This window comes from Podarcis tiliguerta (genome assembly GCF_965153285.1).
Source record: "Podarcis tiliguerta genome assembly, chromosome: 13".
Lineage (NCBI taxonomy): Eukaryota > Metazoa > Chordata > Lepidosauria > Squamata > Lacertidae > Podarcis > Podarcis tiliguerta.
The window spans coordinates 32,945,687-33,010,703 of NC_139546.1; the positions used below are offsets into that span (position 1 = coordinate 32,945,687).

Here is a 65,017-nt window from a genome sequence, read left to right on the forward strand (position 1 = left end):
CCAGCTTCGTTTTTGAAGCAGTTTCGCAACAGACAGGCGCTCGTTCCCTTCCTCAAAGGAAAGGCGCTTTGCACATGCCTAGAAGCAATGCAGCGCAATATGCAGCAACAGCAGCAAAAAGTCGGCGACCCCTATTTCGGTGCGTTGTTTTATTATTATTATTAGAGTAAAGAAATCGAACGGGAAGAAAGACGCATCTGCTGCGCCCTCCTCGACCCGGCTGCGCGCAATCCCGGCCGCGGCGCCTGCAGCGCGGAGCAATCGTGGCAAAGGCGGCCCTGCCCGGCCTGCCTCCCTCCCTCCCTCGCCGGCCCGCCCTCCCTGCCGCTTTGGGCGAGGGGCTGTCCCAAGCCGGCTTCCCCTTCCTTTCGGCGGTGACTGACAGAGATCGCAGCCAGTGCCCGCCCTGCGGAGGGGGGACTAACCCCAGCCTCTCCGGCGCAGCCCGGGAACCAACCTGGCGGCCACCTCCAGGGCAGGGCGAAGCGAGGCGAGCGGGGCTGGCGCGGCGCGCGGGCAGGGCAAGGCAGGGCCGGGCAGCGCGCGATGGGCGCCGCGGGACTCGAGGCGGAGACGCCGCCGCCGCCTCCGGAGCCCTGAGAGAGAGCGAGCGCCGCGCGGGAGGCGCCCCGGCCCAGGTAGCGGAGCCGGGCCCGGGGCGCGCCAAGACGCGCACAGCCGGCGAGCGGAGCGCGGGGCAAGGGCGGGGGACGGAACAAAGGGCGGAGCTGGAGCCGGGACTCCTGGGTCCCTTCGGGGAGGAGGGGGTCTTGCAGGAAGCGGGAGCCGGGATTCCCTTTCGCAGGTCCCGGGGCTTTAGCGGCACCAGGACGCCTGGGTCCTCCCGAGCGGAGGAGGAGGAGGCTCCGGTACTCGTCCGGGTCCCGTTAGTTCTCGCATTTGGGGTTGGGCTCCACCAGGCTTCCTAAGATGGGGGTGTGGGGCGCCGGCGGGAAGGTGCAGGTAGGACTCCTGGGTTCTTTTTAGAGGCCGGAGCCAGGACTTCTGGGAGCGGGACCGGCTATAGTTCTCGCAGATTAGGAGCAGGACTGCTGGGTTTCCTTAGGAAGGGCGGTGCGAGGCTGGGCTCCTCGGTGCTCTTCGAGGGCAAGGGAAAGAACCTGCGCCCTCCGCCCAAGATGTTGTGGGGCTCCAGCTCCCATCAGCCCCAGCCAAAATGGCCTGTGGTCAAGGGGGATGGGCGTCCCGGTCCCAGCAACCTCTGGAGGCCCTGCCGATTCTCCATCCCTGCCTTAGGGAGACAGAGCGTGGAAGATTAGAAGCAGCACTCTTGTAAAAAGGAAGAGATAAAACTTCTTAGAATTAGGGCTGGGAGCCAGGACTCTTGGATTTATTTGCAGGGAAATGTAAGTGGGAATCTGATGTGCCAGGGCCAGGACTTCTTGGTTCTCAGGAGACTTTTTGCTGGAACAGCCACTGGAGAATCCTGTGAGTCAGAATTCCATGAGATCTCAGGGAGAGTGAGTTTTATAGGCTCAGGCTAGCCTCCTTAGCGGGTCTCCCATACGTTTGGCGAAATGGGATGGCAACAAAGAAAGGCGAGGGGATGCGAGTCAAGGAGCACAGCTCCATTGTGACATTTTAGGGGCGTATTGGGGGTGAGGGGTAGAATTCACTCCATCATCCCATCCAGTGGTAGGATTATGTGTGGGTGGCAGGGAAAGTTGGAGTGGCTGATCCATGGGCGCTCAACTCCAAAGGACTGCCCTGTACGTTAGCAGTATGGCATATGTTGTGTGTGACATACAGATATGCATTGGTCCATACGCGCTTGTGAACTCTTACAAGGGACTTTTGTGGTGTGTCCATGGGGGGGGGGGTGGATCTCCCTGACACACCCTGGCTGTGTGTTTAAACATGACCAGAATTGCTTCTTGCCTGTGGATTGAATCAGTTCATTCTTGGTGCATGGTGAGAAGTCCATTCTCCCACATCCCCTCCCATAGCACTATAGCTCAAGGTTCATCTGATGAAATAGATTGGCAGGAGATTCCAGACTGACCCGCCACAAAAAAGTACTTTACTTGAGGCACACACTTAACATATGTATTTTGCTGCTTCTTGCTTAGATGTCTTTAAAAAGAGATTAGGAAAAGAAAAAATGAATGGAGCATAGGCCCAGTTCATTGTAAGCTAAATGAGAGCATTGTGTTCAGATTCTGCTTGTGGGCTTCCCAAAGGCATCTGTCTGGCCAATGTGAAAACAGGAGGCTGGACAAGATGGGACTTCGACCTGATCCTACAGGGCTTTTCTTCCCTTCTTACGACAAAATAGGAAGCAAGATGGGCCTTTGGTCTTATGCAGCAGGGCCTTTTCTGTGTTCTGCAAACACCCCAAGCGGTTTCTTGGGGCAGCTGGGAAGCAGCGCATTACTCGGGAGGTGTGGCCCAGATGTGTGCATAACCCAAGTGCTTCACACGCACTGCAGCATCCTCTGAAACCTTGCAAGGGATTCTGGCACATGATTTCCAGACTTCCCATAGTCTTAGTGGACGAGCCTTGTCAAAGAATCCCTAAGAATTGGTATCAAGCAGCTCACAGATGTTTGGTGCTCTGAATGGGCACATTTGAGTCATGCCACATGGAGTTATCCAATGGAAGTGATTGGAATTAGATGCAGGAACCATAGAATTATGGAGTTTGAGGGTCCCTGAGAGGCCAAGTAGTCCAAACCCCCTGCTTAGTGCAGAATCCGCAGTGAAGGAGAGCCCACTTTCTCCCTAAGGACCTCTTCCCAGAACTAAGCATCTCTCGCTGTTAGGATATGTCTCTCCTCCTGTTTAGCTGCTTCTTTGCAATTTCCACCTATTGGTTTTAGTCCTGCCCCCTGGAGTGACAGGACTGGCAAAAGGATGCCGGATTAGCTTCTGTCATTCATCTTCATGGGATGCTGTGATGACTGCTGGCTTTCTGTTGGCGTGTGGACCCTTAAAAACCCTAGGAGGCTGCTTTAGACCAGGTCAGACTAGTTGCTAATTTAACGCAGGACTGGCTACTCCAACTGGCAGCAGCTCTCCAGGGCAGAAAGAAGTATAAGAAATAAGAGAGCCAGTGTGGTGTAGTGGTTAAGAGCGGTAGATTCGTAATCTGGGGAACCGGTTTCGATTCCCTGCTCCTGGGTGACCTTGGGCCAGTCACACTTCTCTGAAGTCTCTCAGCCCCACTCACCTCACAGAGTGTTTGTTGTGGGGGAGGAAGGGAAAGGAGAATGTTAGCCGCTTTGAGACTCCTGAAGGGGAGTGAAAGGCGGGATATCAAATCCAAACTCTTCTTCTTCCATCCCCCCCCACCAACCAGCTATTCACTGATCATTTTCCTTAAACACACCCCCCCCAAACCCCCACTATGCTAGGAATTGAACTTGAGACCTTGAGGTCTTAGGCAGAGATCATTTGCGTTTCCTGCTTCCCTGGAGCTCCTGAGGATTGACCCTGGGACATTCTGCAGACAAAGCCCATGAGCTGAGGCTCCTCCCACCTGGCCAGGCACTTTCAGAATGCTGAACTAAAGGGACCTTTGGTCTGGCCCAGGAAGGCAATTCACGTGCTCTTTATCTTTTTAAATAAAGTGTCACTATATTATTCTCTCTGGCTCAGAGGCTCTGCAGATGACCTGTCGGCCGCGAGAGAGCAAGTAATTGTGCAGAAATGTGCATTTCAGGGCACGGTTACGCCTGGAACATTTTAAAACAGTAGTGCTTTGATCCTCAGAGGCAAAGTACTGCATTATCCTGCCCTGTCACTAGTTTTTGCTGTGCCCTAGCTTTGAGGAGAGAACTACCACTTGCCCTGTGCTCCTAAGAAGGGTGTTCTCGTTCAGTGTGGAGAAAACGGATAGCAAGAAATTCCTTCCCCTCCCCACATGAAGATAAAACTCAGGTTTTCTCAAAAGAAATCGATAGGCAGCAGACACTGGAAGGATAAAATGAAGCACTTTTTTGTGCAATGGGGGCTTCATCTACTGTGAGGGTTCCCAACCTCTGGTCTGTGGCATGGCTGTGGATTTGTGGCCAGAAATGGGAGGCAGTGCAGTGAGTCATTGCCTTAAATATTTTCAAACTGTATTTTTATTGCTTCTTGCGTTTCTTGCATTGTATTACAAGTTGAGTTCTGTGGAATTCGGGTTGCATTGCAATAAAATAGGTATGGAATAAAAGAAGCAATAAAAACACAGTTTTTAAAAATCGTACTGCGTCTAGCACAGTGCATTACAATTGCTACAGCTGGTGGAAAAATCATTAAATGGTCTGCCGTCTGAGACTCTTGGCAATTTGCAAGTGGTCCAGGGCTGGGGGGTGAGTTTGGGAATTGCTGGCATATGGTCTTCCCTGCCACAAGATGGAGTGATGGCCACCAACCTGGGTGGCTTTAAAAGAGGATTAGGTACATTTCTGGAGGAAGGGAGGGTCTATCAATGCCAAAATGCACAAGAAGAAGAGGTCAGCAGCCTTGGCGGGGGGAGAGACCCCAAAGTTTGTAGAAGTACCAAAAGAAAATTAGGGGGGAAAGGGACTTTAGGATCCTGACTGACTTGGGATAGAGGTTTGGGGGCAGAAGGAATGGCACACAGTATCTAGAATCCTGAAAAGCAGCACTCAGCATTGCAGCGTTTTGCTGCAGGCCCCATTTTCTTTATTATTACTTATTCAATTTATATGCCGTCCTTCATCCGAAGATCTCAGGTTGGTTTGCAAGATAAAAATATAGGATAGAAGCACAAAATAAATAGGTAAAACAAAATGATAACTCCCCCTTCTACAAACACATGTAAAAGGTCATAGAAACATTTAAAAGGACATAGACACTAATGGAATTCCAAACTCCTACTGACCTAATGCAACAGGGGTGCAGACAGTTCTCGGCCGCTTTGGGGTGGATCCCGTTTCTTACGAGCCTAACTCTCAGTGGTATTTTGGCTTTATGTTTCAGGGAGGAGTCCTCTTGCTGCCACATCATCACTTCGCCAGTGTTAAGGTAACATTTGTCGGCTGCCGGCCCTTTTCACCCTTGTCCGGCTCACGGAGACGTGTGGATTGTCTCAACAGCCTCTTCTGACTGGCCCCAGTCGGCACCGGCCAGGGGATTCCTCCTTTTTGCTGAGGGGAAGGTTGGAGGGAAAATGGCCGCCACACAGGAAGTGCCTCCTCCGGCGCTGGGCCTCCATTTTTTGTACCCGTTAGAAGACACGCTGCCGCCGCGGGTGAAGATGGAGGAGCCTGGTCCGCCATGCCCCGAAGCAGGGTGGGAATGGGACGCCGCAGGAAAGGCCCCCCTCGTCGTCCAGGCTGGCACCATTAGCGATTTACTGAGGTGGGCGACCCCTCCTCAGGTGAGAAGCGACCCCATCCCGCAGCTGTGGGAGGTTCAGTGCCAGGAGATGGTGCAGACCCCCGTGGCAGTGCCGCCCCCGCCGCCTGCCTGGGGGAACCTCCAGCTCCCTGAGCTGGCGCCCGTGGACGACATCGAGGCCTACCTGTCGTCCTTCGAGAGGGCGGCCGAAACCTGCCAGTGGCCGAGGGGAGAGTGGGTGACCCGCCTCATGCCGGCCCTCAGCGGAAAAGGCCAACCGCCCCACAACGGCCTGGACGCCAGGAGCAGCCGGGGTGACCACAGGAAGTCGAAGTCCTCCGGCCTGCGAGGGGAGGCTGGGCCCAGTGTGGAGATGCAGCGCCAGCGCTTCCGGCAGTTCCGCTACCAGGACTCGGAAGGCCCTCGGGAGGCTTGCCGGAGGCTGAGGGAGCTGTGTCGCCGCTGGCTGAAGCCCGAGAGCCGCACTAAGGAGCAGATCCTGGAGCTGCTGATCCTGGAGCAGTTCCTGACCATCTTGCCCCAGGAGATCCAGAACTGGGTGTGGGAGCGAGGCCCAGAGACGTGTGCCCAGGCGGTGGCACTAGTGGAAGGCTACCAGATGGGACGGCGAGAGGCAGGCATGTGGGAGCAACAGGTGAGGACGCTTTACGTCATGGTGACAGAGAGGTTTTATTTTGTGGACCACCCTGAGATCCTCCAATGAAGGGTGGTATAATAATAATAATAATAATAATAATAATAATAATAATAATGGAGCCTCCAGCCACAGTCCATATAGCATCCTAGTTCCCCCAACAACACCTCCAGAAGTTTTCTCAAGAATCCAGCAAGGTGTTTCTGTAAAAAAAACCTAATCGAGTGTTCAGTTGATAAATAAAGAGAGACAAGTCCCTGCCCCAAGGGGTGTACAGTCTAAAACAGTGGTTCTCAACCTTTTTTTGGCCATGCCCCACCTAAGGTAAAGGTAAAGGTACCCCTGCCTGTATGGGCCAGTCTTGACAGACTCTAGGGTTGTGTGCTCATCTCACTCTAGAGGCTGGGAGCCAGCGCTGTCCGCAGACACTTCCGGGTCACGTGGCCAGCGTGACAAGCTGCATCTGGCGAGCCAGCGAAGCACACGGAACACCGTTTACCTTCCTGCCAGTAAGCGGTCCCTATTTATCTACTTGCACCCGGGGGTGCTTTCGAACTGCTAGGTTGGCAGGCGCTGGGACCGAGCGACGGGAGCGCACCCCGCCGCGGGGATTCGAACCACCAACCTTTCGATCGGCAAGCCCTAGGCGCTGAGGCTTTTACCCACAGCGCCACCCGCGTCCCCCATGCCCCACCTAAGCATCTCTAAAATCCCTGTGACATATAATTCTTATTATTCAAAAAGTGAACTCCTATTCACGTGGAAGAAGCCTAAAAGGCCATTAACTGTTAATAACTTGTTCTCAAATTGCCCCCTTTAAAAATCAAATTGCCCACCTGTGGTGCGTGTGCCCGATGTTGGGAACCACGGGTTTAAAAGAACCATTGGCCCTACGTATGTTGCTGGAACTACAACTCCCATCTGCCCCAGGAAGCATTAACAGTGGCTAGGAATTGTGGGAGATGGGCAGCATCTGGAGGGCAGGAGGTGATCCACACCTGGTCTAAAATATTTGAATGATAACAAGGGAAGGCAATTGAGAAGGAGAATGTGCAGGCTCGTGTTCACTTGCTCTCAGAAGGGTAGAACTGGAAAGGTACAGAAAAGGCCAACCTAAATGAGCAGAGGATTGAAGCATTTTCCTTGCAAGAAAAAGCTAAATAAAGCAGAAGGGGAGAAAGCTGTGCCCCTCGACAACTCCCATCAGTGTCCAAGAGTCAGGAGTGATGGGAGCTGGTCTAGCGATAGCTGGAGGGACACTGTTTCTTCCTTCCTGTGCTTTAAAGGTGATGGAGGGGGGCCTTGAAGGAGGCTGTTTTCTTCCTAATGGCATGTTGTTGTCCCTCACTGCCAGGTTACAGTACGGGTGAAAGTTGAGCAGGTAAGCCCGCAAGAGATGATTCTGCCCGGAGCGCCATGGGAACCTCCTGCCCCACTGCTGCCCCATCTCGACTGCTTATCCTCAACAGAAGTAACACTAAACCAGCCTCCCCTCATCCCTGCTCTCAAGATGCCCTGCATCCCCAAACAGGAGCCCCGAGGACTTCAGGAAACAGGTAAGAAATACAAGAGGAGCCCCTGGTTTTAATGGAGGAGGCTTTGGGTGCAATGGGAGGTTCTGGGGATGTTTTCCTATGCCCAGAGACTGAAGGTTGCTGGACCCAGTCCTCTTGGTTTGTTTCAGTTTTTACTTGCCTTTCTCATAAAACACAGGCCAACCTGGTGCCCCCCAGATGTTTTGGACTGTGGCTCTCATCAGCACCAGAAAGCAACTGGCCATGCAGGCAACCCTCCTATAGTCTGGCTCAAACACATGCAGAGTCTGCATTAGCAATGGGAAAACTTTTTTAGCCTGAGTGCCAACCTTTTGAGGGCTGCACGCCAGTGGTGGGTGAAGCCAGTGGGCAAATTGGGCAGAGCAACAATCAGGGGGAAATGGGGATAAATAAATTAATAATGTTAATAATATTTTTTTACCTGTGTGCAGTAATCTGGTTTGCGTACACACGCACCTCACACCATCCTCCCATCTAGCCTAGGAAGAGGCCTTAGCAGAGGTCAAGGACACACACTAGCCAGCCCAAAATCACTCAGGGAAGGGTGCAAAGCAGGACCAGAAGAGGGTGTGACTAGGGAGAATGATTTGCAATGCAGGGTGCAAACAGGGTGGGGGAAACCTGGGGCCTTGTGGGTGATGCTGGACTCCCAGTTCCCCTCACCCCTCACCATTGGCCATGCTGCCTGAGGCTGATGGGAGTTTGAGTCCAAGGAAGTCAGGGGGGTTCCACAGGTTCTCCATCCCTGCCCTACAGCACCCCAGACACGCAGGCCGCTTCACTGTTTGAATAGCTTTTACGTTCCTCCGAAGGCTTAGCCCGCTTCCCTGCGGTTTCCACTCATTTGGCACTGCAGACAAGATGCTCCCATTTCTTTGTGTGGTGATTTAATATCTAGAGCCCAGATGAGGGAGGGTGAATTCTGAAGAACAGCCATGCTAGTAACTCTGCACAAAGAGAATTTCAGCTTGACGTCCCTGAAATGCGAAAAGCGAGAGGCGAGTTGGAGGCAGCGATCTATTTGTGTCTCAAGACAAACAGATGCCAATGATAACAGCAACATTGATGGGGACCAGAAAATAGGAACAGTCCCTGGTAAAAAGGGACAGTAAGAGTGCTTGCGTTTTGCTTTCACAATGCCAGAGACATGTTGCCAGCCTGGCTCTGTAGGCGGCAGACAGCGTGCTGGGAAAGTGTGACAATGCCCTACTCTTTTTCTTATCTCAGCAGGTGCCCTGATGGTAAACGGGAGCCGAGAGGAGAATCCTCTGCAAGGAGGTGCCATGGAAGTTGAGCCTCCCAGGGCGTTTCCGTCCGGGAATTCCCAGGAGAATGTGGCGGCTGAAAACCGTGGGGGCGAGAGAGCCAGCCAGCCTCGCGAAGAGAGGTGCGGTGAAACGGGAGAGAATCCGGTTTCGCGCCCCGTCCCCAGTGGAGCCTCCCACCCGGCAGGAAAGCCCCTCCACCGGTGCTCAGAATGCGGGAAAACGTTCAGCCGCAACTCGCACCTGCTCACCCACCAGAGGATCCACACGGGGGAAAAGCCCCACCAGTGCCCCCAGTGTGGCAAGTGTTTCGGCCACACCTCCCAGCTGACCCGGCACCAGAGGACCCACGCCTCGGAAAGACCCTTCCGCTGTGCCCAGTGCAGCCGGAGCTTTTACCAGAGCTCGGAGCTGACCAGGCACCGAGCGTCCCACGCCAGGGAACGCCCTTACGGGTGCAGCCAGTGCGGCAAGAAGTTCCGCTGGAGCTCCGACCTCATCCGCCACCAGATCACCCACACGGGAGAGAGACCGTACAAATGCCCCGAGTGCGGGAAGAAGTTTGGGCAGAACTCGCACCTCGTTCGGCATCGGAGAACCCACACGACTTAGCGGAAGATCTTCCCCCGACGGAAGGAAACCCGAATTGCCCTGCGCCGAGAGTTCGCCGGGGGCCAAAGCGTGGACCGTGCTCACCACCAAGTTTGGTGCTGTTGTGGGCCAGATGACTGGTGTCCTTTCAGCCTGACGTCTGCAGATCATTATCTGTCAGGGATGGCTTAGTTAGAATGAATTCTATTTACGTGCAAAGCGGGAGGGACAGTGTGGCTGGTTTCCGGATCCCATTTTGTGTCTCGCCAGAAGCTCCACAGCACAACCAGACTGAGCGGTCCAAGAAGATGCCCAGTCTTGCTTGGCTTGGCTTCTTGAACCGATAACATTGTGGTGGCACCAGCTGAATGTCTCTCTCTCTCTCTCTCTCTCTCTCTCTCTCTCCTCTCTCAATTTTTCTCTTTTTTATAGGAAAGGCGATAGATCTTCTAGTCCTCTAGACAGGTTTATTGTTACATAACACAGCCTGTATTTCCGTATGCCAAGATCATACCTTTGTAGCAAAACAAAAGCAATGTATTTTTTAGAGAAGACGGTCCGTTCTGTAATTGGGGAAGTGGGGAATCTTCAGAACAGTGGAGATCCCTCTTGGGGAAGCTGCTCTGGTACTTTGTTTTTTCTGGGTGGTGGTGGAAATTACAGCTTTGATATACAGGAGAGTTGTCAACATAGGGTTTCACTGGTTTGGGAGTACACAAAGAGGAGGTGACAATGACGGCACTGAGAATCTGGGTGTCTGGACGTTCTGGTAACGGGAGCTCTCCCCTGCCTCAAATGCTTGGGATTGGCAGCTGGCATTCAAAGGACCCCACAGGCTTTCCATCTGGCCCTCAGCGTTGCCCCCCTGTCCCAGAGAAACGCCATCCCTTGCTACTTGCACACCTTGGCCTTTTCCTTCAATGTAGCAAAGGGCTCTTCATGTTCTGTGCAACAGAGAATTTTCCAAAGCTATTAACTTGCTTGACTCGTTTGTGAGCTCCCTGGTGTGAGTCGAAACACATGCAAAATTGGAGTCTGAGCAGGTGACGTGCGTAAGGAAAGCATACCTGCCAAGGCCTCTGCTTGCTGTTCACACTCTGAGGTTACAGAAAGGGTTAAAGAGCCCTTTGCTGGTGAGGATGAGCCAGTGGGATGAGGCCAATGCTGCCAGCCCTTCAGTCCTTTCTTAACATCGCCCTGTTGAAAATGAGGGACTGTGAGTATGAAGGCCCACAAGAGGGAGGAAAGGGGAAACTCCAAAAATCTCTTCCCAAAACCTCTTGAGTTACTGCCATCTTCAGAGTACCGCAAAGCCCACTCAAAAAGCCCACAATTCCCATTCATGATTCTAGTCCAGTGTCTTCCAAACTTGGGTCTCCAGCTGTTTTTGGACTACATTTCCCATCACCCCTGACTATTGAGGATGAGTTGGTGTGATGAGGCTAATTCTGCTACCCTTTCAATTCTTTCTTAGCACCGCCCTGTTGAAAATGAAGGACTGTGAATATGAAAGGCAACAAGAGGGGGGAAAGGGGAAACCACTTGAGTTACTGCCATCTTCAGAGTGCTGCAAAGCCACCACTGAAAGCCCACAATTCCCATTCATGATTCTAAGATAGTGTCTTCCAAACGTGGGTCTCCAGTTCCCATCATCCCTGACCACTGATCCTGCTTGCTAGGGATGATGGGAGTTGTTCATCTGCAGCAGGAGATGCAAATTTGGTAAATACTGTTCTAGTCCACCTGCTGTCCAGTCTACATGAGAGGCAAGGCTTGGGACAATATGATACTTTTTAAAATTCTCGTATGGCCTCCTTGCTTCTCTTCCAGTCAACATCGAGCTAGTCAGTGATTGTTCGGCTCTTCCCTCATTTATGCAAACCCCTCCACACCCAAATATATGCAAATACGTTTTGATTTGCACAAAACATACTGGCCCAGTCTTCATTTTGTCTTCATACAGAATTTTTGAGTCCTCCCCTTTAAAAAAAACAAAATATATGTGTCTTAAGGAGACTCAGGGAGAGCAGTGAGAGCTAAAAGCAGGTTTATTTGGGGGGGGGTGAGGGACGTGGTCGAGGCTGCCACGTCCAGGCGGCACTTCTGCGGAGGGCGCCGGCTGCTTCTCTGGCCTAGCGGTACTTGGAGGTCAGCATGACGGGCAGCTGTCGATGGAGACGCTGGCGCTGTTATCTAGGAGCCCGGATTGACGTCCATTACCACCTGGATGTCTGGGCTCAGCAGCTGCGGGATAGGCCAAGGTGGGGAGCGTTAGACAGAGAGGACGGAGCGGGGCGAAGGAGGGACCCACGTCCGGAGCCCCCGCCCAACGGGGAAGGAGAGAGACTCACCCTGGAGTTGTCAGGCTCCCTGAGCAGGTTCAGGACGGTCTCCATGCTCAGGTGGCCGAGGGCACGGATGATGCATTCCACAGAGACTCCCCTGAAGATGTGCTCCTTGAAGGGGCCAGTGCTACGGGAGGAGGGGGAGAAGAAGGTCAGCTTGTGGGAAACGAGAGTAAAGAGGAGAGTAAAGAGGAGAAGGGCCGGGCCATGGCCTCGCCATCGGGAGAGGGTCCCTGCCCCACGGGGCGGGCTTACCTGGGCACAGCCTGGGCGCCGATATCCGCAGAACGGGACGGGATCTCGGCCCAAACGGGCTGCACGTGGCTCTGGTTGACTCCGCTCAGCGCCATCCTGCCAGCTCAACCTCTTGGTGCCGTCGGAGCAGGGGCAGCCCTTTTATCACCGCCCGCCCTGCCCCCCGGGTGGCGTCTCCCTCGACCTCTGCCAGCGCGTCTTTCCTCCCACGGCCTCGGCAAGGAATCGGGACGGGGCGCACGAGCCCTGGCAAGTGAGCATCCTCCTCGCAAGTCCCGCTGCCAGACGGACACTGTCGAGCATCTTCGCTGGACGTTCCCTGGGCGATGATGACTCGGCAGTCCAGACAGTCAGTCTTCTTCCCCCATAGCTGCGCACGGAAGAGGGGCACGAGGGGAGGGGAGGAATGGGGCCTCCCAGAAAGCCGTGCGCAGAGGTTCTCTCTCAGGTCCTCGCCTGCGGGGGTGGGGGTGGAAGCTTCGAACCAAATGGGTCGCTCCTTTGCCCGCCAGGCCAGTCGCCGGCAGGACTGCAGGTGCGGGAGAGAGGAAGGATCCGTCCATCCAGCTGAAGGGGGGCATTTGGCCCTCGGCGTCCTCTCCCCAAGGGACTCCCAGGAAACTTGGCTGGCAAGAAAGAAGGGGGGCGGGTTCTTGCGGGGATCAGGACTGGCGAAGCAGCAGGAAAGCAGAGACCGTTCTCCCCATTCCAAGCCACCCAAAAGGGGAACATATTGAGGGTGGGGCTGAGAATCTAGTTCAGTTTCCTTAAAAATACGCAGGACTGAAGAGTTCATGCAACGCGTAACAGGTTTATGGAAATAAACAAAGGAGCAGATTTCAAGCAGCAACTTGGAACATGAAAAGAAAGAACAACGCTTACCCAATCTATAGTTCAGCCCAGTCTAATTAGTGAGGTTAAATATATGTGGGAAGCAGACTGGATTATTAGAAATGTATTTTAGGTTACTGAACTGCAGATCGGTTCCAAACTGGACCATTTCCTACCAATCCTGAAATAAGAAAGAATGACTTTCTTTAATTGCTTATTCGTTAATTAGGATTCATGGGGAAATGGTCCAGTTTGGAACTGAGCCCCAGTTCAGTAGCCTAGAAATTACAGCTCAGTTACGCTGGGCTGAACTATAGATTTGTTTTTGTTTAGTCGTTTAGTCATGTCTGACTCTTCGTGACCCCATGGACCAGAGCACACCAGGCACTCCTGTCTTTCACGGCCTCCCGCTGCTTGGTCAAACTCATGTTCGCAGCTTCGAGAACACTGTCCAATCATCTCGTCCTCTGTCATCCCCTTCTCCTTGTGCCGTCCATCTTTCCCAACATCAGGGAAAGATGTATTCTGTATTCTGCTGTGGTCAGACCTCACCTGGAGTACTGTGTCCAGTTCTGGGCACCACAGTTCAAGAAGGACACTGACAAACTGGAACGTGTCCAGAGGAGGGCAACCAAAATGGTCAAAGGCCTGGAAACGATGCCTTATGAGGAATGGCTAAGGGAGCGGGGCATGTTTAGCCTGGAGAAGAGGAGGTTAAGGGGTGATATGATAGCCATGTTCAAATATATAAAAGGATGTCACATAGAGGACACGGAGCAATGGCTCCAGAGAAGCGGACACGGAGCAATGGATCCAAATTACAAGAAAGAAGATTCCACCTAAACATTAGGAAGAACGTCCTGACAGTAAGAGCTGCTCGACAGTGGAATTTGCTGCCAAGGAGTGTGGTGGAGTCTCCTTCTTTGGAGGTCTTTAAGCAGAGGCTTGACAACCATATGTCAGGAGTGCTCTGATGGTGTTTCCTGCTTGGCAGGGGGTTGGACTCGATGGCCCTCGTGGTCTCTTCCAACTCTATGATTCTATGACCCAGCACCAAATATTGAACAATGAAGAGCATCTGACTCCTACCCACATTGCCAAACTCCCCTACTGAAAAATATGCACGACTGAAGTGTTCATGCAAGACATAATAAGTTTATGGGAATAAACATTGGAACAGACTCAAAACAACTTGCGATGTCAAAAGAAAGAATGTAACACTTACGTGTTATGGGAGGCCCCATTCGCTAAAGTGGTGCTTCAGGTTAAGAACAGTTCTGGTTAAGAACGGACCTCCAGAACAAATTAAGTTCTTAACCCGAGATACCACTGTATTGGGAAGAGGGATTGGTTGTTAAACCACTCTTGGTATGGTAGCTCTGGGAGGGAAATGGGGGTCTCCTAACAACTCTCAACGCCCAACTACAGTTCCCAGGATTATTTTGGGGAAGTCATGGCTGCCCATAGTGTTTTAAATGCATAGAGCGGGTGTGGCCAAGTTGGTGCTGTGTGCTTTCAATGCTGAACAGCTTGGTCTTGGGGGCAAATCCACTGAGCATTGAAACCAGTGAGAGTTCTTGTCTCCTCTCCTGAAGAACCTCCAGCCTGGGGTGTTGGTATTGCCAGCGAACACGGAGCCCTTCTCCAAGGGCAAAACGGTGCTCTCCTAATAATTGACTCCCTCCAGGCCCTGCTATACAGCTGTTCTGAAACAGACTTTCTCGGGAGGTGGTGGACTCTCCTATCTGGGAGGGTTTTAAGCAAAGGTTGGCTGGCCACTTGTCAGGGATGCTTTAGCTGAGATTCCTGCATTGCAGAGGGCTGGACTAGATGACTGTGGGGTTTCTTCTTAATGTGCCTTCTTGCCTGCAAGGCCACACTCGCCCCTCTTCTCCTTAACTTCTGGTTCAGTTAACCCAGGGATTCTGATGCCACTCACGCTTCTGCCTTCTAGCGGTGTGCACCCACTGTGCCACACCTATAATACCCACCTGCTTTAATTAGTTCTGGAGGTCTGTTCTTAAACTGAAATTGTTCTTAACCTGAAGCACCACTTTAGCGAATGGGGCCTCCCGCTCCTGCTGCGATTTCTGTTCTCATACTGAAGCAAAGTTCTTAACCCGAGGTACTATTTCTGGGTTAGTGGAGTCTGTAACCTGAAGCGTCTATAACCCGAGGCACCACTGTAATAATTCCCAATCTTGTGGAAATTGTAGCCTAGTGAAGAGTCCTCTAGCACCTCTCAGCACCCTTATCAAACTACAGGATTATTTGGGGAAAAGCTACGACTGTTCAAGTGGTGGTGAGTGCTCTAGATGTATAGCCAGGATGTGTCCCTTGTTTAGCCATGCACAGAACTCAGGATAGTTATCTCTTCTTTATCTGCTACACCAAGCAGTGGAAAGAAAGGCATGAGGCTTGGGAGTGATAAAGACTCTGAGATGATGCTTACCCTGACTTGCTACTTCTGCTTGGGTGCCACGATCTGGCACATGATCACAGCACCCCAAAGCAGGATGTCCCAGGAAGCTGATGGGTAGGTTCCACGGACGCCCTGGGTGGGTCCCACAGAATCTCTGAGGTCCACGGACCACTGATTGGGAACCACTGGTTTAGAGAAAAGGCAAGGAAAGGGAGCCATGATCGGAATCTATAACATGATGCGTGGTGTGGGACAAGTTTTTCTCACTCTCTCGTCACACTATTACTTGTGGAATTCTATTAGGTGGAACTGCTTGCAGAAATGTGCACCTTAAGCAAACAGGTGAACAAAACACACATCTAAGGAGAAATGCACATTGGAAAAGCTGACATATTTTTGAGGGCTTTAAAACAAAATCAACAACTGATGTACGAGTGTGGCGAACTGAACTCAGGATTGTAAAAAAGGGAAACTGAGAAATATCGGAATTGTCCCATTTGTTCCATCTTTCCACATACAGCCATTCTTTACCTTCCGGAACAAACTCCATCCTCTCTTGTGACCATCAGCTCTTGGGGTCATAGTTTCAGACTTCTTGCATACAGTGGCTGCTGCTATCAGTGCTTGGCAGCCTTGGAAGGTTTTAAGCCGAGGATGGATGGCCACCTGCCAGGGACGAGTTGGTTCAGATTCCTGCATTGCAGGGGGTTGGACTAGATGGCTCTGAGTGTCCCTCCCAACTCTACAATTCTGTGATTTCTCCGCACCCCAGTTCAGCCTAAGGAGACTAGAGCAGGTTTGTTGGGGGGGGCGGCGAGGTCGAGGTGGCCACGTCCAGGCGGCACTTCTGCGGAGGGCGCCGGCTGCTTCTCTGGCCTAGCGGTACTTGGAGGTCAGCATGACGGGCGGCTGTCGATGGAGACGCTGGCGATGTTATCTAGGAGCCCGGACGTTGACCGCCATTACCACCTGGCTGTCTGGGGTCGGCAGCTGCGGGAGGGGCGAAGGCGGGGAGCGTTAGACGGAGAGGACGGAGCGGCGCGAAGGGGCGAAGGAGGGACCCACGTGACGGGGAGGGAGAGACTCACCCTGGAGTTGACGGGGTCCGCGAGCGGGTTCCCTGTGCCGAGGGTGCGGGCGACGGTCGCCGCGTACAGCGGATGTTCTCAGAAAGGGACGGGATCTCGGCCCAAACGGGCTGCACGTGGCTCTGGCTGACTCCGCTCAGCGCCATCCTTGCAATTCAACCTCTTCGGTGCCGTCGGAGACCGAGGAGCCCTTTTGATGCCCTCCATCCCACCCCCGGGGGGCGTTTTCCCTCGGCTTCCTCCTGCCGTCGGCGCTGCGTTCACGCACGACTTTCCGATAAATAGATTTATGGGAATAAACAGAGGTGTGGAAGACTCCAAACAATAACTTGCAACTTAAAAAGAAAGAGTAACACTTACCCAATCTAAAACCTAGCGTAATTGGTAAGGTTAAATATGTGGGAGACCCAGACATTGCAGGGGGTTGGACTAGATGACTCTGAGTGTCCTTCCCAACTCCATTATTTCCCCGCACCCCCCACCCCGTTCAGCCTAAATAGACTCCGGGAGAGCAGTGAGAGCTAAAAACAGGTTTATTGGGGTGGGGGGGGGGGTGGGGAGGGACGTGGTCGAGGCTGCCACGTCCAGGCGGCACGTCTGCGGAGGGCGCCGGCTGCTTCTCTGGCCTAGCGGTACTTGGAGGTCAGCATGACGGGGCGGCTGCCGATGGGGACGCTGGCGCTCTTATCTAGGAGCCCGGAGGTTGACGTCCATTACCCCCTCGATGTCTGGGCTCGGCAGCTGCGGGAGGGGTGAAGGCGGGGAGCGTTAGACGGAGAGGACGGAGCGGCGCGAAGGGGCGAAGGAGGGACCCACGTCCGGAGCCCCCGCCCGACGGGGAGGGAGAGAGACTCACCGTGGAGTTGAAGGGGTCCGCAAGCGGGTTCCTTGTGCCCAGGGCGCGGGCGAAGCTGTAGGCGAAGGTCGCCGCGAACAGCCGGCAGGAGACGAGAGTAAAGAGGAGAAGGGTCGGGCCATGGCCTCGCCATCGGGAGAGGGTCCCTGCCCGACGGGGCGGGCTTACCTGGGCACAGCCTGGGCGCCGATATCCGCAGAACGGGACGGGATCTCGGCCCAAACGGGCTGCACGTGGCTCTGGTTGACTTCGCTCAGCGCCATCCTGCCAGCTCAACCTCTTTGGTACCGTCGGAGACCGAGGAGCCCTTTTTATGCCGTGCATCGCTGCATTCATGCAACACTTTCCCATAAATAGGTTTATGGGAATAAACAGAGAAGAAGACTCCAAACAATAACTTGGAACATCAAAAGAAAGAATAACACTTGCACAATCTAAATCCTAGTGTAATTGGTAAGCTTAAATATGTGGGAGACCCAGACAGGATTATTAGGAATATATTTATAGGGTACTGAACTGGGAGCCAGTTCCAAACTGGACCATTTCCCCTGGAATCCTAATTGAATCACTCACACATAAGCATATCAAGAACATAAATATCCTTCCTTATTTCAGGATTGGTAGGAAATGGTCCAGTTTGGAACTGGGCCCCAGTTAGGGAGCCTTGGAATGTATTTCTGAACATCCAGCTTGGTTCTCCCATATATTTAACATCACCAATTATACTGGGCTGAACTACAGATTGGGTAAGTATTACGTTCTTTCTTTTGACATTGCAAGTTGTTTTGAGTCTGTTCCTATGTTTATTCCCATAAATTTATTATGTCTTGCATGAACACTTCAGTCGTGCATATTTTTCAGGAGGCTGAACTAGATTCTCAGCCCCACCCACAATATGTTACATTTGGGGAGTTTGGCAATGTGGGTAGGAGTCAGATGCTCTTCCTTGTTCAATATTTGGTGCTGGGTCCAGCAAGCGGTGGGACCAGATTTTTTTGGTGGATTTCTAGGAAAAGAAACAGTAGCCAAGAGGAAGCTTCCAAAGAGAAATTGCTCAGTTTTCCATGGGACAGCTCTTAGGATATTTGAAGATGCCTATAATTTCTGCATGAAGAGAAAATGAAGCCTGGGCCGAGTATGGTTTGTGGGAATCAAAACATATTTGCATATATTTGGGTGTGGAGGGGTTTGCATAAATTGCATAAATGAGGGAAGAGCGGAGCAATCACTGGCTAGCTGGATGTTGGCTGGAAGAAGATAGAAGCAAGGAGGGCACACAAGAATAAAAAAAAGTATTATACTGTTCCAAGCCTTGTGTATCAGGAAGAGTGGACAGCAGGTGGAGTAGAACAGTGTTTACCAAATTTGCGTCTCCTGCTGCAGATGAACCACAACTCCCATCATCCCTAGCAAGCAGGACCAGCGGTCAGGGATGATGGGAATGGTAGTCCAAAAACAGCTGGAGACCCACGTTTGGAAGACACTATATTACAATCATGAATGGGAATTGTGGGCTTTCTGAGTGGGCTTTGCAGCACTCTGAAGATGTCAGTAACTCAAGAGGTTTTGCGAGTTTCCCCTTTCTCCCCTCTTGTGGCCCTTCCTACTCACAGTCCTTCATTTTCGCGCCGCTCCGTCCTCTCTAACGCTCCCCGCCTTCGCCTGTCCCGCAGCTGCCGAACCAAGACACCCAGGAGGAAATGGACATCTTCAGCCAGGCTGCGCTCATCATCAACGCGGTGCTCCGATACCGCTAGGCCAGAGAAGCAGCCGGCACCCTCCGCAGAAGTGCCGCCTGGAGGTGGCAGCCTCGACCCCGTCCCCCCGTCCCCCAATAAACCTGCTTTTAGCTCTCACTGCTCTCGCCGACTCTCCTTAGGCTGAACTGGGGTGCCGGGAAATCACAGAATTGTAGAGTTGGGAGGGACACTCAGAGTCATCTAGTCCAACCCCCTGCAATGCAGGAATCTGAACCAGCTCCAACTTCGCCAGTCCGGCTGCAGACATTTGAAACAGGCGTGGAACACCCATGGCTTCCCCCAAATAATCCTGGGAACGGCAGTTGGGCCTTGAGAGTTGTTGGGACCCCCCTATCCCCCTCCCAGAGCTACAATACCAAGAGCGCTAACAATCAATCCCACTTCCCAAAGAACTGTGGGAATTGTAGCTCTGTGAGGGGTCTCCTTACAGCATTTATGTCTGCTGCTACTTTTACAGTTCCTGCCTGAAGAACAAGCATCTTGGGAATTAGGCAATAAGCAGATTGTGCTATGAGGACAGGTTGTAATACAGTGGTACCTCGGGTTAAGAACTTAATTCGTTCTGGAGGTCTGTTCTTAAACTGAAATTGTTCTTAACCTGAAGCACCACTTTAACTAATTGGGCCTCCCCCTGCCGCCACATGATTTGTGTTCTCATCCTGAAGCAAAGTTCTTAACCCAAGGTAATATTTCTGGGTTAGCGGAGTCTGTAACCTGAAGCGTATGAAACCTGAAGCATCTGTAACCCGAGGTACCACTGTACTGGAACTGAGGGCCTATGAATGAAGTGCACAGACAGAAGTTTCAGAACAGGGATGGGGCACGGATGGGTCCTAGGAAAAAAATGGGACATCCCAGAATCAAATCAAAAACCGGGATGGCTTCTGTAAATCTGGGGTTGTCCCTAGACAATTGGAGGGTCTGGTAGCTGCTGCTGTCAGTGATCCAGGTGTCCTAACGCCATGCCCCCCGACTATCCAAAGCGTCTTGTACCCCCACCCCATCACACCTGATGGTGATGAAGGGGAGTTATCTTGTGAAAAGCCCTCCACAATGCCATTCTTCGTAAGACAGGCGGCTGTTGCAAAGATGAAGGGTAGCATAAAAATTGGATAAATAATACTAGTTGGCTGGGCATTTCTAGCCCTCTCTCAGAGCTGTTGATGCCCCGGGGCTGCAAAAAGGTGGTGAGGGTTTGGGACAGGCTACAGAAATTTCCAAACAATGAGATGGTGGCCGTGGCTGCCAAGCACCCCTCTGAAGAATCACCTCCTTCTCAAATCAAGTCATAGTCAGATATTTTGGGGTGAATGTGGGTGGGCTCATAGGCAAACCCCATTGTCAACACCCCACTTTGTAAAGCTCAACTGTTGTATACGTGGGTACACAAACTGTACACTTGTTGACTGCTACAACTATCTGTGTACACCGGTATACAAATTTTATACTAGTTGAATGTAAACTCCAATATAACAGAAGAGTGGCCTGAATGCCCAGGGCTTTTTTAGAAGATATTTCCAATCTTGAGGATGACCTTCTTTCCAGCTCTTTTACCAGCAAAGCTTTCAGGTTTTGTTCAGTTATTGCTGAATTTAAATTTGCACAACCAGGCTAACAAGAGTGAGTGAGAGGGGTAACTCTCACCCAGCATAGCCTCCCATCCAGTAACAAAAAAGCACTACTAAAATAGGAACGACATTCCTTTTTAAATCTATCCTTGCTGCTGAGTTTTTAAAAGGCATGCCTTTAAGGGAGCGTGTCATGAAACTTGTAAAAAGAAAGAAAAAAACCCAGTGAGAGAAACAAAAATGTGAGATGTTTAATTTCTTCAAATTAATCCAACCATCTTGGAGACAGGATTAATATTGGCTAAGAAAGTGAAATATTTGGGGGTTAATATGACTGCGAAAAATGTGAACTTGTTTAAGGATAATTATGAAAAATGCTGGTTTGAAGTGAAAAAGGATTTAGAAATATGGTCAAATTTAAAACTTTCACTGCTAGGTAGAATTGCTGTCATAAAGATGAATGCATTGCCAAGGTTGCTGTTTTTGTTTCAAACATTGCAAATAGTGGACAAAATGGACTGTTTCAAGAAGTGGCAGAGAGATATCTCCAGATTTGTCTGGCAGGGCAAGAAACCTCGAATAAAATTTAAGATATTAACAGATGCTAAAGAAAGAGGTGGATTTGCCCTGCCAGACTTCAAACTATATTATGAATCAGCCGCATTTTGCTGGCTGAAAGAATGGATGCTTCTTGAAAACACTGATATTTTAGATTTGGAAGGTTTTGACAACGTAGTTGGTTGGCATGCATATTTATGGTATGACAAGGTCAAAGTTCACAGAGCTTTTAAAAATCATATCATTAGGAAAGCATTGTTTAATGTTTGGACAAGATACAATGATTTGTTAGAAAATGAAGAAACACCTCCTTTTCAAATCAAGTCATAGTCAGATATTTTGGGGCGAATGTGGGTGGGCTCATAGGCAAACTCCATTTTCAACACCCCACTTTGTAAAGCTCAACTGTTGTATACGTGGGTACACAAACTGTACACTTGCTGACTGTCACATGTGAATAACTACCAGTGTACAGCTCAACTATCTGTGTACACGGATATACAAATTTTATACTTGTTGTTGTTGTTTAGTCGTTCAGTCGTGTCCGACTCTTCGTGACCCCATGGACCAGAGCACGCCAGGCACTCCTGTCTTCCACTGCCACCCGCAGTTTGGTCAGATTCATGTTTGTAAATCCCCTTCATGGATCACTGCCTTGCCGTGGCGAAGGGGCTTGAAGAACTCAGAGAAGCTATGAACTATGCCGAGCAGGGCACCCAAGATGAACAGGTCATAGTGGAGAGTTTTGACCAAACGTGATCCACCTGGAGCAGGAACCGGCAAGCCACTCCAGTATCCCTGCCAAGAAAACTCCGTGGACAAAGACAACAGGCATATAAAATTTTATACTAGTTGAATGTAAACCCCAATATAATAGTAGAGTGGCCTGAATGCCCAGGGCTTTTTTAGAAGATATTTCCAATCTTGAGGATGACCTTCTTTCCAGCTCTTTTACCAGCAAAGCTTTCAGGTTTTGTTCAGTTATTGCTGAACAAAAAAACACTATTAAAATAGGAACGACATTCCTTTTTAAAGGCATTCTTCCAATAAAATATTCACCCATCTATCCTCGCTGCTGAGTTTTTAAAAGGCATGCTGTAATGGTTCTAGGGGTTGCTCGTGCGTAAATCGGTGCCAACACCTGGCTGGGTTGTCTGAGTGAACCTTTCCTGTCCGGACAGCCACTCATCCGAGGCTGCCTCAATCGCTGGCAGAATCCGTCAGTGGGTGTTTCTTGAACTTCTTCCAGCAAAAAGTTATTTGACGCCTAGTCGCCGCCTACTCTCTCTGCACGGAAGCGTTCTGCGCAGGGAGGGTGTGGGCATCGGAGGACCCGTGCTCTCCCCACTGCTCCCCGGCGAGGAGTCTTGGAGCCCCATCGCCGATTCCCCCATCTGCACCCCTCCTCCAATGGTGCTACGCTGATTTCCTTCCCCAGAAGATGTGCTGCTTCTCTCCCTCCCGGGACGCTATCCGGAATTCCTCTGGAGCCCTCCCTCTCCTTCTGGCTCCGATGGCAGTTCCCTGACACATGCCTTCACGAAACTTGCAAAAAGGGAACAAAACCCAGGGAGAGAAACAAAAATGTGAGATGTTTAATTTCTTAAAATTAATCTATACAAATCAAAACAAAATACAACTTTTTTCCCCAAAGGAAACTGTCCAACTGGGCCAGCCCCAATATTCAGTTTCTAGTAGGAAAGGCTTGTGGGGGTGGGACAGATCTGGCCTGCAGGCTGCTAGCTCCTCACTCTGCTCAGATCATAGAATAACAGAATCCTAATCAAATAGCTAGACAAAGAACAAGGGCAACCTTATCCCAAGGAACAAACATGGTACTCGATGATACTGCATTTCTGCTCTTTGGTGTTAGGACTTTGTGGGGTGAAATCTCCCTTCTACCATGGCAGAGACTTTGCTAGTGGCTGTCAGCCTCCAAGTAGCCAGGACTGAAAAAATGTTAAAATAAAACAAAGCTACAAAGAATTACTACATAACTGGGTTGTCAACAAACAATGACCAAGAGGTGGAACCTAGGTCTTGTTAAAGGCCTAGCAGATGTTGGTAGGAGCAGAGCCAGTGCTTGTATTAAACCGGAGGCAGAGTGGGCAAGTCGCCCTTCCTTTTGTGAGCACACCCTTAGCTACTGTTCTTAAATGGCTATGGGGAGCATGGGGACATGATTTGACTTAAATTTGGAACAGTCAATGGGTAGGACTTGTGGATTTCAGTAAGCCTGTATCTTTTCCCTCATAATTTGAGTGGAGCCTCATTTTCACTCCGGCGATTAGTACTTGCTCCTATGCTGGTTTAAACCTGTGCTAAGGAGTGAAGGAATTGTAGAGGGGTTTTATGTGTATGAGTATACAACCTCCACAGATGACACCATTTTTGGTAATCTGGTGAAATCCCCACTCAGGTACAGGACAGAGTCCTCAGACCATCTTGCACTTATGACTTTCTTGCACTCAGCGCCTTGGAATTACGTGGGTAACAGTAACGGATCTCATCCTAGGCCCAAAACTCAGCCCGAAACCTGGGAGATTATTCTGCCTTCTCCTTAGCTCAGAGAAGGGCAGGGGATCTTCCTGGCCCTCATGTGGAGCCTCTTGGAAGAGCATTGAGGAAGTTCCCTCAAAACACACATGGATTTGGAGCTTGAGAGAAGGCTTGTCCCTGAAAAAGCCTCCAGAGCTCAGCGTGACATTTCTCCCCCATTACGAGAAGTAAAGCGAGTGGCAAGTGCAAATTTTGGCTGGCTACCAAGGCTGGATGAAATTTGCGGGTCTCTGCTTGCCCATGAGGAGGCACAGACCTGCACAGACCTGCACCCACCAGCCACACCCATCTTGCAGTCTCTTGCAGACAAGTATGAAATGGTGAGCTTAACAGTCTGGCTTGGTGCGGTGTGTGAGTGTGAGAGAGATACAAGTTCAAGTGTGTTCATGAAGTGGGCTACCAAGGCTGGCTCAGTCTGGCTACCAAGGCTGGCTCAAATTTGCGGGTCTCTGCTTGCCTATGAGGAGGCACAGACCTGCACCCACCAACAACAGGCACCTTGCAGTCACTTGCAGCCAAGTATGAAATGGTGAGCTTAACAGTCTGGCTTGGTGCAGTTTGTGTTTTTGTGTGTGTGTGTTTTGTGTGTGTGTGTGTGTGTGTGTGTGTGTGTGTGTGTTACAAGTTCAAATGTGTTCATGAAGTGGGAAATCACGCTTTGACTCCAGGCATTCTAGTTTTACTCCAAAAATTCTGGAAACCAGCTCCAAAATTGTGGCTTTTGCACATACACACACACACACACACTCACACACAACCACCCTCCTGGAAGTCAAGAGTGCCTGACTACTGTTTTCCCCTGGCTGGTTGGCACCCAAACTGCAGGAGGAAACCAGGCTGCTTGGCACTGCCCCCTTTCCAGATATCAACCTCCACCCCACTTCATCTAGGTAACAAATTGTCAGACACTGCAGTAACCCCTTAATTATTCCTCGTCAATACTTGCCCAACCTCTGCTGGTATAAAATTAGAAGGATAAATGAGGTGTTTGGGGATCCAAGTACAGTATTTGGGTGTGGAGGGGTTTGCATAAATTGCATACATGAGGGAAGAGCGGAACAATCACTGACCAGCTGGATGTTGGTTGGAAGAGGAGAGGGTACTGGAGAATTTTAAAAAGTATCATACTGTCCCAAGCCTTGCCTATCATGTAGAGTGGACAGCAGGTGGACTAGAACAGTATTTACCAAATTTGAGTCTCCTGCTGCAGATGAACCACAACTCCCATCATCCATAGCAAGCAGGATCAGTGGCCAGGGATGATGGGAACTGGAGACCCACGTTTGGAAGACACTATCTTAGAATCATGAATGGGAATTGTGGGCTTTCAGTGGTGGCTTTGCAGCACTCTGAAGATGGCAGTAACTCAAGTGGTTTCCCCTTTCCCCCCTCTTGTTGCCTTTCATATCCACAGTCCCTCATTTTCAACAGGGCGGTGCTAAGAAAGAATTGAAAGGCTCGCAGAATTAGCCTCATCCCACCGGCTCATCCTCACCAGCAAAGGGCTCTTTAAACCCTTCTGTAACTCCAGAGTGCAAACAGCAAGCAGAGGCCTCTCGGCTCCCGTTTACTATCAGGGCACCTGCTGGGATAAGAAAAAGAGAAGGGCATTGCCACGTTTTGCCAGCATGCTGTCTGCCGCCTACAGAGCCAGGCTGGCAACCTGCCTCTGGTATCGTGAAAGCAAAATGCAAGCACTGTCCCTCTTTATTAGGGACTGTTCCTATTTCCTGGTCCCCATCAATGTCACTGGTATTGTTGGCATCTGTTTGTCTCAAGATAGAAATAAATCATTGCCTCCAACTCGCCCCAACAGGCTTGAAAGAGGGCTGAAAAGGCCCAGCCAACTAGTATTATTTATCAATCTTTTATGCTACCCTTCATCTGAAGGCCAGAGCACAGTTTGCAACAGCCGCCTGTCTTACGAAGAATGGCATTGTGGGGGGCTTTTCACAAGATAACTCCCCTTCATCACCATCAGGTGTGATGGGGTGGGGGTACGAGACGCTTTGGATAGTCGGGGGGCATGGCGTTAGGACACCTGGATCACTGACAGCAGCAGCTACCAGGCCCTCCAATTGTCTAGGGACAACCCCAGATTTACAGAAGCCATCCCGGTTTTTGATTTGATTCTGGGATGTCCCATTTTTTTCCTAGGACCCATCCGTGCCCCATCCCTGTTCTGAAACTTCTGTCTGTGCACTTCATTCATAGGCCCTCAGTTCCAGTACAGTGGTACCTCGGGTTACATATGCTTCAGGTTACATACGCTTCAGGTTACAGACTCCGCTAACCCAGAAATATTACCTCAGGTTAAGAACTTTGCTTCAGGATGAGAACACGAATCGTGTGGCGGCAGCGGGAGGCCCCATTAGTTAAAGTGGTGCTTCAGGTTAAGAACAATTTCAGTTTAAGAACAGACCTCCAGAACGAATTAAGTTCTTAACCCGAGGTACCACTGTATTACAACCTGTCATTATAGCACAATCTGCTTATTACCTAATTCCCAAGATGCTTGTTCTTCAGGCAGGAACTGTAAAAGCAGCAGCAGACATAAATGCTGTGAGGAGACCCCTCACAGAGCTACAATTCCCACAGTTCCTTGGGAAATGGGATTGATTGTTAGCGCTCTTGGTATTGTAGCTCTGGGAGGGGGATAGGGGGGTCCCAACAACTCTCAAGGCCCAACTGCCGTTCCCAGGATTATTTGGGGGAAGCCATGGCTGTTCCAAGGGGTATAATAGTGTTTCAAATGTCTGGAGCAGGACTGGCGAAGTTGGTGGTGTGCGGTTTTAATGCTGAGCCTCTGAGGGGCAAGTCTACTGAGCATTGAAGCCAAGGAGAATCTTCTCTCCTCTCCTGAAGGGCCTCCAGCCTGTGCCTGGGCATTGCCTGCTCAAAGGAAGCCCTTCTCGAGAAGCAAAATGGTGTTTCCTGCCATCTTGGGCCCCTCCAGGCCTGCAAGCTCCCCTGCTATAGAGATATTCTCCCGTGGAAGGGACACTCCCGGGAGGTGGTGGAATCTCCCTCCTTGGAAGGTTTGAAGCAGAGGATGGATGGCCGTCTGCCAGGGACGATTTGATTCTGGGGGTTGAACTAGATGACTCTGAGTGTCCTTCCCAACTCCATTATTTCCCCGCACCCCCCACCCCGTTCAGCCTAAATAGACTCCGGGAGAGCAGTGAGAGCTAAAAGCAGGTTTATTGGGGGTGGGGGGGGGGGACGCAGTCGAGGCTGCCACGTCCAGGCGGCACTTCTGCGGAGAGTGCGGCTGCTTCTCTGGCCTAGCGGTACTTGGAGGTCAGCATGACGGGGCGGCTGTCGATGGAGATGCTGGCGCTGTTATCTAGGACGTTGACCGCCATTACCCCCTGGATGTCTTGGTTCGGCAGCTGTGGGAGGGGCGAAGGCGGAGAGCGTTAGACGGAGAGGACGGAGTGGCGCGAAGGGGCGAAGGAGGGACCCACGTCTGGAGCCCCCACCCGACAGGGAAGGAGAGAGACTCACCCTGAAATTGATGAGCGGGTTCCGATTCTTCAAGGCGAAGGCGACGGCGAAGGCGAAGGCTGCCGCGAACTGCCTGCAGGAGACGAGAGGAAAAGAGAAAGGTCGGGCCATGGCCTCGTCATCGGGAAAGGGTCCCGGGCCGATGGGGCGGGCTTACCTTTCCCCATCGTTGATATTCTCAGGAAGGGACGCCATCCTTGCACTTCAACCTCTTCGGTGCCGTCAGAGACTGAGGAGCCCTTTTTATGCCGTCCATCCCACCCCCGGCGGGCGTGTCCCCCTCGGCTTCCTCCTGCCGGCGGCGCTGCATTCATGCAACATAGGTTTATGGGAATAAACAGAGGAGAAGAAGACTCCAAACAATAACTTGGAACATCAAAAGAAAGAATAACACTTGCGCAATCTATAGGCTAGTGTAATTGGTAAGGTTAAATATGTGGGAGACCCAGAAAGGATTATTAGGAATATATTTATAGGGTACTGAACTGGGAGCCAGTTCCAAACTGGACCATTTTCCCTGGAATCTTAATTGAATCACTCACACATAAGCAAATCAACAATATAAATATTCTGCCTTATTTCAGGATTGGTAGGAAATGGACCAGTTTGGAACTGGGCCCCAGTTCAGGAGCCTTGAAATGTATTTCTAAACATCCAGCTTGGTTCTCCCATATATTTAACTTCACCAATTAGCCTGGGCTGAACTACAGATTGGGTAAGTATTACGTTCTTTCTTTTGACATTGCAAGTTGTTTTGAGTCTGTTCCAATGTTTATTCCCTTAAACTTATTATGTCTTGCATGAACACTTCAGTCGTGCATATTTTTCAGGAGGCTGAACTAGATTCTCAGCCCCACCCGCAATATGTGACATTTGGGGAGTTTGGCAATGTGGGTAGGAGTCAGATGCTCTTCATTGTTCAATATTTGGTGCTGGGTCCAGCAAGCGGTGGAACAAGATTCTTTGGGTGGATCTCTAGGAAAAGAAACAGCAGCCCAGCACCAAGAGGAAGCTTCTAAAGACAAATTGCTCAGTTTTCCATGGGACAGCTCTTAGGATATTTGAAGATGCCTATAATTTATGGGACGCTGAAGGCGCTGTGGGTTAAACCACAAAGCCTAGGGCTTGCCGATCAGAAGGTCAGCGGTTTGAATCCCCACGACGGACTGAGCTCCCATTGCTCGGTCCCTGCTCCTGCCCACCTATTAGTTTGAAAGCATGTCAATGTGCAAGTAGATAAATAGGTACCGCTCTGGCGGGAAGGTACAGCCGGAAGCTGTACTCCAGCTCCCTCGGCCAATAAAGTGAGATGAGCGCCGCAACCCCAGAGTCGGCCACGACTGGACCTAATGGTCAGGGGTCCCTTTATCTTTATAATTTATAAGCTAAACTTCCCCAAATTCCTCAACCGTTCCTCATCAGGCTTGGTTTACAGAGGACACTTGTTCCATTGAATTGCACTTGCCATGTTACTGCCCATTCACTCATTTCGGGGGGGGGTCCATTTGGAGACCCCTTCTTCCTTACCCCCCCCCCCCGACAATGTACTAACATACTCACCTCACTGCTCTTTCCTGACACTGGACTGTTGATTAACAAGTTAAAAAGGAAGAAACCTCCTCTTTTCCCTCCCCGATCCTTGTGACTCCCAGTTTCCCTCACCCCTCACCATTGGCCATGCTGCCTGAGGCTGATGGGAGTTTGAGTCCAAGGAAGTCAGGGGGGTTCCACAGGTTCTCCATCCCTGCCCTACAGCACCCCAGACACGCAGGCCACTTCACTATTCAAATAGCTTTACATTCCTCCGAAGGCTTAGCCCGCTTCCCTGCGGTTTCCACTCATTTGGCACTGCAGACAAGATGCTCCCATTTCTTCCTGTGGTGATTTAATTTCTAGAGCCCAGATTAGGGAGGGGGAATTCTGAAGAACAGCCATGCTAGTAACTCTGCACGAAGAGAATTTCAGTTTGACGTCCCTGAAATGCGAAAAGCGAGAGGCAAAGTGGAGGCAGTGATTTATTTATGTCTTGAGACGAACAGATGCCAACGATACCAGCGACATTGATGGGGACCAGGAAATAGGAACAGTCCCTAATAAAGAGGGACAGTAAGAGTGCTTGCATTTTGCTTCCATGATACCAGAGGCAGGTTGCCAGCCTGGCTCTGTAGGCGGCAGACAGCGTGCTGGCAAAGTGCGGCAATGCCCTTCTCTTTTTCTTATCCCAGCAGGTGCCCTGATAGTAAACGGGAGCCGAGAGGCCTCTGCTTGCTGTTCACACTCTGGAGTTACAGAAAGGGTTAAAGAGCCCTTTGCTGGTGAGGATGAGCCGGTGGGATGAGGCTAATTCTGCTACCCTTTCAATTTTTTCTTAGCATCGCCCTGTTGAAAATGAGGGACTGTGAATATGAAAGGCAACAAGAAGGGGGAAAGGGGAAACCACTTGAGTTACTGCCATCTTCAGAGTGTTGCAAAGCCCATTCAGGAACCCCACAATTCCCATTCATGATTCTAGTATAGTGTCTTCCAAATGTGGGTTTCTAGCTGTTTTTGGACTACAATTCCCATCATCCCTGACCGCTGGTCCTGCTTGCTAGGGATGATGGGAGTTGTGGTTTATCCACAGCAGGAGACACAAATCCTCCTGCTGTCCACTCTACCTGATAGGCAAGGCTTGGGACAGTATAATACTTTTTTTTATTCTTGTGTGCCCTCCTTGCTTCTCTCTTCTTCCAGCCAACATCCAGCTAGTCAGTGATTACTCCACTCTTCCCTCATTTATGCAATTTATGCAAACCACTCCACACCCAAATATATGCAAATATGTTTGGATTTGCACAAATCATACTGGGCCCAGGCTTCATTTTCTCTTCATGCAGAATTTTTGAGTCCTCCCCTCCCCCCCTTTTAGAAAACAAAATTTAAGTAGCGCACAGCAAGCTGCTGTTATCTCAGAAGCCAGCTTTTACCAGAGAGTGGCTGCCTCGTGGACCTGCTAGACTGTCCAGTCTCTCAGGGCGGCTGTGAAGCTGAGAGACCTTATTTGAAGATTTTAGCAGTTGGTAGCAGGCACACCAAGTCCTAGACTAGTAAGATAGTGAAGAGGGGAGTGTTCTGCTGGTATAAACATCATCAGAGTTGTACTGATGGGTCAGAATGGAGGACTCTCGAACACATAGGGCGGTGCAACTAACTCCTTCTTGTAGGAGACTCATTGTGTAGCGTTCGCAAAGTAAAGGAAGGATTGAACTCTGATTAATAAGAATACACACAGAGACTTGAACCAGCAAGACTCTGGGAAGGGTGCGTATAATCGTGTCTCTCTGTGCCTGTCCGTGTTCAGCTCCTGGCCCAGGTAGTTTTATTCACAAAAGAGCTTTTTACAGAGAGTTCGTAAGAACCAATCAGATTTCTTCTGAGCATTTCCACAAACCCACGTGGGGACAAGTTAAACTACTAAAACTAATTAAGCACAGGGTAAACAAAGTACAGAACTACAAAGAAGAGCATCTGGCAACCCCGGAGGTCATAAACAATCAGTACACATGATAAGAAGGATGGCCAGGAGGACAGTGACTATTACCCCCTTAATGTGAGATCTGCTTCCTGGCCCTAAGATTAACATCCTACATCAAAGAAACTTGCCCACTTCTTTATGGCCCAGGATGCATGCCTGGCAAAGCAACTGGGCTGTGTACATGACAAGAGAAATGGGCAGTAGAGGCAAAAGGGCATGAAAAGGGCATGAATGTAGAATCTTATGGGATTTAATCAGAAACTATCATCAATGGAGAGGAGCTCCAGAACCAGGAGGACAGTGGAGCTAACGCAGAGAGGGAGAAAAAGAAAAGGGGGAAAGAAGAAGAAAAATAAAGAAAGAAAAAGGAGCCCCAACTTTACCGCTGCTGCCCCCATCTCTGCCGACGGGAAATAAGAGGAGAGGTAGGAAAAGAGGCTCCGAAGAAACACGTGGCTGAGCCGACCGACCGACCGGAGCCTACCTCTCCAGCGGCAAGGAAAGCCGCATGACAAAGGAGATTGCAGAAAGGAAGAAACTACCCCCTTCCTCTTACCTTTTTTTAAAAAAATCCTTTTTTAACCCCTTCCTCCCCCTCTCCCTTTTTAAAAAATAAATAAATAATCTTTTTTATTCCCCCCCATATACCTACTATATCAACCCCCCCCATATACCTACTATATCAACCCCCCCCATATACCCCCCATATACATACTATATCAACCCCCCTTTTTTTAGCCTGTTTGTCAGTTTGTCTTTGAGGGGGGAGCCCTTTCTCCCCACCCCCTCTTTTAAAAGAAGACTTTCCCCCATACCATTGCCACAGCTCACCCTCCCTCCCTCCCCTCTCTCCCCCTCTATTTTCTTCTCCTTCCTTTCCCCACCCTTCCCCCTCCTCCTCTCCTTTTCTCTCCCTCCTCCCTCTCTCCATCCCCCCTTCCCCTAAAGGAAACACATACACACATTCATATCACCGTATCATATTTTGCCCCCCTCATACTATAGCTAAAACTACTGCTGCAATCTAATATCGCCGATATTACTGTACTATCTCTCCTCTCTCTTTCAACTCTCTTTTTGTCTCTCTCTCTTTCTCTTCTCTTTTACTCCAATCTCCCCCCGCCTCTCCCCTTCTTCTCTCTTTCTTCTTCTTCCCTTTTTCTCCCTCCACCCTTCACATATAGCCTATTTGTCTGTCTCTGTTTCTGAGCGCACTCCCAACCCCAACTTCCACCTTAACTGGACCCCAGTACCCCTTTGGGGTATATACAACCCCCTCCTAAACACATATTTCCCCTGGCCCCACCCCTCTAATCTCTTGCATCTCTACCTGCTAACCCCCACCCCTTTATATGAACTGTCTGTACGTTAGTCTACCCATCTCTGCTTACCTGCCCCCCCCCTGCTTTGGCGGCACACTGAGGCAACTAAAGAAACCCTAGAGAAGTTCTTAAAACACAGGCTAGAAGTGACACAAATGACTGCCTAATCCAAACGTTCTGTAAAAGCCACCAGCCAGCAAAGCCTGATCAGCTCAGCAACCCAACAATACCCAGGAATCACCACTGCCACAACTCCTAACCACCACACGCCCTACCCCAAGAGGATGCCAAGCCAACCTCAAACCAAAACCATCAGGGAGACTGAGATGACACCAACCAGGGAGATGACAAACAATCCTAAAACAGTAACTCCCCTTCAAGATGATTACCACCCAATAACGAAACGAGATCTGAGGGAAATGGAAGCAAGATTAGAAGCATGATTAGAAGAAACACTGAAGGCCACAATGGCTCCCATACAGGTACTAATCAACAATCTAACCTCCAAAGTGGAAGCTCTAGAGAACAAGAACCAAATGCAAGAAAGAATAATAGAGCAATACCGGGAGGAGAACGCACGTGTGAACAAGAAACTGGACGAACTGGTAAACCAAATGGAAGCAGAACACAGAGAGATGAAAATTAAGCAAGCCGACCTTGAAGACCGCAATAGACGTTGTAACATCCGCCTCCACAACTTTCCTGAAAAAACAGAGGAGAAAAGCCCAGCAGACCTAATTATACGCTGGCTGAAAAACACAATCCCAAGCCTGAAACTTGAGGCAGATGACTTGGAGAGGGCTCACAGAGCCCTAAAACCTATGCCAAAACCCAATGCCCCCCCAAGAGACATCATTGTATGCTTCACACGCTACAAAAAGAAGGAAGAGGTATGGAACAGCCTCAAAAACTCAACCAACCTTCGATATGGAGAAACCCCCATTCTGGCCTTACAGGACTTATCTCAGGATACCCTAAACCGGAGGAAAAGCCTGCTCCCATGCACCCAGCGTCTCCAACAAGCAGGGATCAAATACCGATGGGGCTTCCCCTTCCGCCTCATTGTAACAACCAATACAACACAACACATGGCTACCAACATACCTGAGGCCCTGCAACTACTAAAAAACCTTGAACTCGACCTCCCACCGGAATGGCAACCGACAAACCCACCAAGTGACAGCCCCAACCACGAGGAAACAACAGCAAACAACTGGACAACGGTACAGAAGAAAAAGAAACAACAGAAGCGGCACAACAGTGTAAACCAATACAGAGAAGCATCACACTCAGAATCGTCCCGCCGGCCATATGACACAAGAAACCAGACCAAGATTAACCAAACCAATTCATCGCAGATGGACAACCCTACAACAACAACAACCCCAGCTGAATGAAGCAACCAGGAAAAAACCACAAACTGAAGGACTGGTGATTCCCCCCCCCCCTTTCCCCCTCTCCCCCCCCAAAAAATAGATTTAGTTAACACCATCAACATCCCCCCCCAGCCCTGCACCCCCACAGAAACCCCCACCCCAACACCAGTCCAGACGACCTCAACCACATTACCCATCACCCACACCTTCAACACCCCCATACTCCATACTAAGAAAAAACAACTCCTCCAACCTTAATAACACAACCCACAATCAGGCTAAAATCTGATACCCAACCAGCACTATGGTGGCACCAGAGCGTACCAGCACCCACATCCCCACCCCAACACACCAACAATGTTGCTCATAACATTGGCAACATTGCTTATGAACCTTATACCTGACAGCGACGTTACAAAGTCACTTCACACTGTCTCACTGATCACCCCCTATCGCAAACAACAGGGGGGATGGCCTGTCTTTGAAAACGGCCTTCCACACCAGCTGAGACCTAGGACCAACCGGCTAAATGCCAGATGGCCTAAAATACCCCAAACACCTATATGACTACATATAGGAAACTCTTTACAACTTACCCCCTACTCTTCAACCCAAATCTTACTCTAATCCCATTAGCCTCCCACCCACCACACCCTAGGTCAGCGAAACCCCACTGGTACTTTAAACAACACGAAGAGAGAGATACAAGACAACCCAAACGGGTTGGCAGGGAATCGCCCCACATAATAGATAAGCAAGATAGCTAACCTAAAACTAATTACATTAAACGTGAGGGGGCTGGGAAACCCCATCAAAAGAAAACGCATCACCTCATACATAAACACCATGAAACCACACATCACCTTCCTACAAGAAATACACAACCCACCCAAAGGCAGCAAACTCCTGAGCGACCCCCGCTTCAGTCAACAGTGGGTCTCACGAGGCTCAGGGAAAGCTCGTGGTGTAGCCATAATACTCAGTAGAGACCTGAACTTCACTGACACAACAGTCCTCAAGGACAAAAAAGGCAGATTCATTTTCGCTAAAGGGACACTAGATGGCAAAATCAAACTGACAATCGGCTCCATATATGCCCCAAACACGAAACGATTAGAATTCTTCCAGAAGACACTAAACAAATTCCTCTCCTTCTCTGAAGGGGAAGCAATCCTAGGAGGGGACCTCAATCTAAATATGAAAGGTATATCCCTGAGAGATATCCACCCTACAACCCCACGGGCAACCTTCCTCCAAAGGAAGCCCCCAACAACTAGGAACCCTTACAAGTTACTAAAAATGCTAAAAAACAGGGGTCTCTACGACATTTGGGGTGAGCAAAGCCCGGGAGACATCAGCCATACATTCCAATCGGGACGCCATAATACAGTGTCCAGACTGGACAGCATTCTACTCACACAGGGTCTGATCCCCTCAGTGGAATCAACAAACATAGGTAACATTAAAATCACAGATCACACCCAGTAGAAGCCATAGTTAAAATGGGAGAAGGAACACAAACCACCCCATCATGGTCCTTCAGTCCCATCCTAACTACAAACAAACAAACAAACAAACTAGAGAGAGTCTCACAAAAACCCTCCAAAACTACTTCAAGGAAAACAATGTAAACAATATAACAACCCCCCTCCTATGGGACGCAATGAAAGCGGCCACCAGAGGAGCTTGCATAAAAGAGAAAACATTCCTTAAAAAACAAACCTCAAAAATTAGCAAAATAGAACACGACATCACAGCCCTCTCATCATGCTACAAACAGGATCTAAAAAACTCCTCAAAATTATAGAACAAAAAAGGAGAGAACTAGATTCCCTAGAAATTAACAAAACAATGATCAACATTCTATACTCTAAACAACGTTTCTACGAATATGGAGGGGAAAACTCCAGACTACTAGCAAATAGATGTAGGAAAAAAGCACTCAAAACAATACACTGCATCACCAAAAAAGACGGCAACATAACATTCTCCCCCGAAGAAATAACCTCAGAATTTGCAGAATTCTACTCCAACCTATACACCTCCCATAACCCACCAGAGAAAGAAATCAGAAAATTTCTAGCAGGACTGACCATGCCTACCCTGACTCATGAGGAACAGGAATTCATGGACAGCCCTATCACCTCAGAGGAAATAGATGCGGTCCTCAAAAACCTGAAACCACACAAAGCCCCAGGACCAGACAGCTTCACAGCAGAATTCTATAGGAAATTCAAAGAACCCTTGATGCCTACATGACCCGCCTATTCAATGACATCATAAAAGGGGGCCCCATCCCCAAAACCTGGACCCACTCCAAAATAGTCTCCATCCCAAAATCACTAAAAGACAGCCTCAAAGTAGAATCATACCGCCCAATCTCATTAATAAACCAAGACTACAAGATATTCACATCAATCTTGACCAACTGCCTAAAAATCTTCCTACACAAGTTAATAGCCCCAGACCAGACTGGCTTTGTCCCTGGCCGCAATATAACAGACCCCATCAGGAAACTATTGAACCTGATCGAGCACAGCAAGGTAACCAAACTCCCATTGACAATTATGTCCCTAGACATCCTCAAAGCCTTTGATTGCTTAGAGTGGAAATACATATTAGCAGTACTAACTAACATGAAATTTGGCCCCAACTTCCTACAAATCCTCAAACAAATATACTCCCAAGCCTCAGCAAAATGCAGAACTAACAATATGGATTCTAATACTATAGCTATCCAAAGAGGCACGAAACAAGGATGCCCACTGTCTCCCTTCTTATTTATCCTGGCTCTGGAACCCTTAGCAAACCGAATCCGAGCAGCCACAGACATCAAGGGAGTGGAAATAAAAGGCAGAACCTATAAATTAGGGCTCTTTGCAGATGACCTAATGGCCACAACACCAGACCCCATAAGCACAGCAACCTCCCTAATCAGAGAACTCAATGGTGCCGGGCCTACAGGTAAATTTTACAAAGTCAGAAGCTATGTGCTTCAACACCCCTCCTCACACCCAAAAAGAACTCACGAAGGTCACCAAAATAAAACTTTGCCACACCAAGTACAGAGGGGTACAAATAACCACAAACCTCAGTAAATTGTACCTCCGCAACTACAAGCCCCTGTGGCGACAAATTAACAAAGACCTAACGAGATGGAATAACATGAATTTCACTCTCTCAGACAAAATAGCAATGATCAAAATGATCACACTCCCAAAACTAACCTACCTATTCCAAGCCCTCCCAATCTGGATCCCCTCAACCCAACTTCGCAGTTGGCAGAGAAAACTACACTCTTTCATCTTCTCACATAAAAAACCAAGAATAAACCCCAAATACCTGCACCTCCCCACCTCAGAAGGAGGATGGGGAATCCCCAACATAGAAGCATATTACAATGCCAACCAAATACGCCATATAATCCCATATATACTAGAAGATGAGACAAAACAATGGGTACACCTAGAGAGGGACACAATTGAAAATACCTGCACCACAACATACCCACTCCTCCCAAACAAACTAAAGAAAATTCCCACAACACTTAACAGGTACAGACCATGCTCAAAGCATGGAAAACACAAATAGGCAAACTATCCCCAACCCCATCCCCACTAATCCCCCTGGCGTACCACCCATTATTCCACCATGCAGCACAAAACCTCCAGATAAAAACCTGGCAAACCAAAGGCTTATATCGCCTAATAGACTTTTATAAAAATAACAAACCTTTGTCAACACAAGAAATACAAGACAAACTAGAAGACACCCAAATGCCCTGGTTAACACAACACCAACTACATGCCCTCTTAAACAACCCAACAGTAAAATCAGCAGCAACTAGGCCCCTGACAGCCTTCGAAAACCTCCTCCTGACAACAAAGGGAAACGGTAAAAGGACGGTATCCGCAATATACAAAATACTACTCCAAAATCCCGCAAATCCCCTAGATGCAATCAAAAAACAATGGGAGAATGACATAGGCTATGAGATTAACCCCACTCAATGGACCAGAATGTGGTCTAAACCCCCCCTTAAATCCATATCCACGAAAAGAAAAGAACTCACACTGAAACTCACCTACAGGTGGTACCTAACACCAAGGAAACTAGCGCTAATACACTCAGGAACCTCACCAAAATGTTGGAGAGGGTGCACCTCCACAGGCACATACCTCCACATATGGTGGGAGTGTCCCAAAATCCAACTATTCTGGACAACAGCCATACAAGAAATATGTAAAATAACTAAGCAAGTAATAGACATCATCCCAGAATTGGCCCTACTAAACATCTTCCAAGACAACAATGCCCATTTACACCACAAAGAACTCATAACCCACCTACTCTCAGCAGCCAGAAGCATCATAGCCAGACACTGGAGAGACCTGTCAGGAGTAAGTATGGACCAATGGTACCAAATAGTATGGGAAACAGCCCTACTAGAAAAATTAACTAATAAACTGAAACTGACACGGGGACAAACAGAAGAAGACGCCTTCACCCCGGTATGGCTCCCCTTTATCACATACACAGCCCAACAGGACAATGACAATAATCCACCAACAGCATACAAATCAATATGGCTAACCTGATCCAAAACACACACCCACCTCACTCACACACGTAAACAAAGATCACCACAGCCAATCACAAGCAAACAATCACACCCTAGGCCAACCCCAACATCTCTCACCACCAAAGGAACACAAGTGAACAACACAAACAACGCTGACCCCAAACTCTACATACATTAAACATAATAGAAACACCGCCACCCAACCCCAACCCCATCCATCTTCCCTCTCTCCACCCCCCTTTCTTTTCTCTTTTTTTTTCTTTTCTTCTCCCCTAATGGCTCAACAAATGAAATGGATTTGTAAAAATGTCACATGGAAAAAAACAACAACGAGGCATTACACTTACTTCTGTAAAACAAGAAAATCCTTAATAAAAAAAAGAAAAGAAAGAAACTATCGTCAATATATCAAACCCAGTCAACACAATGCTTTCATCATGGACACGATGGCTTGATGTATATTTTATAATTCCTCATGGTAATCCCATCTGATCCCTACACATTGAAGTTATGATCCCAATTTAACCATGTCCATTAGCTTAAATGGGTCTGCTTGGAGTAGGACTTGTGTTGAATACCACCCCTAGTATCAGCCATGTAGGACCTTATTAGGTCATTTTCACAGTCATCATAAGCACCAAAGCAAAGTCCAGGAATCGTAAGTAAGTCTTCTGGGAAAGTTCTTATAGTACTTGGATCTCCAAACACTTCACGTATACTCCTAATTTTATACCAGCAGAGGTTGGGCAAGTATCGACGAGGAATAATTTAGGGGTTACTGCAGTGTCTGACAATTTGTTACCTAGATGAAGTGGGGTGGAGGTTGATATCTGGAAAGGGGGCAGTGCCAAGCAGCCTGGTTTCCTCCTGCGATTTGGGTGCCAACCAGCCAGGGGAAAACAGTAGTCAGGCACTCTTGACTTCGAGGAGGGTGGGGGTGTGTGTGTGTGTGCAAAAGCCACAATTTTGGAGCTGGTTTTCAGAATTTTTAGAGTAAAAGTAGAACGCCTGGAGTCAAAGCGTGATTTCCCACTTCATGAACACACTTGAACTTGTATCTCTCTCACACTCACACACCGCACCAAGCCAGACTGTTAAGCTCACCATTTCATACTTGTCTGCAAGAGACTGCAAGATGGGTGTGGCTGGTGGGTGCAGGTCTGTGCAGGTCTGTGCAGGTCTGTGCCTCCTCATGGGCAAGCAGAGACCCACAAATTTCATCCAGCCTTGGTAGCCAGCCAAAATTTGCACTTGCCACTCGCTTTACTTCTCGTAATGGGGGAGAAATGTCACGCTGAGCTTTGGAGGCTTTTTCAGGGACAAGCCTTCTCTCAAGCTCCAAATCCATGTGTATGCTGAGGGAACTTCCTCAATGCTCTTCCAAGAGGCTCCACATGAGGGCCAGGAAGATCCCCTGCCCTTCATAGAATCATAGAATCATAGAGTTGGAAGAGACCACAAGGGCCATCGAGTCCAACCCCCTGCCAAGCAGGAAACTTCTCTGAGCTAAGGAGAAGGCAGAATAATCTCCCAGGTTTCGGGCTGAGTTTTGGGCCTAGGATGAGATCTGTCACTGTTACCCATGTAATTCCAAGGCACTGAGTGCAAGAAAGTCATAAGTGCAAGATGGTCTGAGGACTCTGTCCTGTACCTGAGTGGGGATTTCACCAGATTACCAAGAATGGTGTCATCTGTGGAGGTTGTATACTCATACACATAAAACCCCTCTACAATTCCTTCACTCCTTAGCACAGGTTTAAACCAGCATAGTAGCAAGTACTAATCGCCGGAGTGAAAATGAGGCTCCACTCAAATTATGAGGGAAAAGATACAGGCTTACTGAAATCCACAAGTCCTACCCATTGACTGTCCCAAATTTAAGTCAAATCATGTCCCCATGCTCCCCATAGCCATTTAAGAACAGTAGCTAAGGGAGTGTTCACAAAAAGGAAGGGCGACTGGCCCACTCTGCCTCCAGTTTAATACAAGCACTGGCTCTGCTCCTACCAACATCTGCTAGGCCTTTAACAAGACCTAGGTTCCACCTCTTGGTCATTGTTTGTTGACAACCCAGTTATGTAGTAATTCTTTGTAGCTTTGTTTTATTTTAACATTTTTTTAGTCCTGGCTACTTGGAGGCTGACAGCCACTAGCAAAGTCTCTGCCATGGTAGAAAGGAGATTTCCTCCCACAAAGTCCTAACACCAAAGAGCAGAAAAGCAGTATCATTGAGTACCATGTTTGTTCCTTGGGATAAGGTTGCCCTTGTTCCTTGTCTAGCTATTTGATTAGGATTCTGTTATTCTATGATTTGAGCAGAGTGAGGAGCTAGCAGCCTGCAGGCCAGATCTGTCTCACCCCCACAAGCCTTTTCTACTAGAAACTCAATATTGGGGCTGGCCCAGTTGGACAGTTTCCTTAAAAAAAAAAAAAAAGTTGGATTTTCTTTTCATTTGTATGGATTAATTTGAAGAAATTAAACATCTCACATTTTTGTTTCTCTCACTGGGTTTTTTCCTTTCTTTTTACAAGTTTCATGACACGCTCCCTTAAAGGCATGCCTTTTAAAAACTCAGCAGCAAGGATAGATTTAAAAAGGAATGTCGTTCCTATTTTAGTAGTGCTTTTTTGTTACTGGATGGGAGGCTATGCTGGGTGAGAGTTACCCCTCTCACTCACTCTTGTTAGCCTGGTTGTGCAAATTTAAATTCAGCAATAACTGAACAAAACCTGAAAGCTTTGCTGGTCAAGGAGCTGGAAAGAAGGTCATCCTCAGGATTTGAAATATCTTCTGAAGAAGCCCTGGGCATTGAGGCTACTCTTCTGTTATATTGGAGTTTACATTCAACTAGTATAAAATTTGTATACCAGTGTACACAGATAGTTGTAGCAGTCAACAAGTGTACAGTTTGTGTACCCACATTTACAACAGTTGAGGTTTACAAAGTGGGGTGTTGACAATGGGGTTTGCCTATGAGCCCACCCACATTCACCCCAAAATATCTGACTATGACTTGATTTGAGAAGGAGGTGATTCTTCAGTGGGGTGCTTGGCAGCCACGGCCACCATCTCATTGTTTGGAAATTTCTGTAGCCTGTCCCAAACCCTCACCACCTTTTTGCAGCCCCGGGGCCTCAACAGCTCTGAGAGAGGGCTAGAAATGCCCAGCCAACTAGTATTATTTATCAATCTTTTATGCTACCCTTCATCTGAAGGCCAGAGCACAGTTTGCAACAGCCGCCTGTCTTACGAAGAATGGCATTGTGGGGGGCTTTTCACAAGATAACTCCCCTTCATCACCATCAGGTGTGATGGGGTGGGGGTACGAGACGCTTTGGATAGTCGGGGGGCATGGCGTTAGGACACCTGGATCACTGACAGCAGCAGCTGCCAGACCCTCCAACTGTCTAGGGACAACCCCAGATTTACAGAAGCCATCCCAGTTTCCGATTTGATTCTGGGATGTCCCATTTTTTTCCTAGGACCCATCCGTGCCCCATCCCTGTTCTGAAACTTCTGTCCGTCCACTTCATTCATAGGCCCTCAGTTCCAGTACAGTGGTACCTCGGGTTATAGACGCTTCAGGTTACATACGCTTCAGGTTACAGACTCCGCTAACCCAGAAATATTACCTTGGGTTAAGAACTTTGCTTCAGGATGAGAACACAAATTGTGTGGCGGCAGTGGGAGGCCCCATTAGTTAAAGTGGTGCTTCAGGTTAAGAACAATTTCAGTTTAAGAACAGACCTCCAGAAGGAATTAAGTTCTTAACCCGAGGTACCACTGTATTAGAACCTGTCATTTATAGCACAATCTGCTTATTGCCTAATTCCCAAGATGCTTGTTCTTCAGGCAGGAACTGTAAAAGCAGCAGCAGACATCAATGCTGTGAGGAGACCCCTCACAGAGCTACAATTCCCACAGTTCCTTGGGAAGTGGGATTGATTGTTAGCCCTCTTGGTATTGTAGCTCTGGGAGGGGGATAGGGGGGTCCCAACAACTCTCAAGGCCCAACTGCCGTTCCCAGGATTATTTCGGGGAAGCCATGGCTCTTCCACGCCTGTTTCAAATGTCTGCAGCCGGACTGGCGAAGTTGGAGCTGGTTCAGATTCCTGCATTGCAGGGGGTTGGACTAGATGACTCTGAGTGTCCCTCCCAACTCTACAGTTCTGTGATTTCCCGGCACCCCAGTTCAGCCTAAGGAGAGTGAGCGAGAGCAGTGAGAGCTAAAAGCAGGTTTATTGGGGTGGGGGGCGTGCTCGAGGCTGCCACGTCCAGGCGGCACTTCTGCGGAGGGCGCCGGCTGCTTCTCTGGCCTAGCGGTATCGGAGCACCGCGTTGTTGACGATGAGGGCAGCCTGGCTGAAGATGTCCGCTTCCTCCTCTGTGTCTTGGTTCGGCAGCTGCGGGAGCGAAGGGGCGAAGGAGGGACCCAGGTGACGGGGAGGGAGAGAGACTCACCGTGGAGTTGACAGGGTCCGCGAGCAGGTTCTGGGCGGGCAGGGCGCTCGGGTTGCCGAGGGCGCGGGCGATGTTGTTGGTGGGGCTGCCCGCGAACAGCCTGCAGGAGAGGAGAGGAAAGAAGAGAAGGGTCGGGCCATGGCCTCGCCATCGGGAGAAGGTTCCTGCCGAACGGGGCTTACCTGGGCACAGCCTGGACGCCGATGTCAGCAGAAAGGGACGGGATCTCGGCCCAAACGGGCTGCACGTGGCTCTGGCTGACTCCGCTCAGCGCCGTCCTGAGAGCTCAACCTCTTCGGTGCCTTCGGAGACGGAGGAGCCCTTTTTATGCCGTGCATCGCTGCATTCATGCAACACTTTCCCATAAATAGGTTTATGGGAATAAACAGAGGAGAAGAAGACTCCAAACAATAACTTGGAACATCAAAAGAAAGAATAACACTTACCCAATCTATAGGCTAGTGTAATTGGTAAGGTTAAATATGTGGGAGACCCAGACAGAATTATTAGGAATACATTTATAGGGTACAGAACTGGGAGCCAGTTCCAAACTGGACCATTTCCCCTGGAATCCTAATTGAATCACTCAAACATAAGCAAATCAACAACATAAATGTTCTTCCTTATTTCAGGATTGGTAGGAAATGGTCCAGTTTGGAACTGGGCCCCAGTTCGGGAGCCTTGAAATGTATTTCTGAACATCCAGCTTGGTTCTCCCATAAATTTAACATCACCAATTAGCCTGGGCTGAACTACAGATTGGGTAAGTGGTACGGTCTTTCTTTTGACATTGCAAGTTGTTCTGAGTCTGTTCCTATGTTTATTCCCATAAACTTACTGTGTCTTGCATGAGCACTTCAGTCGTGCATATTTTTCAGGAGGCTGAACTAGACTCTCAGCCCCACCCGCAATATGTGACATTTGGGGAGTTTGGCAATGTGGGTATAAGTCAGATGCTCTTCATTGTTCAATATTTGGTGCTGGGTCCAGCAAGCGGTGGGACAAGATTCTTTGGGTGGATCTCTAGGAAAAGAAACAGCAGCCCAGCACCAAGAGGAAGCTTCTAAAGAGAAATTGCACAGTTTTCAATGGGGCAGCTCTTAGGATATTTGAAGATGCCTATAATTTATAAGCTTTTGTTGTTATTGTTTAGTCGTTTAGTCGTGTCCAACTCTTCGTGACCCCAAGGACCAGAGCACGCCAGGCACTCCTGTCTTCCACTGCCTCCTGCAGTTTGGTGAAACTCATACTGGTAGCTTCTAGAACACTATCCAACCATCTCGTCCGCTGTCGTCCCCTTCTCCTTGTGCCCTCAATCTTTCCCAAGTTAAACTTCCCCAAATCCTTCAACCGTTCCCCATCAGGCTTGGTTTACACAGGACACTTGTTCCATTGAATTGCACTTGCCATGTTACTGCCCATTCACTCATTTCGGAGGGGTCCTTTTGGAGACCCCTTCTTCCTCCTCCCCCCCAACAATGTACTGTACTATCATACTCAACTTTGGCCACCTCACTGCTCTTTCCTGACACTGGACTGTTGAATGAACAAGTTAAAAAGGAAGAAACCTCCTCTTTTCCCTCCCCGATCCTTGTGACTCCCAGTTTCCCTCACCCCTCACCATTGGCCATGCTGCCTGAGGCTGATGGGAGTTTGAGTCCAAGGAAGTCAGGGGGGTTCCACAGGTTCTCCATCCCTGCCCTACAGCACCCCAGACATTTAGGCCTCTTCGCTGTTTGAATAGCTTTTACGTTCCTCCGAAGGCTTAGCCCGCTTCCCTGCGGTTTCCACTCATTTGGCACTGCAGACAAGATGCACCCACTTCTTTGTGTGGTGATTTAACTTCTAGAGCCCAGATGAGGGAGGGAGAATTCTGAAGAACAGCCATGCTAGTAACTCTGCACAAAGAGCATTTCAGCTTGACGTCCCTGAAATGCGAAAAGCGAGAGGCAAAGTGGAGGCAGTGATTTATTTATGTCTTGAGACGAACAGTTGCCAATGATAACAGCAACATTTATGGGGACCAGGAAATAGGAACAGTCCCTAATACTGTAAAGAGGGACAGTAAGAGTGCTTGCATTTTGTTTTCACGATGACAGAGGCAGGTTGCCAGCCTGGCTCTGTAGGCGACAGACAGCGTTCTGTCAAAATGTGGCAATGCCCTTCTCTTTTTCTTACCCCAGCAGGTGCCCTGATAGTAAACGGGAGCCGAGAGGCCTCTGCTTGCTGTTCACACTCTGGAGTTACAGAAGGGTTTAAAGAGCCCTTTGCTGGTGAGGATGAGCCGGTGTGATGAGGCAAATTCTGCGAGCCTTTCAATTCTTTCTTAGCATCGACCTGTTGAAAATGAAGGACTGTGGGAAGGAAGGGCCACAAGAGGGGAGAAAGGGGAAACTCCCAAAACCTCTTGAGTTACTGCCATCTTCAGAGTGCTGCAAAGCCCACTCAGAAAGCCCACAATTCCCACTCATGATTCTAGTATAGTGTCTTCCAAACATGGGTCTCCAGCTGTTTTTGGACTACCATTCCCATCATCCCTGACCACTGGTCCTGCTTGCTAGGGATGATGGGAGTTGTGGTTCATCCGCAGCAGGAGACGCAAATTTGGTAAACACTCTTCTACTCCACCTGCTGTCCACTCTACATGATAGGCAAGGCTTGGGACAGTATAATACTTTCCCCCCCTCTTGTGTGCCCTCCTTGCTTCTTTCCTCTTCCAGCCAACATCGAGCTAGTCAGTGATTGCTCCGCTCTTCCCTCATTTATGCAATTTATGCAGACCCCTCCACACCCAAATATATGCAAATATGTTTTGATTCCCACAAACCATACTCGGCCCAGGCTTCATTTTCTCTTCATGCAGAAATTATAGGCACCTTCAAATATCCTAAGAGCTGTCCCATGGAAAACTGAGCAATTTCTCTTTAGAAGCTTCCTCTTGGCTACTGTTTCTTTTCCTAGAGATCCACCCAAAGAATCTGGTCCCACCGCTTGCTGTTTCTTTTCCTAGAGATCCACCCAAAGAAGCTTGTTTTGATGCTTATAAATTATAGGCGTCTTCAAATATCCTAAGAGCTGTCACGTGGAAAACAGAGAAATTTCTCTTTAGAAGCTTCCTGTTGGTGCTGGGCTGCTGTTTCTTTTCCTAGAGATCCACCCAAAGAATCTTGTTCCACCGCTTGCTGGACCCAGCACCAAATATTGACCAATGAAAAGCATCTGACTTATACCCACATTGCCAAACTCCCCAAATGTAACATATTGCGGGTGGGGCTGAGAGTCTAGTTCAGCCTACTGAAAAATATGCATGACTGAAGTGTTCATGCAAGACATAATAAGTTTATGGGAATAAACATTGGAACAGACTCAGAACAACTTGCAATGTCAAAAGAAAGAACGTAACACTTACCCAATCTGTAGTTCAGCCCAGGCTAATTGGCGAAGTTAAATATATGGGAGAACCAAGCTGGATGTTTAGAAATACATTTCAAGGCTCCCGAACTGGGGCCCAGTTCCAAACTGGACCATTTCCTACCAATCCTGAAATAAGGAAGAATATTTATGTTGTTGATATGCTTATGTGTGCATGATTCAATTAGGATTCCAGGGGAAATGGTCCAGTTTGGAACTGGCTCCCAGTTCAGTACCCTATAAATATATTCCTAATAATCCTGTCTGGGTCTCCCACATATTTAACCTTACCAATTACAGTAGGCTATAGATTGGGCAAGTGTTATTCTTTCCTTTGAAGTTATTGCTTGGATTAAGATGAATGTGCTCCCAAAGATGGTTTTTTTTTGTTTTTGTTTTTTTTTGTTTCAAGCCCTCCCAATTATAGATAATGTGAAATATTTTAAAGAATGGCAGAAAGCATTATCTAGATTTATCTGGCAGGGGAAGAAACCCAGAATTAAATATAAACTACTTGCAGGTTCTAAAGAAAGAGGGGGATTCTCCCTGCCAGACTTTAAAATTTATTTTGAAGCTGCTGCACTTTGTTGTATTAAAGAATGGATGCAATTAGAAGATGCAGACCTGTTAGATTTGGAGGGATTTGACAATGTGTTCTGTTGGCATGCATATTTATGGTATGTCAAGGTAAAGGCCCATAAAGCATTTAAAAACCATGTAATTAGGAAATCGTATAGTGTTTGGATAAAATAGAAAGATCTTTTAGAAAGAAAGACGCCCAGATGGCTTTCACCAATGGAAGCAAAGGCCCAGAAAAACTAAATATGAATACCAAATGGTTGAGATACTCAGATTTATTATTGGAAGATGAAGGTTACAAATTAAAACCATTTGATCAAGTTAAAGATAAGTTAAACTGGTTACATTATCACCAGATTAATGAATTGTACAAATTGGATAAGAAAAACAGTTTTGCTTCTGAAAAATCTAAGTTGGAGACGGAGTTGTTGGATACTAAAGGTAAAAATTTATCTAAAATGTATAAGTTATTGTTGGAGTGGCATACAAAAGATGAACAAGTTAAATCTGTGGTGATAGGTTGGGCAAGAGATGTAGGACATAATATAATGTTTGAGGAGTGGGAAAGATTGTGGAAGAAAGGGGTCAAGTTCACTGCATGTACTGTGTTAAAGGAAAATATAATGAAAATGATGTACAGATGGTATTTGACTCCTGTTAAATTAGCAAAGATATATCATAACTGTCAGGGGTTCAGGAGCAGAGGCACAGGAGAGGGAGGAAATGGAGAGCGAAGGGGAGGAGTCCGAAGGAAATGTCAGCGATGACAGCGATCCGAGGTCTCTGAGTCTGTCCAGTGAATCAGAGGATTCACAAAAAGGGGCTCCCATGGTCAGGGCAAGGGGAGTACCCAGGGGGGCACTTCAGGGAGAAGGGGCCAGAGGGGACTCAGAGAGCAGCAGCTGGAAATCTGGACCAGCGTCCACACCAGAGGGAAGTAGGGGGGAGGAGTCCCAGGCATCGGGATCAGGCGGCGCGCTACCAGCGGGAGAACATGAGGCGGGATTGACCACGCCTCCGTCAGGGAGCGAGGAAACGGTTAAGAGGAAGGTTAAACGCGCGCGCGCGCCAAGTTCAAATGTACAGGAAGGCGGCACAGTTGGCAGCCCGGGTAGGGAGCCAAGTCCTAAAGCCCGCCGAAGAGAGCGGGAGGAGTCAGGAGGGTCAACGTCTGCGTCAGAGGAGTCCAGGAGGGAGGAGACCCCGGGGGGCAGCAGGACCCAGAGGAGAAAGGAGAGAAGGGAGAGGTGGAGTAAGATTAGAGTCTTAAACTGGTGTACAGGGGGCGGAGATTCAGACGGAGCTTCGCCGGTCTAGACTCCAGACGTAGAGCTGGGGCGCTGAGGCTTGGAAATGGAAACTATTCTTCAATAAAGACTTTGATACTTTACTACCGGCTAGCGTTGGTCCTTTGTGAGCTGGGACCAGGAGCCAGCTCTGACAATAACTGTGACAATCTATGTTGGAAATGTAAAGAAAAGGAAGGAACCTTTTATCATATGTGGTGGACCTAACCCAAGGTGAAAGACTTCTGGGGAAAGATTTATAATTAATTGGGGGGGGGAATGTTGAAATATACATTTATAAAGAAACCAGAGGCCTTTCTTCTTGGAAGAACAGGTTTGGAATTGCCCAAGAAAGATGTTAAATTATTTTTGTATGCACAACTGCTGCTCCAATTTTACTAGCTAAAAAGTGGAAAACGCAATAATTATCAATGGTGGAAGAATGGCAGATGAAGATGATGGATTTTTTGGAGCTAGCCTACCTAACCGAAAGAGTTAGCGACCAGGAGGAGGAGGAGTATCAGGAAGAATGGACTAAATTTAATGATTATTCAGTTAAATATGTTAAGCTAAATGAATTGGAAACAGTTTGCAGATACTTAATTGGCTTAGGATTTTATATAAGTTAAGTGATGAATTAATATGTTTAATTTCAAAATGAAAAGATCTAAGGATGTTAATGTTCAAGTTAAATTTTATAAGAATTGGGATTTGGAAAACCATTAAAAGGATATGCATTGAAATTCAACCAAGGGGAATCGAGGAAGACTCTTAACAATGTTAATAAGTGTAATTTTTAATACTATTTTGATTTTTTTGTTTGTTTGTTTTATGTGTTTCTTTGTTTATAATTTTGTGGAAATCAATAAAAAAATTTGGGGTGAAAAATGAAATAAGGAAGAATATTTATGTTGTTGATTTGCTTATGTGTGAGTAATTCAATTAGGATTCCAGGGGAAATGGTCCCGTTTGGAACTGGCTCCCAGTTCAGTACCCTATAAATATATTCCTATTAATCCTGTCTCGGTCTCCCACATATTTAACCTTACCAATTACACTAGGCTGTAGATTGGGTAAGTGTTATTCTTTCTTTTTATGTTCCAAGTTATTCTTTGGAGTCTTCTTCTCTGTTTATTCCCATAAACCTATTTATGGGAAAGTCTTGAATGAATGCAGCGATGGATGGCATTAAAAGGGCTCCTTCGATCACCGAAGAGGTTGAGATGTCATGATGGCGCTGAGCTGAGCGAACCAGAGCCGCGTGCAGCCCGTTTGGGCCGAGATCCCGTCCCGTTCCGCAGACATCGGCGTCCAGGCTGTGCCCAGGTAAGCCCGGCAGGCATCAGGAAAGGCAGGGAAGCTACTCCCTTGCCAGGGCGCGTACGCCCCGTCCCGAATCCCAGCCAAGGCCGTGGGAGGCTGGGACGCGGGAGAGGCAGCAGTGCCGACGGAAAGAAGAGCCCGAGAGAGACGGCACTCGCGGGGGCGGGGAGGCTGGGATAGACGGCGATAAAAGGGCTGCCCCTGCTCCGACGGCACCGAAGAGGTTGAGCTGGCAGGATGGCGCTGAGCGGAGTCAACCAGAGCCACGTGCAGCCCGTTTGGGCCGAGATCCCGTCCCGTTCTGCGGATATCGGCGCCCAGGCTGTGCCCATGTAAGCCAGCCCCGTCGGGCAGGGACCCTCTCCCGATGGCGACGCCATGGCCCGGCCCTTCTCCTCTTTACTCTCGCTTCCCGCTAGCTGACCTTCTTCTCCCCCTCCTCCGGTAGCACCGGCCTCAGATTTGAGCCGCTGTCGAAGCAACTCTTAGAGATAATCTACCGCGTCACCGCGAATCCCAGCAACCTGAGCGCTCTGTCCGCCGAGAACCTTCTGGCGGACCCCGTCAACTCCAGGGTGAGTCTGTCTCCCTCCCCGTCGGGCAGGGGCTCCAGACGTGGGTCCCTCCTTCGCCCCTTCGCCCCTCTCTGTCCTCTCTAACGCTCCCCCCCCCCTTCGCCGCTCCCACAGCTGCCGAACCAAGACATCCAGGTGGTAATGAACGTCAGCTTCTAGATAACAGCGCCAGCGTCTCCATCGACAGCCTCCCCGTCATGCTGACCTCCAAGTACCGCTAGGCCAGAGAAGCAGCCGGCGCCCTCCGCAGAAGTGCCGCCTGGACGTGGCAGCCTCGACCACGTCCCACCCCCCACCCCCCAATAAACCTGCTTTTAGCTCTCACTGCTCTCCCGGAGTCTATTTAGGCTGAACGGGGTGGGGGATGGGGGGAAATAATGGAGTTGGGAAGGACACTCAGAGTCATCTAGTCCAACCCCCAGAATCAAATCGTCCCTGGCAGACGGCCATCCATCCTCTGCTTCAAACCTTCTAAGGAAGGAGAGTCCAATTCCTCCCGGGAGTGTCCCTTCCCCCGGAGAATAACTCTATAGCAGGGGAGCTTGCAGGCCTGGAGGGGCCCAAGATGGCAGGAAACACCATTTTGCTTATTGAGAAGGGCGGAAGGAAAGGAGCTGATCAGCAGTTCCCAATTGGTAGTCTGCAAAACTCACCTAGAGGGTCAGTATGTGGCTGGTACATACCCGTCAACAGTCTGGGACGTCCTGTTTTCTTGGGGGGGGGGGGGGTCATACAAAATTTTGATGCCCCAAAGTGCTCACGCCTTCTCCTCCTCCACTCCCCCAGTATGGCCAGCCTGCATAGAGCACCAGCCCCACATTACCCCTCCCAAGAGACTCTTCTGCAGGTGCCTTCTTGCCTGGCTTCCATGCTCAGCCTTTCGTGTACAAGGGGAGAAATGGTCTGCAAAGTCACACACGCTTGTCTTCTTTTAGCTTCTGGGTTAGCTGAACCGGGGAATTCTGCTGCCACTCACACTTCCACCTTCTCATAGATGTGGCCTACAGCCACTCTGCCACTCATAAGCGTGCACCAAAAGTGTACGTCTGTGTTTGGATAGCAATACATGGGCAGCTCCCTGCATGATGGCCTATATTACCTATAATAACCACTTGGTTTGGTGTGGATAGGAATGTATGTGTCGGTGATCCACCCTGGACACCTATAATGACCACCCACTTTGGTGACCACAGGAAATGAACCCTTGGTTGCAATCTGTGGCGAAGGTGTCAACTTATCATCCCTGGTTGCTGATCCCCTGGAATTCCTTCCAGGACAGTCTTGAGGGCTCCCTGCTACCTCCAACTTTGTCTCTCAACACATAGTGACTCTGAATCTGCACCCGCTCCTTAAACTTGCTACTTCTTTCAAGTCTGGAATGATTAGAGGCGCCCTCTTTGTTGGTGCTGGTGGTGTTTGTGTTCCTTGACATCCACTGGAAGAATCTTGTTCCACCACTTGCTGTGTCCAGCACTAAATATTGAACAAAGAGGGGCATCTGATTAATACCCAAGTGATTGTGCAAGGCTTTCCCATAAATAGGTTTATGGGGGGAAACAGAGGAAGAGGTTTCAAGCAACAACTTGGAACATAAAAAGAAAGAATAATACTGACCCAATCTATAGGTCAGCCCAGCATAATTGAGCTGTAATTTCTAGGCTACTGAACTGGGGCTCAGTTCCAAACTAGACCATTTCCCCTAGAATCCTAATTAACGAATAAGCAATTAAACAAAATTCTTCTTTCTCATTTCAGCGTTGGTAGGAAATGGTCCAGTTTGGAACTGGGCTGCAGTTCAGTAACCTAAAATACATTTCTAATAATCCAGTCTGCTTCCCACATATATTTAACCTCACTAATTAGACTGGGCTGAACTATAGATTGGGAAGCGTTGTTCTTTCTTTTCATGTTCCAAGTTGCTGCTTGAAATCTGCTCCTTTGTTTATTTCCATAAACCTGTTACGCGTTGCATGAACTCTTCAGTCCTGCGTATTTTTAAGGAAACTGAACTAGATTCTCAGCCCCACCCTCAATATGTTCCCCTTTTGGGTGGCTTGGAATGGGGAGAACGGTCTCTGCTTTCCTGCTGCTTCGCCAGTCCTGATCCCCACAAGAACCCGCCCCCCTTCTTTCTTGCCAGCCAAGTTTCCTGGGAGCCCCTTGGGGAGAGGACGCCGAGGGCCAAATGCCCCCATTCAGCTGGATGGACCGATCCTTCCTCTCTCCCGCACCTGCAGTCCTGCCGGCGACTGGCCTGGCGGGCAAAGGAGCGACCCATTTGGTTCGATTTGGGCCGTAGCTTCCACCCAAACCCCCCGCAGGCGAGGACCTGAGAGAGAACCTCTGCGCACGGCTTTCTGGGAGACCCCATTCCTCCCCTCCCCTCGTGCCCCTCTGCCGTGCGCAGCAATGGGGGGAGAAGACTGACTGTCTGGACTACCGAGTCATCATCGCCCAGGGAACGTCCAGCGAAGATGCTCGACGGTGTCCGTCTGGCAGCAGGCAGCGGGACTTGCGAGGAGGATGCTCACTTGCCAGGGCTCGTGCGCCCCGTCCCGGATCCTTGCCGAGGCCGTGGGAGGGAAGGACGCGCCGAGGGAGACGCCCCCGGGGGGCAGGGCGGGCGGTGATAAAAGGGCTGCCCCGGCTCCGACGGCACCAAGAGGTTGAGCTGGCAGGATGGCGCTGAGCGGAGTCAACCAGAGCCACGTGCAGCCCGTTTGGGCCGAGATCCCGTTCCGTTCTGCGGATATCGGCGCCCAGGCTGTGCTCAGGTAAGCCCGCCCCGTCGGGCAGGGACCCTCTCCCGATGGCGAGGCCATGGCCCGGCCCTTCTCCTCTTTCCTCTCGCTTCCCGCAAAGCTGACCTTCTTCTCCCCCTCCTCCAGTAGCACCGGCCCCATCACGACGAAACTGAGGAAGTACCTCTTCCAGTTAACCTGCGGGCTCGAGGACGACCCCAGCAACCTGAGCGCGCTGCCCGCCCAGAACCTGCTCGCGGACCCCTTCAACTCCAGGGTGAGTCTGTCTCCCTCCCCGTCGGGCGGGGGCTCCAGACGTGGGTCCCTCCTTCGCCCCTTCGCGCCTCTCCGTCCTCTTTAACGCTCCCCGCCTTCGCCCCTCCCACAGCTGCCGAACCAAGACACCCAGGAGGAATCGAGCATCTTCAGGCAGGCTGCGCTCATCGTCAAGGCGGTGCTCCGATACCGCTAGGCCAGAGAAGCAGCCGGCGCCCTCAGCAGAAGTGCCGCCTGGACGTGGCAGCCTCGACCACGTCCCTCCCCACCCCCCCCACCCCCAATAAACCTGCTTTTATCTGTCACTGCTCTCCCGGAGTCTATTTAGGCTGAACGGGGTGGGGGGTGCGGGGAAATAATGGAGTTGGGAAGGACACTCAGAGTCATCTAGTCCAACCCCCAGAATCAAATCGTCCCTGGCAGGCGGCCATCCATCCTCTGCTTAAAACCTTCCAAGGAAGGCGAGTCCACCTCCTCCCGGGAGTGTCCCTTCCACGGGAGAATATCTCTATGGCAGGGGAGCTTGCAGGCCTGGAGGGGCCCAAGATGGCAGGCAACACCATTTTGCTTCTTGAGAAGGGCTTCCTTTGAGCTGGCAATGCCCAGGACCCAGGCTGGAGGCTCATCAGGAGAGGAGACAAGAATTCTCATTGGCCTCTTTTAAAATAAATAAATAAATAAATAAATAAATTTTTATTAATTTTTCATTAATATGATCTCAGTTAATAACATCTCAAATCTTGCCACGTCATATGCAAAATAAAAAAACCCAAAAGCATTTAAATTAAACATTTCATATTGATTAATTTAATGGGGCTTCCCGTTTTCTGGCTGGTCCAGAGATAGTCTTATATTTGTGTTTCTGCATTTTCTCTATTATTTCCGAATGTCTTCAAACCACACACCACCAACTCCACCACACCGGCTCTACACAGTCGTATCTTGGAAGTCGAATGGAATCCATTCCAGAATTCGTTCGACTTCCAAAACTTTTGGAAACCAAAGCGCGGCCTCTGATTGGCTTCAGGAAGCCCCGTCTGACATTCAGCTTCCAAAAATAGTTTGCAAACCGGAACAGTCACTTCCAGATTTGCAACGTTCGGGAGCCAAAACGAGGACTAAGCTGTTTGAAAACCAAGGTACGACTGTACATTCAAAACACTATTATAACACTTGAACAGTCATGGCCTCCGCCCAGTAATTCTTTAGTAAGTCACCCAGAGTAGCTGGAACAACCCAGTCAGTTGGAAGAGGTACAAAAATTCATTATTATGGAAATAGGAGGTGGCAATGGCAGCCATCTTGCTACCTCATAGAACCACTGCAATGGAGACAAAATGGTGGACAAAAGAGGCTAACTAACTGAATAAGAGCATCCAGTCCAACCCCCACAATGCAGGAATCCGAACATTATTTTGCTCACGTTGAACATGGGGGAAAGGAGCTGAAATGGAGAGTGGCTTGCCTAAGACTGCCTAGCAAGTTCATGACAAAAGTAAAACCTGTGTGCTGCATAATTCTGAAGGTGCTAGCTTCCCCTGTAAGGATTTGGATGTCTCTTGTATATCAGAGCAGTCTAGTACCCTGCCCACCTGGCCCTGCAGAAGGGTCTCGCTTCCCACGTCGGCCAGGGAGTCCCACGTCCCCTCTGTGTCAGAAAGAGTGTTGAGTACAATCCTAAATGGGGGGGAAATGTAGGAATTTTCCAGAGTTACCCAGAGGAGAATGAAGGTGATGTGAAAAAAGCAGATGATGCTAAGGAAGCTGAGGATGATGATGATGATCAGAGTTCGGATTCCAGTTCAGTGGGCAGCGCTGCTGCTGGTGTCAGTGACAGTGATGACACAGCAGACTACAAGAGCGCAAAGGCCTCAGTCAGACCATCTGATGCATCTGACAATGAACTGGAAGAACCACTGTTCACCATTGGTCATTTTTCTCCTAAGAAGGAGGAGATGAGTCCAGAAGACTTGCGTCTAGTGCGCAGGTCTGAAAGGGCGACGAAGGGCAGACCTCCAAAGAGATTTGCTGATGAGTTTGCTAAGACAGCAACTGCTGTTCTTAGTAGCTCAGAGAAGGTGTGGGAACCTTCAAGCTTCAAAGAGGTTCAGGAGTTAACCTCTAAAGATGCTGAGCCTTGGCTAAATGTCATGAAGGCTGAAGTTGATTCCTTGAACAGGAACCAAACTTGGGAATTGGTACCGGTAGTCCCAGGAATGAGACTGGTTGGCAGCAAATGGGTCTTCAAGGCCAAGACAGACCAGAATGGCAAGGTTGTCAGAAACAAAGCCAGATTGGTTGCCAGAGGTTTTTCACAGGTACCAGGACAGGATTACCACGAGACCTACTCACCCACCGTCAAATATGAGAGCATTCGACTGATGCTCAAGATTGCTGCAGAGGAGAAACTGCATGTTTCCCATCATGGCATTAATACAGTTTTTTTGTACGGGATTTTGGGGGAGGAGCTGTATATGCTTCCACCTGATGGAATGCAGATACAGAAGGGAATGGTCTGTAAACTGCGGAAATCCTTATATGGTCTCAAGCAGAGTGCCAGGTGTTGGAACACAAAACTCACTGAGACGTTGCTTTCTCTAGGTTTTCACCAGGGCAAAGCTGATCCATGTTTGTCAAGGAGGAGGGACAAAACAAACTGTATTGTTTATGTTTTGTTGATGATCTTCTGATGTTTTGGAAGAATCAGGCTTTGTACCAAAGCACCCTAGCTCAGCTGAAGGAGCACTTTGACATGAAGGATCTTGGTGAGGTATCCAACTATCTTTCTCTGCAGGTGGAGAGGGACCAAGCAGGTAATTTTCTGGTTCACCAAACACAGAAAATTGCTGATGTATTAACCAGGTTGAATTTGGTTGATGCAAACCCAGCAGACACACCGATGGTGACAGGTTACCAGGTAGATAGTACTGCTGAAGCATTTTCTGACACAACGCTGTACAGATGCATTCTAGGCAAGTTGAATTTCATTGCTAGATGCTCAAGACCTGACATAGCTGTTAGCACTAACCTGCTTAGCAGACATGCTAATAATCCTACTGTTCAGGATTGGAAAGCTCTGAAGCACATAGCCCGCTATTTGAAAGGGACTATGCAACACAGGCTGAGGTTCACCAGTCAGAAGACTGGAGGTCTTAAAATCTTTGCAGATGCAAGTTTTGGAAGTGACACCACGGATGGTACAAGCACTTCTGGAGTATGCTACATGTACAACCACTGTCTGTTTGACTGGCTGTGCAAGAAGCAGACGACAGTGAGCCTAAGTTCCTGTGAAGCAGAACTCAGTGCTCTGTCATTTTCACTCATGGATTGTGAATGGTTGATGCAACTGTTTAAGAACATCAGAGTTTCTGTGAAATGTCCTATACAAGTGTATCAAGACAATAGATCCTGTTTGGCTTTGCTGAACTCAGAGAGTTGCAAGCAAAGAATCAAGTACTTGCAGATCAAGCTACATCGTGCAAGAGAGTGTATTCAGAAAGGACTCATTCTGGTGTCCTACATGCCAGGAAATGAAATTCCTGCTGATCTGTTGTCAAAGGTTGTTAACAGAGAACAACTTAAGGTTTATGTACAGAGGTTGCAATTGGGTTGAACCACAGGTACTACAGGTTACACGGAAAGGGGGAGGATGTTAGGATATTTCCGTTCCACCTTAAAAGGGAGCAGGATGTTTGTGTCACAGCCTGCACATTTCCTGTCTCACAGGATGTTTATGTTGTGTCTTTTGCTTTCGTTTCTCTCTCACTGCCGGAAACTCTCTAGCAGGCAGTCATGGTTTTTCTTTGTTCTGGTCAACGCTGAATAAACTTGTAAATCATGCTCTCCTGGGTGCATCTTTTGCTGTGCATATCTGCTGATAGAGTGTGCAAGAGCTCTGGATCCTTTTCAAGCTATTTCTGGAGCTCATGTTGCTAGTTGCTGATACTGCGTGTCTACGGGAGATTGATGGACGTCCGGAGACGACGTGGAGTCAAGATGGACTATGTCTCCCTGGCAGTATCCCAACACCATCGAGTCCAACCCCCTGCCAAGCAGGAAACACCATCAGAGCACTCCTGACATATGGTTGTCAAGCCTCTGCTTAAAGACCTCCAAAGAAGGAGACTCCACCACACTCCTTGGCAGCAAATTCCACTGTCGAACAGCTCTTACTGTCAGGAAGTTCTTCCTAATGTTTAGGTGGAATCTTCTTTCTTGTAGTTTGGATCCATTGCTCCGTGTCCGCTTCTCTGGAGCCATTGCTCCGTGTCCTCTATGTGACATCCTTTTATATATTTGAACATGGCTATCATATCACCCCTTAACCTCCTCTTCTCCAGGCTAAACATGCCCCGCTCCCTTAGCCATTCCTCATAAGGCATCGTTTCCAGGCCTTTGACCATTTTGGTTGCCCTCCTCTGGACACGTTCCAGTTTGTCAGTGTCCTTCTTGAACTGTGGTGCCCAGAACTGGACACAGTACTCCAGGTGAGGTCTGACCAGAGCAGAATACAGAATACATCTTTCCCTGATGTTGGGAAAGATGGAGGGCACAAGCAGAAGGGGACGACAGAGGACGAGATGATTGGACAGTGTTCTCGAAGCTACGAACATGAGTTTGACCAAGCAGCGGGAGGCAGTGAAAGACAGGAGTGCCTGGTGTGCTCTGGTCCATGGGGTCACGAAGAGTCAGACATGACTAAACAAAAACAAATCTATAGTTCAGCCCAGCGTAATTGAGCTGTAATTTCTAGGCTACTGAACTGGGGCTCAGTTCCAAACTGGACCATTTCCCCTAGAATCCTAATTAACGAATAAGCAATTAAACAAAATCATTCTTTCTTATTTCAGGATTGGTAGGAAATGGTCCAGTTTGGAACCGATCTGCAGTTCAATAACCTAAAATACATTTCTAATAATCCAGTCTGCTTCCCACATATATTTAACCTCACTAATTAGACTGGGCTGAACTATAGATTGGGTAAGCGTTGTTCTTTCTTTTCATGTTCCAAGTTGTTGCTTGAAATCTGCTCCTTTGTTTATTTCCATAAACCTGTTACGCCTTGCATGAACTCTTCAGTCCTGCGTATTTTTAAGTAAACTGAACTAGATTCTCAGCCCCACCCTCAATATGTTCCCCTTTTGGGTGGCTTGGAATGGGGAGAACGGTCTCTGCTTTCCTGCTGCTTCGCCAGTCCTGATCCCCACAAGAACCCGCCCCCCTTCTTTCTTGCCAGCCAAGTTTCCTGGGAGCCCCTTGGGGAGAGGACGCCGAGGGCCAAATGCCCCCATTCAGCTGGATGGACCGATCCTTCCTCTCTCCCGCACCTGCAGTCCTGCCGGCGACTGGCCTGGCGGGCAAAGGAGCGACCCATTTGGTTCGATTTGGGTCGAAGCTTCCACCCCCACGCCCGCAGGCGAGGACCTGAGAGAGAACCTCTGCGCACGGCTTTCTGGGAGGCGCCATCCCTCCCGTCTCCTCGTGCCCCTCTGCCGTGCGCAGCAATGGGGGAAGAAGACTGACTGTCTGGACAACCGAGTCATCATCGCCCAGGGAACGTCCAGCGAAGATGCTCGACGGTGTCCGTCTGGCAGCAGGCAGCGGGACTTGCGAGGAGGATGCTCACTTGCCAGGGCTCGTGCGCCCCGTCCCGGATCCTTGCCGAGGCCGTGGGAGGGAAGGACGCGCCGAGGGAGACGCCCCCGGGGGGCAGGGCGGGCGGCGATAAAAGGGCTGCCCCTGGTCCGACGGCACCGAAGAGGTTGAGCTGGCAGGATGGCGCTGAGCGGAGTCAACCAGAGCCACGTGCAGCCCGTTTGGGCCGAGATCCCGTCCCGTTCTGCGGATATCGGCGCCCAGGCTGTGCCCAGGTAAGCCCGCCCCGTCGGGCAGGGACCCTCTCCCGATGGCGAGGCCATGGCCCGGCCCTTCTCCTCTTTACTCTCGTTTCCCGCAAAGCTGGCCTTCTTCTCCCCCTCCTCCCGTAGAATCGTCTCCTTGGGGGAGTGCATCTCCAAGATATTACTCAGCATCAAGGTGGGCTCATTCAGCCGCACCCTCGGCAACCTGAGCGCCCTGCCCGGCCAGAACCTGCTCGCGGACCCCGTCAACTCCAGGGTGAGTCTGTCTCCCTCCCCGTCGGGCGGGGGCTCCAGACGTGGGTCCCTCCTTCGCCCCTTCGCGCCTCTCTGTCCTCTCTAACGCTCCCCCCCCCCCTTCGCAGCTCCCACAGCTGCCGAACCAAGACATCCAGGTGGAAATGGGCATCTTCAGCTCGGCTGCGTGCTTCGCCAACGGGGTTATCTCCATATAACGCTGGGCCAGAGAAGCAGCCGGCGCCCTCCGCAGAAGGGCCGCCTGGACGTGGCAGCCTCGACCACGTCCCACCCCCCACCCCCCAATAAACCTGCTTTTAGCTCTCACTGCTCTCCCGGAGTCTATTTAGGCTGAACGGGGTGGGGGGAAATAATGGAGTTGGGAAGGACACTCAGAGTCATCTAGTCCAACCCCCAGAATCAAATCGTCCCTGGCAGACGGCCATCCATCCTCTGCTTCAAACCTTCCAAGGAAGGCGAGTCCACCTCCTCCCGGGAGTGTCCCTTCCCCCGGAGAATAACTCTATAGCAGGGGAGCTTGCAGGCCTGGAGGGGCCCAAGATGGCAGGAAACACCATTTTCCCTCTGGAGAAGGGCTTCCTTTGAGCAGGCATTGCCCAGGCACAGGCTGGAGGCCCTTCAGGAGAGGAGAGAAGGATTCTCATTGGCTTCTTTTAAAATAAATAAATAAATAATTGTTAAATTAATTTTTCACTAATAACATCTCAATTAATAACATATCAAATCTTGCCACGTCATATGCAAAATAAAAAAAACCAAAAAACAATCCAAATAAACATTTCATATTGATTAATTTAATGGGGCTTCCCATTTTCTGGCTGGTCCAGAGATAGTCTTATATTTGTGTTTCTGCATTTTCTCTATTATTTCCAAATGTCTTCAAACCACACACCACCAACTTCACCACACCGGCTCTACACAGTCGTATCTTGGAAGTCGAATGGAATCCATTCCAGAATCCGTTCGACTTCCAAAACTTTTGGAAACCAAAGCGCGGCCTCTGATTGGCTTCAGGAAGCCCCGTCTGACATTCAGCTTCCAAAAATAGTTTGCAAACCGGAACAGTCACTTCCAGATTTGCAACGTTCGGGAGCCAAAACGTTCGAGGACTAAGCTGTTTGAAAACGAAGGTACGACTGTACATTCAAAACACTATTATAACACTTGAACAGTCATGGCCTCCGCCCAGTAATTCTTTAGTAAGTCACCCAGAGTAGCTGGAACAACCCAGTCAGTTGGAAGAGGTACAAAAATTCATTATTATGGAAATAGGAGTTGGCAATGGCAGCCATCTTGCTACCTCATAGAACCACTGCAATGGAGACAAAATGGTGGACAAAAGAGACAAAAGGATTTGGATATCTCTTGTATATCAGAGCAGTCTAGTACCCTGCCCACCTGCCCCTGCAGAAGGGTCTCGCTTCCCACGTCCGCCAGGGAGTCCCATGTCCCCTCTGTGTCAGAAGAACCTGCATCAGAAAAGAAACACAGTGTGGTTTGGCCAAAACTGGCTGAAGAGAACAAGGAACGATAGCAGAGGTTGCTCAGTCGCCAGAGGTGAAGTGCTGCTACTCTCATTTCGTCCTTGGAATATCAGTCAGTTAGGAGGAGCTGCATATTTCCTTGCAATGATGCCGGCGAGGGCGACCCCCAGCAACCTGAGCACCCTGCCCGGCCAGAACCTGTTCGCGGACCGCGTCAACTCCAGGGTGAGTCTTTCTCCCTCGCCGTCGGGCGGGGGCTCCAGACGTGGGTCCCTCCTTCGCCCCATCGCGCCTCTCTGTCCTCTCTAACGCTCCCCCCCTTCGCCGCTCCCACAGCTGCCGAACCAAGACATCCAGGTGGAAATGGGCATCTTCAGCTCGGCTGCGTGCTTCGCCAACGGGTTTATCTCCAGATAACGCTAGGCCAGAGAAGCAGCCGGCGCCCTCCGCAGAAGTGCCGCCTGGACGTGGCAGCCTCGACCACGTCCCTCCTCACCCCCCACCCCCCAATAAACCTGCTTTTAGCTCTCACTGCTCTCCCGGAGTCTATTTAGGCTGAACGGGGTGGGGGGTGGGGGGAAATAATGGAGTTGGGAAGGACACTCAGAGTCATCTAGTCCAACCCCCAGAATCAAATCGTCCCTGGCAGACGGCCATCCATCCTCTACTTAAAACCTTCCAAGGAAGGAGAGTCCACCTCCTCCCGGGAGTGTCCCTTCCACGGGAGAATATCTCTATAGCAGGGGAGCTTGCAGGCCTGGAGGGGCCCAAGATGGCAGGAAACACCATTTTGCTTCCTTTGAGCTGGCAATGCCCAGGACCCAGGCTGGAGGCTCATCAGGAGAGGAGACAAGGATTATCATTGGCCTTTTTTAAAATAAATAAATAATTTTTTATTAATTTTTCATTAATAACATCTCAGTTAATAACATCTCAAATCTTGCCATGTCATATCCAAAATTAAAAAAAACCCAAAAAACAATTCAATTAAACATTTCATATTGATTAATTTAATGGGGCTTCCCATTTTCTGGCTGGTCCAGAGATAGTCTTATATTTGTGTTCCTGCATTTTCTCTATTATTTCCAAATGTCTTCAAACCACACACCACCAACTTCACCACTCCGGCTCTACACAGTCGTATCTTGGAAGTCGAATGGAATGCGCCCTTTCCAGCAGCGGACTCATGGCCTGAGGGAAGGGGCCTTGAACCAAGAGCCTCCTGGTCTGGGCTTAGGACCTGCCAAGCTGCCCAGATTGTTTTTTCTACCTCTTCAGCCAAGAGAGTAGTTGCTTACTGAGCCCAACTCTATGATTCTGTGATGCAAAAAAGACATATTTTAACTCCACACATATATATTCCTGGGTCTGAACTGGCAGTGGCCTACCTGGATCGAGACCTTAAGATGGTAGTGGAGAGCTGGATGAAAAGGCCAACCCTGTGTTCTGCAGCTGTGAAAAAGGCCCATTCCATGCTGGGTGGAAGTCACTGGAAAATGCATTTAAAAACAAGACTGTGGCTTCCAGAATGCCATTTTACAAATCTGTGGTGCAAAAGCACTTGGAATACTGTAGATCAGCGGTTCCCAATTGGTAGTCTGCGAAACTCACCTAGAGGGTCAGTATGTGGCTGGCACATACCTGTCAACAGTCTGGGACATCCTGTTTTCTTGGGGGGGTGTCATGCAAAATTGTGATGCCCCAAAGTGCTCACGCCTTCTCCTCCTTCCCTCCCCCAGTATGGCAATTCTGCATAGAGTACCAGCCCCACATTACCCCCACAGCTGCCCCCCCAAGAGACTCTTCTGCAGGTGCCTTCTTGCCTGGCTTCCATGCTCAGCCTTTCGTGGACAAGAGGAGAAATGGTCTGCAAGGTCACACACGCTCCTCTTCTTTTAGTTTCTGGGTTAGCTGAACCGGGGAATTCTGCTGCCACTCACATTTCTACCTTCTCATAGATGTGGCCTACACCCACTCTGCCTCTCATCAGCGTGCACCAAAAGTTTACATCTGTGTTTGGATAGCAATACATGGGCAGCTCCCTGCATGATGCCCTCTATTACCTCTAATAACCACTTGGTTTGGTGTGGATAGGAATGTATGTGTAGGTGATCCACCCTGGGCACCTATAATGACCACCCACTTTGGTGAATACAGGAAATGAACCCTTGGTTGCAGTCTGTGGTGAAGGTGTCAATTTATCATCCCTGGTTGCTAATCCCCTGGAGTTCCTTCCAGGACAGCCTTGAGGGCTCCCTGCTACCTCCAACTTTGTACTCTAAACACATAGTGACTCTGAATCTGCACCCGCTCCTTAAACTTGCTACTTCTTTCAAGTCTGGAATGATTAGAGGCGCCCTCTTTGTTGGTGTTGGTGGCGTTTGTGTTCCTTGAGATCCACCGGAAGAAGCTTTTTCCACCACTTGCTGTGTCCAGCACCAAATATTGAACAAAGAGGGGCATCTGATTAATACCAAAGTGATTGTGCAAGGCTTTCCCATAAATAGTTTTATGACACTAAACAGAAGAAGAGACCTCAAGCAACAATTTGGAACGTAAAAAGAAAGAATAATACTGACCCAATCTATAGTTCTGAAGGACAGATCGTGAAGCTGAGGCTCCAAAACATTGGCCACCTCAAGAGAAGAGAAGACTCCCTGGAAAAGACCCTCACAGAATCATAGAGTTGGAAGAGACCACAAGGGCCATCGAGTCCAACCCCCTGCCAAGCAGGAAACACCATCAGAGCACTCCTGACATATGGTTGTCAAGCCTCTGCTTAAAGACCTCCAAAGCAGGAGACTCCACCACACTCCTTGGCAGCAAATTCCACTGTCGGACAGCTCTTACTGTCAGGAAGTTCTTCCTAATGTTTAGGTGGAATCTTCTTTCTTGTAGTTTGGATCCATTGCTCCGTGTCCGCTTCTCTGGGGCCATTGCTCCGTGTCCTCTATGTGACATCCTTTTATATATTTGAACATGGCTATCATATCACCCCTTAAACTCCTCTTCTCCAGGCTAAACATGCCCCGCTCCCATAGCCATTCCTCATAAGGCATCGTTTCCAGGCCTTTGACCATTTTGGTTGCCCTCCTCTGGACACGTTCCAGTTCGTCAGTGTCCTTCTTGAACTGTGGTGCCCAGAACTGGACACAGTACTCCAGGTGAGGTCTAACCAGAGCAGAATACAGAATACATCTTTCCCTGATGTTGGGAAAGATGGAGGGCACAAGCAGAAGGCGACGACAGAGGACGAGATGATTGGACAGTGTTCTCGAAGCTACTTGACCAAGCTGCGGGAGGCAGTGGAAGACAGGAGTGCCTGGCGTGCTCTGGTCCATGGGGTCACGAAGAGTCAGACATGACTAAACGACTAAACAAAAACAAATCTATAGTTCAGCCCAACGTAATTGAGCTGTAGTTCAGTAATTGAGCTGCAGTTCAGTAACCTAAAATACATTTCTAATAATCCAGTCTGCTTCCCACATATATTTAACCTCACTAATTAGACTGGGCCGAACTATAGATTGGGAAGCGTTGTTCTTTCTTTTCATGTTCCAAGTTGCTGCTTGAAATCTGCTCCTTTGTTTATTTCCATAAACCTGTTACGCGTTGCATGAACTCTTCAGTCCTGCGTATTTTTAAGGAAACTGAACTAGATTCTCAGCCCCACCCTCAATATGTTCCCCTTTTGGGTGGCTTGGAATGGGGAGAACGGTCTCTGCTTTCCTGCTGCTTCGCCAATCCTGATCCCCACAAGAACCCGCCCCCTTCTTTCTTGCCAGCCAAGTTTCCTGGGAGTCCCTTGGGGAGAGGACGCCGAGGGCCAAATGCCCCCATTCAGCTGGATGGACTGATCCTTCCTCTCTCCCGCACCTGCAGTCCTGCCGGCGACTGGCCTGGCGGGCAAAGGAGCGACCCATTTGGTTCGATTTGGGTCGAAGCTTCCACCCCTACCCCCGCAGGCGAGGACCTGAGAGAGAACCTCCGCGCACGGCTTTCTGGGAGACCCCATTCCTCCCCTCCCCTCGTGCCCCTCTGCCGTGCGCAGCAATGGGGGGAGAAGACTGACTGTCTGGACTACCGAGTCATCATCGCCCAGGGAACGTCCAGCGAAGATGCTCGACGGTGTAGGTCAGGCAGCAGGCAGCGGGACTTGCGAGGAGGATGCTGAGCGGAGTCAACCAGAGCCACGTGCAGCCCGTTTGGGCCGAGATCCCGTCCCGTTCTGCGGATATCGGCGCCCAGGCTGTGCCCAGGTAAGTCCGCCCCGTCGGGCAGGGACCCTCTCCCGATGGCGAGGCCATGGCCCGGCCCTTCTCCTCTTTACTCTCGTTTCCCGCAGGCTGACCTTCTTCTCCCCCTCCTCCCGTAGCACCGGCCCCTTATTGAAGGACCTGAAGAATATGCTCATCAAGTTAGGCTGCCACCTCGAGGACGACCCCAGCAACCTGAGCGCCCTGCCCGCCCAGAACCTGCTCACGGACCCCGTCAACTCCAGGGTGAGTCTGTCTCCCTCCCCGTCGGGCGGGGGCTCCAGACGTGGGTCCCTCCTTCGCCCAATCGCGCCTCTCTGTCCTCTCTAACGCTCCCCCCCTTCGCCGCTCCCACAGCTGCCGAACCAAGACATCCAGGTGGAAATGGGCATCTTCAGCTCGGCTGCGTGCTTCGCCAACGGGGTTATCTCCATATAACGCTAGGCCAAAGAAGCAGCCGGCGCCCTCAGCAGAAGTGCCGCCTGGACGTGGCAGCCTCGACCACGTCCCTCCCCACCCCCCCACCGCAATAAAATTAATTTTTCACTAATAACATCTCAATTAATAGCATATCAAATCTTGCCACGT

At 49.5% G+C, this 65,017-nt stretch overlaps 3 protein-coding genes and 2 long non-coding RNA genes across 6 annotated transcripts; 4 read left to right on the forward strand and 1 right to left on the reverse strand.

The window, feature by feature from the left end:
• Nucleotides 1-452: 452 nt before the first annotated feature.
• LOC310663495 (uncharacterized protein) lies at nucleotides 453-10,055 on the forward strand. Of its 2 annotated transcripts, XM_083411385.1 has the most exons (4): nucleotides 453-638; nucleotides 4,951-5,965; nucleotides 7,320-7,521; nucleotides 8,749-10,055. In XM_083411385.1, exons 2-4 carry the CDS (start codon nucleotides 5,141-5,143, stop codon nucleotides 9,396-9,398), a joined length of 1,677 nt encoding a protein of 558 aa, XP_083267511.1. In that variant the 5' UTR covers nucleotides 453-638; nucleotides 4,951-5,140; the 3' UTR covers nucleotides 9,399-10,055. The 2 variants fall into 2 exon arrangements, with proteins under 2 accessions (XP_083267511.1, XP_083267512.1); XM_083411386.1 differs by lacking the exon at nucleotides 453-638 and having other exon boundaries at nucleotides 4,693-5,965.
• Nucleotides 10,056-16,868: 6,813 nt separating this feature from the next.
• LOC310663506 lies at nucleotides 16,869-42,933 on the reverse strand. Its single transcript, XR_014504518.1, has 3 exons — nucleotides 42,565-42,933; nucleotides 42,383-42,482; nucleotides 16,869-17,059 (listed from the first exon to the last, which is right to left on the reverse strand). It is a non-coding gene; the product is annotated as an uncharacterized lncRNA (long non-coding RNA).
• Nucleotides 30,936-33,954, forward strand: LOC310663498 (uncharacterized protein). The gene is made up of 2 exons (XM_083411395.1): nucleotides 30,936-31,065; nucleotides 32,013-33,954. The coding sequence occupies exon 2, from the start codon at nucleotides 32,430-32,432 to the stop codon at nucleotides 33,357-33,359; it is 930 nt and encodes a 309-aa protein (XP_083267521.1). The 5' UTR covers nucleotides 30,936-31,065; nucleotides 32,013-32,429; the 3' UTR covers nucleotides 33,360-33,954.
• Nucleotides 39,091-40,425, forward strand: LOC310663507. Its single transcript, XR_014504519.1, has 2 exons — nucleotides 39,091-39,208; nucleotides 39,530-40,425. It is a non-coding gene; the product is annotated as an uncharacterized lncRNA (long non-coding RNA).
• A 21,407-nt stretch (nucleotides 42,934-64,340) lies between the features above and the next one.
• On the forward strand, nucleotides 64,341-64,867 carry LOC310662209 (hemoglobin subunit alpha-2-like; the record flags this gene model as incomplete). The annotated part of the gene is made up of 3 exons (XM_083408983.1): nucleotides 64,341-64,432; nucleotides 64,519-64,675; nucleotides 64,787-64,867. 3 exons carry the CDS (start codon nucleotides 64,341-64,343, stop codon nucleotides 64,865-64,867), a joined length of 330 nt encoding a protein of 109 aa, XP_083265109.1.
• Nucleotides 64,868-65,017: the final 150 nt, after the last annotated feature.

Bases quoted from the DNA above. Each gene is read 5' to 3' on its own strand.
- LOC310663498 (XM_083411395.1), top strand. From the start codon at position 32,430: ATGGCTCCCATACAGGTACTAATCAACAATCTAACCTCCAAAGTGGAA.
- LOC310663495 (XM_083411385.1), top strand. From the start codon at position 5,141: ATGGCCGCCACACAGGAAGTGCCTCCTCCGGCGCTGGGCCTCCATTTT. The intron at 5,966-7,319 runs GTGAGGACGCTT...CCTCACTGCCAG, and splicing joins CAGGCATGTGGGAGCAACAG to GTTACAGTACGGGTGAAAGT. The intron at 7,522-8,748 runs GTAAGAAATACA...TTCTTATCTCAG, and splicing joins CCGAGGACTTCAGGAAACAG to CAGGTGCCCTGATGGTAAAC.